Source organism: Polistes dominula, unplaced genomic scaffold (assembly GCF_049000335.1).
Source record: "Polistes dominula isolate Pdom_NZ unplaced genomic scaffold, Pdom_raw_medaka contig_75, whole genome shotgun sequence".
Classification (NCBI taxonomy): domain Eukaryota; kingdom Metazoa; phylum Arthropoda; class Insecta; order Hymenoptera; family Vespidae; genus Polistes; species Polistes dominula.
The window spans coordinates 4,043,630-4,104,577 of NW_028301003.1; the positions used below are offsets into that span (position 1 = coordinate 4,043,630).

A 60,948-nucleotide genomic window follows, 5' to 3' on the forward strand; every position below is an offset into this window, starting at 1 on the left:
GCATTGTAAGTATTCACTTTTATTTACATTTTATTCAATAATATTTTATATGATTTTGGATAATATTCCAATAACTTATCGTTTTGTACTCTTTTATTATATAGATATAACCATGGATTCTCTTCTTTTCAAAGATGTTGGATGAATCTTCAATGGATCTTTGATGAATCTTCAATAGATCTTCTTCAATGGCAAATCGAGTATCGTCTTCCATCGTCAGACTACAATACTTGCTGCGAAGTAGGAGTGTTTTGGAGCCATCGCAGAACTTCTTAAATCGTGAGTTTTTATTTAAAGTCCCTCCAGTGCTCAATCATGCCGAGGATGAAAGGTCCAAATCGGCACGAGTTACTGGTTGTAATTATTTCAATAAATTATTGACGAGCACATGAATAATTCCTTTTTCAAGAGCTACTCATGAAAATTGTATATTTTATTGTATGTTTTATTATTAGTTCAGGATAGGTTTTCTTGTCTCATCGGTTAAATTCATTTAACTAATAAGTGCACTCTCTTTTTTATTACGTGTTTTGTTCGTGGTTAGTAGTGATGAAATCGAGCATTAATTTACTGGTTTTCGTCCAGAAAAGCATGTAATAAATATCTTACATGCATTGCTTCGTATATAGTTAATCTAATCGTGATTAATTTTTATATATCCATACTTTGATATTTTAAATAAATGAGCAAGAAGACAAATTCATTCGTGACGGATAGACTTTGGCAGTTAAGTGGCGGCTCAAAACCTAGTTCTTTCACTAGAACAGCCAACTTAATGAAAAGAGTTGTCCGAGGTTTTGAAATATATTAATTAAATATATTAAAAAATATTTAAAGTCATTATTTATGAAGTAACTTGTAGAGTCCTTAGTCGCTTAGATAAATTTTTATACAAATGTATTTATGTATTTATGTCTTAATCATATTTTTTAGATCAGGATTTTCAGCTTCTAATATACTAATCTCCCGTTTCTCCCCCCCCCCATTCTTTCTGCGTTCTCATCTATGCGTGTGCCCAGGTGTTACACGTATGGGTGAGAAACAGTTAGCGTGGGTTTAGTTTTAGTTTTTTCCCCTATTGGCGGCTGTTATTGTGCTAATGATTGCACGATGTACTTTACACCTATGTGTGCGTATTAGGTATTGTGTACTGTACATAGTTTCGTGTTATTTTTTATTCATTTAATACACCATTAAATACTCAAAGAACTACTTCTAAATATCACGTGTTTCGTGAAAAATACACGTTTCTATATTCTTTTATTTATATTAAATATTTCTAATTTTTTTACACTCACTACATATGCTTTTTTTAAACTGTCCGCTCACTCGAGGAGCAAAGATGGCGGATGAGAATCACTCATCTCTATAGTGCTCTAAACGCGGTGTACTTGTTTATTTATTTGAATGAATGTAAAAAACTTTAATTTTAAGTAGGTAGGATCCAGGAAAGGCATTAGACTCCTTCTTTCCACTCCGGAGTGGAAATTCCGCCTCCTGGTTTATACAGAATTGTTACAAAATTTGATCATCTCATTCTATTATGCTTGATTTGTTAATTTATTTTGTGACTATTCTGTGATCTTTATTATGTATCATGATTCAAAGGTATTTGCAACCATTTGAAAGATTCATTTCTACTTCGATTTTATCTCGAACGAGATAGAGTCGAATCAAATTCGCAAATTCTTTGATGCATTTGATACTTAGTTTTAAGCATTTCAGGATTAGCACTACGCACCATCGCGATTTCGTCCTACAGCTGGAATTATTTGATATAATTAAACATTACAAAATATTGCAAGAAAATGCATTACATTTATTGCATTTTCTATTTCAATTCGATTTTATTACTCGACGTTAAAAGTGCGAAGTGTTATTAGGTCATCGAGGGAAATCATTATCTGCTTGGACATTCGATTAAATGTTCTCGTGTATGGTCAATGAACTTAGAGTTCATTGATGGTCCACGAGCTAGAAAAGTGAACGCGAAATGTTAATTAATTTTTTAATAATTGAGAATTTGATTCATAACAAAATACGAGTTCATTTGCAATATGAGTATGAAAGATCTTATCTTGTTCGCACGTAGAAAATGTCCAAATGCAGTTTTCATGGAATGAAAAAAGAAAAGGTTTAATGTCGAAGAGGCCCCCACGCAATTGTGGCTGAAGAGGGCAACTACAGGATATTGAGTTATTTTCAAAAGTTCAACAGCAAGTTCGAACCTTTAGAGAATGGCTCTCTAACTATATTTTATATTTTATTATATTTTTCTTTTGCTCGTCATTAATTTATAGTTGTAATTGGAGATGATGAACCATTCCATCTCCTTGGGACACCAAATTTGTATCCATATCGTCAAAAAATGCATATGTGTTTCGTTAATTCGAATCAAAAAATTTAAATTCCCTTATTAATTTTTAAGCCTAATTATCGTTTTTTTAATATTAAAGTAATCTCTCTTTTCTTTTTTTGTCTTTAAGATTTTTAACTGTGATCGTATTTTATTAAATTTGTAATTTTTTCTTTTCTATATAATGCAGTTTAAAAGTATTAGTCAATAATTAATAGATTTGTTTTCTTTTTTTCTGTAACTTAATATGTTTTTTCCCCTTTTTTAAATCTATATTTTATGTAAATGTAAAATCACGCGTTAAAATTTAAAATTATTGCAACATTAATTAGAGATTTGATAAAAATAAATAGAGAATTTAATTGAAAAGTGCATCTACGAATTGGACGATTCATATGTTAGGCTACTTCATATCACTTGATTGTATGATTAATATAGTTTTCTTTTTGTTACAGGTGATCTTCATTGGATTTAACAACAAACCTTTTTAATTCTCCTCCATTTGATATATGTATAAATGCATTTCTGAAGGCACACAAAAACTAATTATAAAATATATATATTTAAAAGTCCATAATAAATATAACATTTTTAATATTTACACAGGTTTACAAATGATTTTAAATATGTTTATTAATAAAATGTTTAATTTATTAATTTATCTGTTTTAGACTTAAGACTTCAATGGATCTACTTGTTTTTTTTATTTTTATAATTTAGTAGGGGAAACTTTCATCGTTGTTCAGTATAGTTTAAAATTTAAAGGTACTTAAAAAATAAAAGTTGGTAAATTATTGAATCATTTGTGTGTGGAGAGTAATTTCATTTTTTATTTAGTTAGGCTACATTTTCTCGGAATAGTCCTAGCAAAGATCAATTTCTTCGTCGTTTCTTTTGATGAGAGTCAAGACTTGTATTAAAAATCATCGAACCAATATTCGGGGTTTTCAATGGCTTAGGAAATTGGAGTTTTAAAGGAGTCGAAGATTTTCAAACGATGAAAACGATCTCCCATAATTCGATAGGGAAGAATAAAGAAGGAACAAAAATGTATTGCGGAATGACAGCAGCTGCAATTTGTCCCAAATCGACCACCACAACCTGAGTTATATTCCTAAAAAAAGAAAATAGGGTCAATGCTTAAAGAAAAATTTCTAACCCATACTATAAAAAAAAAAGAAAGAAAAAAATCACGTTAAATCCTGAAGAAAGTTACTCGCTTGATTACGCGTAATAATTGACACATTTGATTTCGATTTTGGGTCGAAAACCGCGATCGCGTTACATGTAAGGTATTTCTTTTTTTTATATATTACCAGGTAGCTAAAGAAAGGGTCATAGGGTCAGCCATTCATTTTTCGAGCAGGTCATAACCATGATACATACTTTTTTGTTCAACCCTTTTTTTGCCTTAGAGAATTATTTCCAAAAGTGTACGTTACAGCCCTGGGTAAGGGTGGGCCCAAAAATTGTGAGTAGATTATAAAAGTAAGTGACTTTTTCCAGAAACTTTCAAACCGGTCTTTCAATTAAAATTATAAAACTATAAAAAAATTATTAGTTCAAAGTCTATATACTAAAATATAAGCCAATGGATAACCATTACGAATTTGTATTTGTACTTACATTAATTGGATAAAATGATGAAATAATCGTGGCAAAAGTTCATTGGAAGATCTGTAAAATGATTTTTTCGAATGGGTTTTTATGATATCCCAAAGTTTGCAGTAACGTTGAGGAACAATGAGTACCCTGATGATGACAAACGTCCAGTAACTCGATACCAGACCATATGCCCATGGAAAACTACCCTCCATGATATTTTTCTCTTTCTAACGTTACATGAGTCTGTTAGAAGTAGCAACCTTGCAAGAGAAGCAATAACGAAGCGAAACAACATGATCGTGCAACAAAGAGGCCACGACCCGAAAACCCCATAAGTTCGATACAAATGTACAGATATGCAGTACCTCGTAGTTATTGGGTTACCTTGTGGGAGAAGACCCAAATCAAAAAAGGAGGGGGTGAAATGGTAAGGGATGGTGTTAGCTAGATAACAATAATCAAAAATCCAAGAATGTTGTCTCCTCAAAGAAAAACAATTGCATGATTTCTAACTATTTTAAGCTTGTCTAAATATTATTTAAAAAATAAAGGGATTCTTATGGGATAAACGAACGATCGAAGGAGAAGAAGAAGCTAAAAAGTAGAAAGGAAAAAAAATCATTAAAGAAAGGGTTATTGAAAACGAACCTGTCAGACAGTTCGCGTTGCTCGCACAGCTGTGGGTCGATCGCGTTAAATGTGTAATTATCGAATCGTTAAGAGGCTCGTCCTGACAGCAGACGAACAGGCACGCTAATTGATAAATTGCTTTTTGCCTGACCGCTCTCCTCCACCTCTCCTCAAACCCCCAACTTTCCACCCATCTCTCTTTCTGCTCACTGTCAGATAAAATAATATTGAAGTATCTATTATTTCAAAGTCTGCTGAAATAACCTGCCCAACTTCTTTATTTTAACGCTGAGCTATCTTTTCATTTGATTCTACACAAATTATTTGAACAAAATTGTCAAATATTAAAAAATATTTTAGAAAAAAATACAAATTAGACAAATATATTTCTACTTGTACATTTTTATTAATGTGAAGTACTTACACACACAAAGTGAGTTTTCGAAATGCATATAAATGATATAAGAAAGATCGTTGAAGGGCTGAAAATAAAATGGCAGAAGCAACACCGGTCGCGTTAAATAACTCGAATGATCTCTACTATGCGATATATCTTGTATCTTTCTCTTTCTCTTTCTCTTTCTCTTATTTTTTGAAGTATGTGTATACGTACGATGCAGAATCACGGTGCGTTCGAACGACGCGCATAATGGCGGGTCACCGTAACTAAAAGGGCTAATCATGACAAATGCAGCCGTTACTGCTGCCTTCGCTGTTGCCTCCTCCACGAAATCAAACAGAAAGAGAAAGAGAATCACCATGAATTATTCTCCACCTCTTCCTTTCTCTCTTAGAAAATACTCTTAGAACATTCTTCACTAAAAATAATTTCTTTTTCTTTTTGTCTTAACACAAAAAATCCTGTACAAAAACCAAAACCTAATTTTCCATCCCATGAACAATGAACAAAAATCTTTCTAGTATTTGAACATCAAAAAATAATTGTAGATATTTTAAATATGAAATTATAAAAATGACCATGGCATATGATTTAAAAGATTAGTACTGTTAAGAAGGAAGTTTATTCTTTGAGGTTTATTGTATATTGGACAGTTTAGTAAATTTATGCAAATACCACTTTTACTTGATCCTAAGAGATAGAAAATAAGAGAAAAATAAATATATTGAGATGGTAGAGTTTATTGTTTGTATAGTTGGCAAACAGGCCTGCGGTGCATGTTGCTTCAACAATACTCATTCTCTAGACCCCTTATGTTATTTTTCTGGATTATCCGAGTTGCCTGGATAAAATAATTGTTCGATGGAGCACGAGATACCATATTATAGTTTGTGATTTTGTAAATAATAGATTGTTTATTTTAATAGTGCTGGACGTTAGAATGAAAAAGAAAAGAAAAAAAGGAAAAGTGAATCTCAAAGGAATTCGTTAAATTATGATTATTTAATTCATTCGTACGAATCTTATAAAGTTCATATGGGGATCTCAATTGGAAAAAATAAAGAATAAAAAAAGAATAGACAAGAAGAAAAAAATTGATCAGGTAGACCACAAGAGATATTATTTTAGGCTTGAAACATACAAAGAGGCATATTACAGTTTAGTTAAGCTCCTAAGTTTAACTGAGCGAAATGCAAAGGGAGAGCCATCAGGATTAGATGAATATTCTATTACTAGATAAAGAACAACGCTTGTCATGGATCCTTTCGTACTCGAAAAGAACTTCCTTCTTTTTCAATCTTTCCCTTTAAATCGTTATCAAAAACATTCCTTTTTATTTCTTTAAAAAACAATTATTTTATCCTTCAACTTGGCTCGTGAACAATCATTTCCTATAAGAATTTCTTAGTAAAAAAAAAGGAAAAGAAACAAAGTATAATAAAAAATTAATTTGGTGCTTTTAGACAGAATAAAATAGTTTCTAATTCATGAGTAGATTAGCATAGACTGACTGAACTAAATATTTTGATAATATACAAAAAAGTAGAAAAAATGAAGCCAATAAAAAAATATTTCTGGACATATTTTCTACACGTTATTTATAAAAACAAGTAGGAAAGAGAAGAAGCTCGTGGTCCCTTTTGTTAAGAATAGTTCTATCGCTAAATCCCTTTGAGAGTTCTATTGTCTGCCTAGTTTGCCTCTGTTGCTACATTTTTGACTACTATTAAAAGAATCGAAGAGAAGGTAGAGAAGAAAAAAAGTAAAAAAAAAATAAAGAAAAGAACTGTGAAGGGACGAGGGGTGGTATGGGGTGGGATGGAACGTTAGGGTCTTCATTATAGAATTATGTAACTGTAAATTGAGCAAATATAACAACCGTCGTTGCTTATTTTTGGGCCCCACGAAGAAGGTCCTAGGACTCAGGTTTTGCACTTTTTTTTTTGTTATTGTTGTCTTCTGCTTTTTCTTATTCTTCTTCTCCTATTGGCATTGAAGATAAAAAGGGGAGTCGTTCAGCTAGATTCGGTATCATATTACCAAGAGAAGTAAAGTAACTCATATCTAAAAGAGACATCAATCGAAAGAGAGAGAAAGATAAATGGATAGGTTGAAAGAAGGAATGAGAAGGTTTTATGCAACCAACCAATGCATAATCCAAGCTGCTCGGAATAACCTTTGGGAGATTAGAAAGACGAGTAGGTTGTTATTCAATTGTTCAGGTTGGTGCATTTGTTCAAAATGTATTTTATGTATAAGTAAAGCAGATGATTTTGTTGTCAAAAATTTGTATGAACGTTTGAACCATTTGATTTATAATTTAATTGTTTGATTAAATCCAAATTTAAAAACAAAATAAGAAATAATCATCCCCTGCTAGTAGTTGGACGAACAATTTGGGTTGGTTTGTAAAAAAAAGAAAGGTTAGACTTCTTTTCTTGTTCTCACGCGTAATTGATTGTGAAGGAAAGATTTTTGATGATAGTATTTGTGTTGGTAAGTGAAGCATTCGCACTTGAAATTTGCAACGGTCTTAGGTTGCACGAGCCATTCATGGGTAAAAGATTATCCTTCGATGTTGGATTACGCCAGCTGTAGGAGATAGAATGTATCGTAAATAGATGATTATGGTCGTTGTTGTGTTGGTGGTAAACCCGACACCACCTAATTCCGTAGGATCCTCACTCTGAAATCTCGTATTTTCGACGTAAGAATCGACGTAAGATCGACATAACGAGAGAATAAGGAAACGTATTCTGCGATGCTTTATTTGCTTTGTTAAAGAAAAGAAAAGAGAAAAATAGGGAAAGAGAGTGCTAATAGATTGCTTGAAAGAAACGTTAAGAGCCCACCTTCGAAGAGGTTCCTCCTCGAATTACTTTTTTCTTTGAGGCGTACACGCAACACAACAAAAAACGATTATTCGGTTGATTTAACTGATGCAAACGATTGGATCAAAAGTTTATGAAGCATAGAAGTTTAATTAAAGATACAAATGGTCAATGATTGTTTTATTTTATTTCGTTCGATGAACCGTTCAGTGGACATATTCAATTGGACCAATGTTTGCATCGTTAATGTGTGATTTATTTATTGCAAATGAGCTGAAGATTTTTCGACAATGTTGTATGAGTAAAAGAATCGGGGAATGGTTTAATCGCGAGAGAATTTTTGATGGCATTGTACTCCTAACTGAGAATGACATGCGAGATCGTCCCACAGGATGCGTCACGCGATCCTGCAGGACTAATTTACACTAGGGCACGAAATACGGTGTTGGATGATGGCACGACATTGATGGATACAATTGTTGCCCGTATTGTGTTGGTATTGTGACGCGACAACCGAGATGCGTGTCTTATTGTATGCTTGTTTGCGGCTTTGCCCCTGTAAAGAAAAAGACCCATGATGTAGTGGTGTCTGGATGAGATTCCCTCGTATATAAAAATCTTTCATTCTTTCTTTTTTTTTTTTTTGAACCAACCCTCCTGTTCCCATCTTTTTAATAACCAACACATTTTTATAACATCTTCCAATTATTACAACAAAATGAACAAATGTATCGAAAATTCATGAGATAATTAAGTAACACGTACGTGTTTAACATCGGATTAACTTTTAACTATACTATCAAACCTAAATTTAGCTCAATAGTTGAAATAATTCTATTGAAACATTTGGTTATATAAATATAAATATACATATTCAAACATAGGCTTTACTTTGAACATAACACTGAATATATTTACAAACAGTTAAACTAAATAGTTTGAATAATAACCAGTAGTTCTAGTGAGTAATAAAAAAAAAGAAGAAAAAAAGAAAATAAAGTTGTTCCTTTTGATTTCGCATGATAGCTACCATAGGAATAAAGTTGTTCGGTTTGCTGATCCATTCGAGTGAACGATAATAGAGTCATCGTGTACGAGAGAGGCATCCGATTTGACTTTAGGTTCACACAATAGCGTTTCCTACCGCAAAAGAGGGGTAAGGGGAGAGGAGGCGAGGAGGGTCGAGGTAGAAAGAAGGGATGCCGAAAGTGCAATGATGTACGAGGAGACAGAGAATCTCTTCTACTTGAAAAAGGGAAGAAAATGTGGAAGGGAAAGAACCGGCCGTAATAGAAAGAGAAAGAGAAAGAGAGATAGAAAGAGAAAGATATGTGGAATGGAATCGCATAAACTGCACGTCACCCTGTTGTGTGTAAACTCGTGGGGCGCAGATCGCGACAATTGGTGACAACACGTCGACAAAGCGTCGGAACGAGCCAAAACGAGTCTAAAGAGCCGAAAGATCAGAACCAACTGATAGGTTTAAGTCGTTAATGATCCGAACAAATAAAATCATTTTACTTCGTTGAAATATCTTTATATTTTTCTTGGTAACAAATGGAGAATTTTGAAACGAGAAACGAGTCTAAACGTTTTGCAGAATGTCTAAGGATTCTATTTCGTGTTTGAAAATTCTATTACAATTATTCGAGATTTTTTGTAAGTTCATAAAAAAAAAGTAGGAATAAAAATGTGAATGATTTTCCTTAACATTTGTTTGTTCGATTTGACAGTTTTTAGTTGAATCGTTGAATGGATGAGGTATAAATAAAAAGAAATTTGTTTGGGCAAGAGTGATAGTCGTTGACATTACTAAGTGGTATCCCTGAACGTGCCATTAATCACACGAACGGGTCCCTGATTCTCTCAGTCACGCCGCACTCTCTTTCTCTCTTTCTCTCTTTCTCTCTCTGTAGGGAGAAGAAGGAAGAAAGAAGATGGAAAGAGATCGTAGCACGCTCGCGGCTACGAGAAAAGGCGGCCCTTTAGGTGAGTTCCACTATGCCGAACGATAATAGAGCCGTAATCGTAAGCGGATGAGGGCTAATAGCGATTATCTTTGGAAAATAGCACGCGTCTTAAAAAATGTCAAGAAAAAATGCAACACACAATTAAACAATAAACTTGCATATTTCAGAACTTTGAATGAATCAATTATGCACTTTCAAATCGAACAATTCAAATAAAATTAAAGTTCAGTACCTGATCTAAGCATCCATTTGCAATAAAAAAACTGTATTAAGACAAACAAATGTTAGGGAATGTGAGAAAAAAACTAATGAAGAGTGGACACCTAGTAAAAGGGAAAACTTGGTATAAGAAAATGATTGTCAACGTGTGTCGGCGTAGGATCAGAGAAATCGTTCTCCTTCTTTAGTCGATGGTATCACACATTTGTCACATATCAGAATAGGACGACACGTATGTTCGGTATATACCACAAACCACTATAACTCCTGTTGCATATCTCTCCCTCTCTCCTTCTCATCCTTTTATCCACATAAAAAAGAAGAAGAAGAAAAAGAAAAAGAAAATAGAACCCAAGCGAAATAATTCCATGAAAACTCAATCGATCTTCTTCCTGTGTTCCTTTTTAACTTCACCGCCTTGGACGACTTTTGTGGAACATTGTGACTTGTTTACCGCGGCACCTTTTTTCCCTCGCTGATTGATTTCTCAAAAAAGAAACCCACGCTTCTTTCTACCACCAGATAGAATCGTTTGTCGGTAAAACAGATTAATTTTATAACGTAAACGTAGAATCGGTTAGCGAAAGGTTCGAGTCGAGTTGGAAAAACAGAACAAACGTGCGCGATGCAACATAGGGTGAGAAAGAAATAATATTTTACCTTGAACGATTCATCTTCTAACGCGGATCCGTTTCGTATTCCCCCTCTACTTTCCTTCCTTTCTCTTCCCTGGGCTGCCTTCTCCCTTTCTCTTTCTTTCTATCTCACTTTCAATAAGCGTGACAAAGCAAACAAAATTCAACAAATGATTTTTGCACGGAACTGAGATGGAACGCTTGTTACAATACAACCGATCATGCGTAAGGGATGAAGAGGTGGATCATTGATGTGTTTTCCTATCTCTCTCATTCTCATTCTCAACTTTTCCTCCTCTTTCCCCCATATCTATGTATCTGTCAGGATAGATTGGTAGTCGGTTGGTTTCGTTTGTGGTAAACACGTTGTGCCAGGAAAAATGTAATGATGGCCCATCGCACGCCATTGATTTGTGGCTCCATTAGTTCTGGATTCTAAGCTTTGGATTCTAACACCTGGTGTATCGATGAAGAACACGTAAGTTTTTTCAACTAGCAATGATAGGGGAAACGTTTTATTGAACTTCAACGAATACAAATAACTTTATTCCATGTTTTTGTTAGATTTAGCAAACTATCTTGCAAATTAAATATTTCTTACTAACATTTTTTCTGATTTCAAATAAACAAAGTATTTTTTAATAAATACTGGAAATGAAAATTTTGTTAATGATTAAATTAAAAAATATTGAAATAAAGTAAGGAAAGAGACCACCAAGAAAGAACAAATTAAGGACTCGTCGGCATTAAAAAAGGATATCTATAGAAGATGAAAGTACCGACTTTAGGAAAGAGGGCCACCCTCAGTGAATTTATAAGTGATAGAAAGAGAAAGAAAACTGGCTATTAGAGAAAGTTGGAAACCTGTCCGAGAGAGACTAACACCCGGACAAAAACAACACGCGCGATCATTCTCCAGTTAACAAGCTGATAATGAGAAGGACTGGCGTGTATACCAGTTACCGCAGCCAAGAATCTGCTCTTCTTGTTTCCCTCGAGTGGCCCAGACGACGACAGTGGCCCACCCCAACTCTAATGCTGATATTGGATCGTGAGAACACTTGAATTATCTTTGTGCTACTACATTTTCCACTTTTCCAATAAATTTTAGCACACCAATTATTAGACTCATTTGTTGTAGTTTTTAATTAATTATATTGCATTACGTATAACATAAAAATGAAATAAAACGAAAATAGGAAATATTAGTAAACAGGAACCCTAAATAATTATGAAGAAATATTTTTGGTAGGTTTAGACTAAACTAAGTATATATTGGATGGAAAAATTGTTAAGGGGATGTAACGGAGACGGTTTTCTTTGTGGAAATTTTTCCTCTTTTCATAACTAGTAGGAGGTTAAAAAAAAGAGAGAGAGAGAGACTAAAAAAGGGGGAGGATATGGTGGTGGTCTTAGGACTATTTCTCTCTCTCTTTTTTCCTGCAGAACGGTGGAGTCGGCGCCCTTGTAGTTCGATCGTGGGCGGAGCATCATGACCGTCGTGGTGCGCGGCGTCATGTGTAAAGAAGAGATTGTCAATGGACGGTATTGTTGGGACTGTGCGCACCAAACCAAATAACAAATGGCCGTATTCTATCTCTTTCTCTTTCTTTCTTTCTTTCTTTCTTTCTTTCGTTCTTTCAGCTATGCACCAAAAGCCTAGGAGGAAGGAACACCAACACCACACCAGTATACCGGCGGTATCACCCTCCTTCAAACATTTTACCCTCCCAGTTTTCCTTACATCAACAACGTGTTTCTTTTATTCCTGATAAGGCTAATCCGAAGCTTGGAAAAGCCACCGGTTATACTGGTTGCATTAGAAAGTAATATCATTTGTCCTTGTCAATTATTTTTTAAATCTTTCCTTATATTATTATCTAACTTTTCATCGATTTCAACACATTTTTTTTGTACATATTTTGGAATTCGACCCACCTAGAAGAAGTTCCCATTATGGGACATAGGTCTAAAAGAAAGAATACATCAATGTATCGGCATTTGAATAAGTAAATCTTGAAGAAAGCTAAAAAAAAGAATGTCGGTAAATTGAAAAGGAAAAAAGAGAAAGAAAGAAATGCATAAAAATATAATAAATGGGCAAACAAAATGGCTCAAAAATCGATGACCACTCCCATTTCCCTATTCTTGTATATAGTAACCAAGTCACACAATATTTCGTGGACAATAGTCTGGCATGTTTTTCAATATTTAGCCATCATGACTTTTCGTCGACCCTTTCGAATGGAAATCTCCGCGTCGAATCGGAAACTGGATATTTCAATTAAATGGGACTAGACAGCTGTTGACTGCAGACTGTCTACGGCGTCTTAGATGAACAGGTAGACCAAATATGTGACAGGATTTGTAGAAACTTATGATAAAATGTGGCTTCAATTTTTATACAAAAAGATCAAAACTGAAGATAAAATTAAGAAAGAAAAAGAAAATAAGAATTACAAAAAAAGAAAGGACAACAACCTATGTTTAATTAGAAAGGAAGAAAATTCTTGCTATTCCCTTGACGATAAAAATAACGAATACTTAAAAAATACCCCCTATCGTTTCAGGTTTTACAAAATTCATCAATAATCCTCAAAAAGGATAAATTATTTTAACCACAACTGACAACACAAACTTTAATCCTTTTATAAAATATAACCACAAAAGCGAAACTAATATTCAGGTATTATAGGAAATATTCAAAAAAGGAATCATTCCCTAGAGACCAATAAGTTAAGGGGATATTAATATCCTCTGCAATGTACACACACACACATCGGGTTTCGTTTAGAAGGAAAGGCTTAAGAAGACTTTTCTAGAAAAATAACATTTTTATTTTGCTTAGAAATAACATTTTATTTGTAGTTTTAAAATATTCCAATATTGTAGTTGCAAATATTCTTTCTTTTTTTCTGAGGATATCTAGAAAGGGATGATGAAAAAGGGAAGAATTCGTTGTAGATGAAAAAATTAAATTAGCCCTTTGGAAAAGGCAATGATGCATGCAGTAAATAGATTATCGACAAAGAAATCCCCATCGATGAGTGACGAATTCACCTGAATACGGTATAAACCATTGCTCTGGAATCGTTTTAACGATGGTCCAAGGGAACTTTGGGAAAATTGGGGGAGGTTGGTGTGAAGAGAAAAAGATCTCCATAGGGTAGAAGAGGCTTTTTAAGGTTACGGTCACGGACTAAATCGTGAAAATTAGTGGCATCTGGTATCCGTTTTCTTTCTTTCTTTCCATCTTTATCTATCCATCTTTTTTTTCTCCCTAAAACTCAGTTGCCTAGTTCGGGGAAGATGTTTGAAAAACTGGGCGGGCCAGTAGGTTCGTACTTTGAAAATGTGCTCTCGTATTTCTTTTAAAAATTCTTATAAAATAGAAAATACCGTTGGAACTTTGAATTCAATTAATTTCGAGTTTAATAAACTAATTAGAATTACCTGGAATTGATGCATTTTCAGTTAATTTTGCTGTGTTCACATTGCATAACCAAAATTCTTTTTTGAACCCACAGATTTTTTAAAGAAACTTACAAACGTTAAGCCCACCAGGAGACTATTGTGATCTGAACAAGGTTTGATACCTCCTTAGTAGATTCGAAAATATTTGTAAAAAACGTTAGTCAAAGTGACCTCGTATGCGTCAAAGAAAAGGAATCCCAGGTTTTACCTTGAGATCGAACAGTGGATCAAAAAAAATGAGAGGGACAGAAAACTCATAAATCAAAAAATAATATCTTTGTATACACGTGCCATGTTTTTTCAAATTGTTTATTTTCGATAACCATAATTATTATTAGTATATTGTTGCTAACAAGAGGCTTTGTTGAAACTCAAATAAAGTACATTTGAGACGGATGTCTTTTTTGTGGTCTATCATTCTTTCCTACATTCTTATATAAAATTCGAACAAAAATTGCATTCTTATAATAAAGCACCACACGAAGTTTTTCTTTCATTTCAAAAGGAAATATTGACATTGATGTATTTTAAAAGTTAGGTGAAAAGGGTTCTCGAATAAATCGAAAAGTCGTTTCAAAGATATCAAAAAATTTCTTACAAATAATTCGATGTTACTAACGTGACGATGAATAATCGTTGACATAAATTGAAACTATAGTTACACTTAATAAATCAGGAATTTCTAGATAAAACCAAAAAGTTTGTTTAGCTCAGAGGAAACTGTTCTCAGGATTGTTGTTAAAAATTACACGCAGAGAAAAATCTATGAATGGAGACGAATCTAAAAAAAAGAAAGAAAAAAGAAGAGAATCAGGGCGACAATCTTGAGGAGCAGTGATGGTTGAACAAAATGGAAGATGAGATCGAAGAATAAGGCTAGAAAGTAGATTGCAACGGTTAGCAAGAAGGAAAAAGATAGTCAAAGAAATAAGGGAGGAAGGAGGGATAAGGAAGAAAGTGGGAGTGGCCCTTTTACCTCGAAGGATCGAAAAGAGAAAGAAAGAAAGAGAGAGAGAGAGAGTGGTAGTGCAGTGCAGTTCCCGGCGAACGTAAAGCACCCTCGCATCGCGCTCGTGCCAGAGACAATGGCGCCATATTGTGAAAATATTGATTACGATTCGGGCAACAATGGAGACAATGGAACCAGTGCGACTTCTTGCTGCGGTGGCGGTACTTCAGGAAAAGAGTTCCTTGAGTATGCATCTCTCAACCAGACACACACACACTCATATACTTACACTTACACAGTAGGATTTCTCCTTCAACACTGCAGCCGCCATCGTTGATCGTCTCAAATCCGCCTCACTCTCTCTCCCTCTCTCTCTCTCTCTCTCTCTCTTTTACTTTCTTTACAAACCTAACCTGATAGAGTAGTGCTTTTATTCCTTTTCAAAGAGTTATTCTATCACGGTAAGGGAAGAAAAGCGTTGCAAACAATGATACCTACCCCTTACTTTAAATCCACCGCCACCAACGAACACCATCTCTACCGCAGTCGTCGTCGTCGTCGTCGTCGTCGTCGTCGTCGTCGTCGTCGTCGTCGTCGTCGTCGTCGTCGTCGTCGTCGTCGTCGTCGTCGTCGTCGTCGTCGTCGTCGTCGTCGTCGTTGTCGTCACCACCACCTTGTCAAAGTTTTCCTTTGAACTCTTTTTATAGATTTTTTAGTCTTCTTTCTATTTTTTTTCTATTGTGTTTGCTTGTTCTTGCAACTACTAACTATCCAGCTAGCTAGCCATTCTTTTGATATACCTTTTTCTTTAATATTTCAAAGGTACAATTAGGAAAAAATGAATAAATTTAAATGAATTGTACAGATTTATCTTTTTATTCGTAAAAGATCAACCATTATCCAACCCTTCCTCCCCAATAACTCAACAACATATCATTAAATTCGAAGAAGAAAAACTTGTCTCAAGAGATTTGTAGGAGGAGAACGTAGGATCAAAAAAAAAAGAAAAGAAAAAAAAGTAGAAAGAAAGAACAATAGTCTAGCATTTTCGAAACGTGGTAACGAGAAAGAGAGAGGGTCGAATGCTAAAAATCAAAGGGACACGAGGTGAACGAGCAAAGAGAAAGAAAAAGCTAGAGAAAATACGTTCGACGTATTCAGTTTAATATTGAGAAAGAGAGAGTGAGAGAAAAGCAGAGTGGAAGGGAGGATGGATGAAGTCACCTTCTTTTGTGATAAAAAAAAAGAAAAAGAAAGAGAGAGAAAGAGAAAACGAATGCATTTTAAAAGAGTGACCACAAACAAAAAGTTAGCCCTGATTTTTAGCCGCTCGAACGAGTTGCTGCTGCTGTTGGTCGAAACTAAACGAAATGAGACGAGCCTTTTCGAAGTGTAGAATATAAAAAATACATCATACAGACTGGTATTATGTATATACACCCCGTGTTCTATTCTGTTATCCTGTGGTGCACAGGAGGCAGCACCCAACGGTACCGTTGTTGTTTGTTGTTGTGTGTAACTGCGGAATCGCACGGTTTCGTGAGTTTTTGTATTACGATTGAGAGGCATTTCGCGAACTCAAGAGGCGTTTTGTTTTTGGCATTGGGGCGGACAGGAGGCTGGCCATTTTCCTAATGGCTCGTTGATTCGAAAAAAATCGACTAAATCTGATTTCTCTTTTTCTTTTTGTTTTCTTCTTCTTTTTTTCTCTGTGGGGTGAATGAGCGGATAGAGAATTTCGATCATTGCTGACTCTGCTTCGATGAAGCATGATCTAAGTAATGTTACGAAAGAGGGAAAGGGATGGCTAATTCTTTTGTTCAATTTTTGGGTATAACTCGTCATATTCTTATCTTCTTCTCTTATCGATATTTCAATATATTTTTATCTTCAAAAATACTCATTTTGATTTATTTTGTTGTACTTCTTATATATATTTCTTTTGTTAAAAAATTGTTTGTAAGGTGGGGGGGGGGGTATGTGTTTGATTCACGTAGTAGTGGTGGTAGAGAAAGAGGCCGCGTAATTTAAATATTTTTCATCGCTCTAAAAGAGATCGATGAGATAAAACAAGTATGCGCTTCGTGCTCGGCAATAAGCTATGCCTCATACGCCATACTCTTCAAGAATTTCACCTCTAACGCGTTTTTAAAACGATTATCCGCTGAGCTAGCATTTCACCCGAGGGCCTCCAACTTCTTGAAAGACTTCTCGCGAAAGAAAAAGAAAAGACAAAAATCTTAGAAAAAAAATAAAAAGAATCGCCGCGAGTATTCGATTTTTAAAATAGAAAAAAGAAGAGAGAAAAACAACAAATGAATATTGGATTAATGTTGCACAATAATGGCAGATGCAAATGATCGGTTGAATCGTTTATAAATTTGTGTGTGTTTAATTACACGTGCATCTTCTCTTTCATTCTTTGTCTCTTGTCTTTTCTTTTTTTACTATTTTTTTTGTCATTAAAAAAAACAAACGAGGAAGGTACAGAGGGAGAAAAAGGAAGAACGATTACGATAAGTGTGATGACATTTAGTCGGACTAATTGTGCGTAGTAACTCTAATATACAGGGTGGGGCAATATCTCTGTCCAGTTAGAATATTGTCGTTGTTTATAACAATATGAAAAATTTTATATACGCAACTTACACGGCATGATGAGGGGCATTTTTTGGCTTGAACGTTTTTTGCGTGGGTGGAGGCATAGAGGAGATTTCAAGGTCACCTGCATTTTTTTAAATGCATATTATATTTTTTTTTAATAGGATGTGATGGCAAATGTTGAGACGAATTCAACGAGCTATTATTCAAGGTCATGCAAGGTCAAATGTGGTACAAAATAAAGTTTCTTACATTACAGAAGATGTTCGAAGTGGTGACCGTTAATGCCAATGCAAAGTTGTAATCTTCGTATTGCTGCATCGCGTACATGTCTTATCATTTCTAAGCTTATGCTATTACATATTGCAACTATCAATTGGGGACTTTATTGGAAAATGTACCACTAAACGTTCGCCAAATGATGTGGCTACAGCACGACGGATGTCCAGCACATTATGCGCGGAGTGTAAGAGATGCACTGAATGAACTTTACTCAAATAAATGGATAGGACGTGGAGGAGTAGTTTCTTGGCCAACTCGTTCTCCCGATTGAACCCCACTAGATTTTTTTCTATGGGTAGCATTGAAAAATGCGATTTACCAAGAAGCACCTACTACACCAGAAAACATAAAAGAAAGAATAGTTGCAACATGTAATAGCATAAGTTTAGAAATGATAAGACATGTACGCGATGCAGCAATACGAAGATTACAACTTTGCATTGGCATTAACGGTCACCACTTCGAACATTTTCTGTAATGTAAGAAACTTTATTTTGTACCACATTTGACCTTGCATGACCTTGAATAATAGCTCGTTGAATTCGTCTCAACATTTGCCATCACATCCTATTAAAAAAAAATATAATATGCATTTAAAAAAATGCAGGTGACCTTGAAATCTCCTCTATGCCTCCACCCACGCAAAAAACGTTCAAGCCAAAAAATGCCCCTCATCATGCCGTGTAAGTTGCATATATAAAATTTTTCATATTGTTATAAACAACGATAATATTCTAACTGGACAGAGATATTGCCGCACCCTGTATATAATATATATATATATATATATATGTACGCGTTTGTATCTATGTATAAATGATAGGAGGGTTAAAAGTGCGACACATGTGACTTCCTTTTAACACGCAACACATCGACTTATTAGTAATCTACACGTTATAACATATGTTTTGTCTTCCATATTCTGATCTAATACAAATTTACTTAACACATTGTATATATTTACATGAATATATGTATACATAACATATATGTATATTTGCATTTTCTATTTTTATTACTGTAAAAGAAGCGAATAAAAAAGAATATTCATATCAGTAGAATGCATATTACAAGAGAATCATATAATGAAGATAAATCATGCAAAGAAAAAAAAAGAAGATTTAAAGTTGTAAAAACGATTGAGATGATTCTTTCAATCCATAATTCAAGCTGACGTACGTATTCTTTATCTTATCAAATTTTCTCCAATATAAATAATATATATATATATATATATATATATATATATATATATATATATATACTTACACATATAAACATATATTATATCAATGTTTTAAATTCTTCAGTGCATAGTTGAATTTTGTTAAGAACGAACAGAAAATGTTATATTAAAACAAGAGTGGCAAATTAATATCAAATATATTTTTTTTTAGAACACACACACGCGCGCATAAATATAAATTCTTTTATTTCGAGTCATGAGTATCGGCGACGTATGGTTGAGAGACACCGTGATGTCATACGGAAAAATAATTGTAACATTAATCATATTAATTTATATAATCTTTAGAAAATGGCCAAAATTATGTGCAATTGTTTACAAGGCGCATCTCCTTGGATTCGAGATGGAGCTCGCGGAAATTGCATTCCCTTACAAAAAGGAATTGTTTAAAATACTTGAAACTATTGTTTCCAATGATGAATCACTTCGATCTAAAGGATGCATTCGCGTACTCGAAATTGGAGTTAAAACTGGTGCATAATTAAAAATTATAATTTATTTCAGTTTTACATACTTTAATACCCTCGTAGTTACTAACCACAATCATAACTATTTTACATTTATTTAACTGTTAATACATGTTGATAATAATAATAATATATATATATATATATATATATATATATATATATATATATTATTAATGAAATATTAATGAAATAAAAATTAATAATAGCAGGTATATGTGTAAGGAAAGTGAATCATTTTAATTGAAATACTTAAATGCGGTTTAAAAAGTAGTAATAATCTATTATAAAATAGTTTCCATAAAATCATTAAACACAACATCACAAAAATTAAAATGATCCACCGTGTATAGCACGTAATCAAATATACTGTATAATTATATTCGAAAAATTGAATAAAAATAAAACTCTTTAAAAAGTGCTAATAAATTTTATTTAAAAAATAAATTGAACGAAATAAACAGAAGCAATTGAAGAAAACAATAAAACGTAAATGAATGACATATTATTTATTTCAATACGCTGAATAATTGTTTATAAAATAATTAATGTTTGCAGGTGATAATATTCAATTTTATCCAGACAATACTCATTTTATCGGTGTTGATTGGAACACAAAGTTGGCAGAGTACCTTAACGATGACAATCATTCCTGGCAATTCGGACATATATTCGTCGAATGTTTAATTATCGGGGATGGCAGTAATTTAAAACTCATTCCTGATAATCACGTAGACGTTGTAGTATCGACTAGATCACTTTGTTCGATTAAATTACCACTAAATGCTTTAGATGAAATTAAACGGATCCTCGGGCCGGTAAGAACAAAAGTTATTTACGTTCCACAATCAACCAAATGAAAGAAAAATTAATGGAATAATCAAATAAACTCATAATTTAAAAAACAAACATAAATTCAAATCATCTTTGACAAAAACAAAAAAGAAAAATCGAATTTCCAATTCATCAAATTGGATTTAATCAATCTCATGAAATAATAATATTTTTTATTAGGGTGGAAGATATGTCTTTATGGAACACGTTCCAGAAACAAAAGATTATTTTTTACGCTGGATACAAATAATATTAACGCGATCAGGGTTGTGGCCGTCGTTATTCGGAAATTGTCATTTGGATTTTGATTTTATAAAAGAAATTAATGACGCTGGTTTCAAACGAGTTACATCAACGTTGATCATGCTAGACGGTCCTGTTTCTCAAACTTTACATTTAATGCTCACCGGTCAACATGTGCTAGGTGTAGCAATGCAATAAATAAAAATGTTCTATTTGTTTCTTTTTTCTTTACATATATATAACATATATAAGCAAGTAAATTATTTCTTTCTCATTTATTTTCCAAGATTACTTATTTCGATTACGCTTTGTAGGAACTATGTATTTAAAATTATATAATACCTTAATGTATTTATTATCTTTATATTTTTAATGTAAAGTTAAAAGAACAATTGTTTGTTCGTATATTTATTTTCTTTATTTTTTTTATTAGAAAATGAGTCATTAATAATATAATTACATATATAACAATATTATTAAACATATTAATGTAAGAAATTATTTTTATTCGCTCCTACTTGAATCTGATTCCGTTTCATAAACTTGAGTACAGAAAATTTTCTTCCGAGATTTATTCTTTTTATTAACAATTGATCTTTTCTTATTTTCCTTCTTGAAACTTGAAGTTTTTTCTCGCTACTCTTTTTAACGTTGTATTACATTGTTTATTGCCAGAAGAACATGTCATATTAACTTCAATTTCATTCATTCTGGCATTACTTAACAATGTATTTACATTATGTATAATAGAGAGATTCTTATTAGAATGAGATCTAGTTTGTACAGAAGAATTCTTATCGGTATAGTTAGATAACATGAGTTGATTAATCGATTTCACCATATCATTATTATCGTTAAGTAATTTCGTATTTTTTCTTTCGCGCTGCTTTTTATTATTTTTGTAAAAATGTAAAATGCATTCCATAAATGGTTGACTCGTATTCAATTCTGAATCTGAATTTGACTCTGAATTTGAATCTGAATCGTAATGATGGGTAGAATCATTATTAGTAGTGTAAAAAATTGGTAATCTTTTTGTTCTTGTAGATCTTATTTTTTGACCAAGGGAGGACTCATTTCTCATCGAGTTTGAACTATCTACAGATAGATTATTATTTTCTCCTAAATTATCTCTAGATTTTTTCTTTTTTATTTGAACTTTATCATTCTTACTTGAATCTTGATATCTTTTATTATTACTTTTATGCAAACTTTTAACATTATTCTTCGGTAACAATCGTTTCAACTTTACAATCGGTCTAATTGACAATTTACTATCTGAACTTATCAATTTATTCAACTTTTCCTTGCTGGAAAGCGTATGATCCTTTTTCAAACTTTTTAGATCTCTTGAGTTTTTAAACATCACAATTGGTGATGTATTATTTGAAATATTGTTTGATATTGTCGTACGTTCTTCTTTTTGCAACTGAGAATAGTAGCTACGTAATTTTCTCGATATATGTTTTCTTCTTTTATTGATAGATCTAATTGATGTTTTTATTTTTATATCATTTGAATTGTTTTCTCTACTCTGTATGTTCAATCGTTTGATAGCTACCACAGGTTTCAAGCATTTCACTTTTTCGTCATTTATATTTTTATTTAAATCTTTATCCAATTCTTTATCTAAATCTGTATCTAAATTTGTACCTAAACAATTATTTGAAGTTTTATCTGTAACTTTATTTAATTGATTTTGTTCTAAATCTTTATCCAATTGATTTTCTTCTGTAACTTCATTCGATTGATTTTGTTTTTCATTTCTATCAGATTGATTCTGTTCTAAATCTTTATCCGATTTATTATTTACGTTATCAGGATTTGATGAATGAACAGGACATAAAATAACAGTTGAACAATCACTTTCATTAAAATTGTCAGATACCGATACATTATTATTATTATAAAGGATAGTACTAGCTCCGCTATCAATCGAATCCTTACTAACAATTGTACAATTTAATATTGAATTGGTGGTATTAAGACATGTTTCAAGATTGCTGTCGTTACACATATCCTCATCATTAATCTTGTTGCTTTCCATTAATTTTTCTTTCGGGGTTTGTAACGTTTTCTTCTTTGTGTAACATTGGATAACCTCCTCCGGCAAACGTTCCAAAATAACACAAGGATTAAGCTCACTCTGTAATATTTGCTGAGAATCCTTACTGATATCGTCAGTAGTAGAGTCAGTAGATGTTTCCTTGCTAAATGCTTTCTTCGTTTCAGATTTTCTTTTTTTAGGACATCGTTTTATATTATTAACGTCCTTAATATAGTCCAAAGTTGGGAAACGTTTTATTTGTTCTACCAAAGCTTTACATGATAATTGCATTCTTTCACTTGGCATTGAATATTGAAAGATCGTTAAATTATCTACAAAATCTATAAAATCCGTTTCTTTTTTTGTGTTACAAGTCTCTTCTTCTAGATTGTTAGTTGTCTTATTGTCTAGAGATTTTTTAATAAAATCATTTTTAGCAAAACTCCTTTTTTTCCTTTTCTGTGATGACTTTTTCGACGACTTTTCCGGTGGTGGACTGCTTCTAAAAGCAGGATGTAAATTCTTCTTCGCATCAAGAATATTCGTATTCTTAAATTGTGTCACTACAATATCCATAGGAGAATCTCTGCCAGTGTATAATTTCTTGTGTTTAGAAGGTCTTAAACTGAAGGAATTTTCCATATTTATTGTTTCATTTAATATGGTATCATTTTCAATGTTATTATCATTTTCCTTAGTTTTATTTTGAGTATGCTTTGTATTAGAGTCGCATGCATTTGACATAGATACATTTTGTGTCTCATCTTTTTCTAATGATGTATTTTGATGCAAAGTATTTTTGGATAAAATTTTATTAGGAGATTTGTTATTTACAACGGTAGCCATAGATTCATTTTTCTTTTTAGTCTTACTATTAGATAAAATATATGCAGTAGTGTCTACTGAACTGCAGTTAAAACTATTATTGTCGTATAACTTTATAGTGTCAGATCCGTCCATATCAACAAGTCCTTGTTTATATACAGTATCAGTAACTTGATTGCAGGTATTATAATAAGATTGTTTCTCATTTAATGAATCTGTATCAACAACTTCAGCATTATTCGAAATTGTTTGAAATGGTAAATAGCCCGTATTTACCCATGACTGTATATGCTTTTTTGTTAAGTACGACGGTTTTGTATAAATTTTTAATTTTAATTTCTTTTCAACTATAGATGATTGTTTGTCTTTCCTTTTTCCGTTGATTATCTGAAATAAGCATAAATAATAATAAATTATAAATATTATTATTCCTTAAAACAATGTGTCTTGGAAAATAAATTTATACTTTTTTAAGAGCTTTATCAAGAGACGATTCGGAGTACTTTTGGGAACTTGAAATTCTATCCGATGTTAAATAATAAGATCCATCCACATTCTTTTCCTCATCGAGCCTATAAAAATATATTCATTTAGATCCAATTATGATAATAATAATAGCACAGTTTTTTCCACTCAAACACTAGAGAAGGAACTTTTATACTTGAATGTTAAACTACACACAGTAAACTGACTAATAATAAAGAACAAATCAGATATGCAAAGAACAAACGCTACAAACAAAAATAAAAAGAAAAAACAAATTACAAATTACACCTCACTAGTAATAAAAACAATGTCGAACAAAATTGGATAATAAAATAGGAATAGGACCAGAGTCAGGATCCACTAATAAAATAGGAAAACCCATTGTTACTTGGTCAAAAAAGTCGTATAAATAAAATAAAGCCGGGTAAACAGAGTCAATGAACAAAATAGTAATAATAATAATTAAATAAAAAAAAAAACTTTAATTATACTTTTCAGTATTATTGTATAAAGAGGATACTTCATGGTCACTATAATATTTAGTTTTATTAATTTCTGCCATTTTTATAATAAAACGAAAACACTACTGACAAGCTACACTCTACACTCACTCATTTTTGAAAATTTTGTTCACTAATTAATGAAAAAATATAAACATGCCCGTTATAAGACAACAACTCTGAATATATCTACAAATACTGTAGTTTCGCCAACTGTATAAGATTAAACCCAAAAATATTTTTCAAATACAGCTAAAATCATTATAATAACTTAATGCACATTGTAATTAATCATAAATAATTATATTTAAATAAATGAAATAAGTCTTCTTACATGTAATTGTATTTTAATAATTTATTAGTTTTTATTTTGAAATTATGGCGGGAAATGAAAATTAATATGAAAGATGGCCAACAGTGTGTGGCGTCGCGCACCAGCGCAGTGCCGACACCTCTCGGCCAACAGCGCGCAGCTGTAGCAGCGCGCGCAGGAAAAGTGCTGACACCTCTCGGCCGCCAGCACTAACATACGCAAGCACCTCGTGATGCGGTTCCGCAGGGGCATCTGATTGGCCTGACCACGCCTTTGATTGGTCAGAGCGGAAGAGTGACCACTGCGACCGTTGTGATGTGGATCACTTCTACTTCGTCCGTCGTACCGGCTGGTCGCACTCTTCTCATCGCGCTCTTGTATTTTCTGTGCATCATCTGTACGTAAGCACGTGGCACACCACGCCGAGAAATAAAATATCGTCCCAAGGGATCGAAAACAAAATCGGAAGTTTCTTTCCTCCGCACGGAGTCTCATTGGCCCAATCCTTTCTCCGCGGCCCGTTCTCGCGTTAGTGAGAACGTACCTTAACGCGTCTAATAACCTAGGGAAAGAAATTCCCAAAAGTGACGCTGCACCAATAAAATACATAAATTAAAGCAACACAAGTAAGTATTTCTATATATATATAGCTTTATTTAATGTTGTATCAACCATCGGGGATTATTAGCGATAAGGTAAATATTATATTTTATTTCTCTGTTTTAAATAATACATAGGTTAATTTATACAGAATAAAAATTAATGAAATTTAATACTTTTAAATTAACATATATATAAATGTTTGATGTAGTAATGAAGTTAGCTGTTTGAATAATATTCGTATCAATTTTATGTTGGTAATGAATAATAATACGAAATTAAGAATCAAGAAACATAATTAATAATTAATAATAAATATATATGTGTGTGTGAAATAAGAAAAAAATAACTATAAAAATAAAAATATATGTTATATAATAGGAGATTGCGCAATAAAAGTTAATCATTAAGCCGGGTTCATTTCCTAAAAGTCAAGTGTTTTCGTAAGATATTATTTTTTACGTAATAGATTAAAGTCTTAATCTATTAAGTGATATTGAAAAAACGGTATTCACCTTTTTAAATATGAATCTATTTGTTGCAGTCAAATCTAATCGTGCTGTAACTGTACGAGGAATATCATCTTTAGGTTCTTTTATTCGCAGTTTTCATTTATCACCCAAAACCATGGTTATTCCTGTAAGTTATCTTTTAATTTTATTTAATAATTTAAATTTATTAAAATAAATATATAATTTATATTTCATTTGATTTTGTTCAGTAGTTTTGGAATTTAACACAGTTTTTAGGTTATTATTATTATTATTATTATTATTATTATTATTATTATTATTATTATTATTATTACTATAATATTATTAAATATTGTAATTAATGTAAATTACTTTGAATCAACTTGGAATTGTTTTTCTTTTTTAATGTGGAATATTTATTGATTCATTTTTAAATAATTAATTATAGCCAAGTCATCATCAAGCATTTTTTAAGAATTAATTTGTTTCTTCAAATATAAGCTATGTCATTATATTATTGTATTAATTATCATTGAAAATATGTAGGTTGGTAGTAAATTACCATCGGTGGATCTTTCCGAAGGTGTGCCACATAATAAAGTTAATCTAGCTAAATTAAGCTTAGGAAAGAAAATTATTATTTTTGGTGTACCTGGTGCTTTCACTCCTGGTTGTTCAAAGGTTAGAAATATTTGATTTCTATTTGTAAACATATTTTTCACATTGTATACATTTGATTAATCTTTACTTATTTATTTAGACTCATTTACCTGGTTACCTTAAAAAACTTGAGGAATTTAAAAGTAAAGGAATCAGTGATATTTGTTGTGTAAGTGTTAATGATACTTTCGTCATGAATGCTTGGGGTGAAGATCAGGGCTCAATAGGAAAGGTAATAAATAATAACTATAATAAATGACTATATTTTGAAAATCTTTTCTCATATGTTTTATGCATTCATTTATATATGTTTTTAAAATACAATTTATTTTGTTTTTCATTTTAAGATAAGAATGCTAGCAGATATAGATGGTTCATTCACAGATGCTTTGGATTTGTCAGTAGATATAGAAGTTTTAGGTGGTAAACGAAGCAAACGTTATTCCATGATTGTCGAAAATGGAATTGTAAAAGAAGTCAACGTAGAACCGGATAACACTGGACTTTCCTGCTCGTTAGCTGAACACATTAAACTATAAAAAATATGAGAAAATGATCTCATATTCTATTATAATTATTATTACTATAACTTTCTTCAATTACTACTTTTCTTATTATAAATTTAGTTTGAATACACGTAATCACATTTGTATTTTATTTTATTACATAAACAATAAATAATATGAAAAAAAGATTAATTAAAGTTCTAAGAACTAGTTAGTCAATGAATAAACAAATAAAATATATAATTATTATTATTAATTATATAGTACAATTAACAATTACATTGTTCTACATAATATAATATGTGGTAGAAATAAACAGCTTTATATCAAAATCAATGTAATTATTATTATGTAGTAAATATCTCTATAATTATATATCTATATAATTTGTAATTAATTGTAATTGTATGATGTGTTGTATATGTGTATCATATATTTATTTTGTATATCAAAAAAACTGTTAGCCATTATAGATACATATCAACGATTCACGTAAGGTTGGCAGCACTTATTGAGGTTAGTTGAACAATGTTTGTTTCGGACAGAGATTTTCTGGCGCCAATTGAATTCTTTTAATAATACATGTAATTTATAATAATTTTTAAAATGCCAGCGTTTTTGAAACATATCGAAGTAGAAAACTTTAAATCATACAAAGGAAAACTTATTATCGGTCCATTAAAATCGTTTACCGCGGTTGTTGGACCAAATGGATCTGGTAGGTTATAATTTTGTATATCAACATTTTTCTAATGTACGATAATAAACAATCTCTATGATGATTTATTATATTTTTTATCGATATAGGTAAATCCAATTTCATGGATGCCATCAGTTTTGTTATGGGAGAAAAGACTAGTAGTTTACGTGTCAAAAGATTCAGTGAACTAATTCATGGTGCTTCAATTGGCATGCCAGTGGCACGAAGGTATTATTTCTTTCAATAATTCATAATAACATTTATTTTATATATATTTTCAATGTTATCATTATTTTTATCATTATGCATTAGTGCATCGGTAACAGCAGTGTTCGAATTAGAAGATGGCAACGAAAAGAGTTTCATGCGTTCTGTCCAAGGATCTTCTTCAGAACATAGAATTAATAACAATGTAAGATTTCTATAAATATATAATTCAGTATATAATAAAACAATGTTTTTATTAATTATATTTTTTTTTCTGTAATAGGTTGTTACGAGTCAAGTTTATCTCAATGAATTGGAACAATTAGGGATTAATGTAAAAGCTAAAAACTTTTTAGTTTTTCAAGGTGCAGTCGAATCAATTGCTATGAAAAATCCAAAGGAAAGGACTGCACTGTTTGAAGAAATTAGTAATTCTGGAGCTTTAAAAGCAGAATACGAGAGGCATGTTTATTTCAATCTTTATTTATTATATTTCAAATTTGTTTCTGCTCGTATTATAATTAGAAAAGTTTATACAATTTAGATTGCGAACAGAAATGTTGAAAGCTGAAGAAGAAACACAATTTTCATATCAGAAGAAGAAAGGCATTGCAGCTGAAAGAAAAGAAGCTAAATTAGAGAAAGAAGAAGCAGAAAAATATCAACGTCTTAAAGAAGAATACGTAAGTTGTTTTGACAATTTTATTTGTTAAATATTATTGATTGTTTATAATGATCTTGATTGAACGTATAATTTTAGATAGAAAAGCAAGTAGAGTTACAGTTATTTCGTCTTTTTCATAATGAAAAAAGTATTGAAAATTTGGAAGTAGCACAGAAGAAGAAACAACACGAGATAGAAAAGATAGAAAAGAAGAAAGAGAAAGCGGAGGAACTTTTGAAAGAAAGGAAAAAGGAAGCTGGCAAATTAGGTCGTGATCTTGCCAAAATAGAACAAGATATTAGAGAAGTGGAAGTAGAAATCACTAAAAAAAGACCTACGTTTATAAAAGCAAAAGAACGCGTAGCACATATGCAAAAGAAAGTGGAATCAGCAAAGAAATCTTTGGCTCAGGCACGTATTGCAGATGAAGCTCATAAAAAGGACATTAATGAACTTCAGGAAGAATTGCGACAAGTCGAAGAAGCCAAAGCTGCTTACGAAGCTAGTATAGCTGGACAGTCGCAGTTGCAGGGAAGAGATGTTCAGCTTGAAGATGAGCAGGTATTTAAAGAAATTCATAATAAAATGAGCAAATAATAATTTCATTAAACGTTAAACATGGCGTGTAAATGTGGTCAAACTACACTCTTTATTTTATAATTTTAGGTTCGTGAATACAATCGTTTGAAAGAAGAAGCAGGCAAACAGTCGGCAAGATATCTGCAGGTTCTTGATTCCATTAATCGAGAACAGAAATCTGATCAAGATAGACTTGACAATGAAGGTAGAAAGAAAACTGAAATAGAAAATAAGCACAAGCAAAAAGGTCATATGCGCGATGAAGCTTTGAAAAGAGTAGAGAAACTAGAAGAACATATTAGAACGTCTGAAGCTGCGTTGGAGGATCAAAAAAAACTTAGAGCAGATCTGCAATCGGATGTTGGTACATCTAAGGATAAAATACAAAATTTGCAAAGAGAATTAGAGAGTATATCCGAACAACTGGGAGATGCTAAAGTAGACAAACATGAAGTATCAAGAACTAAGAAGAAGACAGAAATTGTAGAAAACTTTAAACGTTTGTTCCCTGGAGTGGTACGAAAAAACATTTTTCATTTTCTTTTACTCCTATTAATAATATATTCAATGAAAGCATTTTTCTAATCTTTGCAGTATGATCGCATGTATAATATGTGTGAGCCAATCCACAAACGTTACAACGTTGCTATTACGAAGGTACTTGGTAAATACATGGAAGCTATTGTTGTAGATACTGAAAAAACTGCTAGACAATGTATTCAGTATCTCAAAGAACAATATTTGGAACCAGAAACGTTTTTACCCCTCGATTACATTCAAGCTAAACCTTTGAAAGAAAGACTTCGGTAATACATTTTTGATTAAATTAATGATTAATTGATTACATACAATTATTTAATATTAAATATTTGAATACTTTCAGTAATGTTCAGGAACCAAAAAATGTGAAATTGTTGTATGACGTATTACATTTTTCACCTAAGGATATCGACAGAGCTGTATTATTTGCTACTAATAATGCTCTTGTTTGCGAGACTCCTGAAGATGCTAATAAGGTCGCTTATGAAATGGACAAAAAAGCTAGATACGATGTAAGTGTTGAAATAATTTTATTTAAATATATTTTTATGGTTTTATGTAATAATAAAAATGTATATTTTCATTTATTTGCAGTGTGTAGCATTGGATGGAACATTTTATCAAAAAGCTGGCATCATTTCTGGTGGTAGTTTGGATTTAGCTAAGAAAGCAAAGAGATGGGATGAGAAACAAATGTCACAATTAAAGGCGCAGAAGGTATTATTTGTTATATTTAGATTTAATATAACTAGATCATAAACATTAATTTGATTACAGGAAAAATTGACGGAAGAACTCAGGGAATCGTTAAAGAAGTCTCGTAAGGAATCTGAATTAAATACAGTCGAATCCCAAATACGTGGACTTGAAACTCGTTTGAAATACAACAAGAGCGATTTAACAGCAACTGTAAGCATTGAATTTATTTAGTTTCATTAAATATTTGTAGAAAATAATTATAAATAAGACTTTGTTTTATAGAAAAAACAAATTGCTGAACACGAATCTGAATTGGAAACTTTGCAAAGCGAATTAAATATGTTTGGTGTGAGTATAGATTAAAATTGATCATTTCATTATTTTTATATTAGAATAAATATTACTATACGGAAATATTTGATTAAATGCAGCCTACAATAGCTGCTATTGAAAAGACTATGGCTGAGAGGGATCAAGAAATCCAAAATATTAAAGAAAAAATGAACAATGTTGAGGACGACGTATTTGCAACTTTCTGTGAACAAATTGGTGTTTCTAACATACGTCAATACGAAGAAAGAGAATTAAGGTATTTATATGAATATTAAATTAAATAAATAATATTTAACATATCTAACATACATAATGAAATAATTATCATATTTTATTTATAACAGATCGCAACAGGAAAGAGCAAAGAAACGTATGGAATTTGAAAATCAATGTAATCGTATATACAATCAATTAGATTTCGAGAAACAACGCGATACAGAGAGTAAGCATTTTTTGTACAATAATAATATTCTTAATCTCATTTATATAATAATTATAATATGTTGGATTAATACAGGTAATGTTTTGAGATGGGAACGTGCTGTTCAGGATGCTGAAGATAAATTAGAATCAGCTAGGCAAACGGAATCCAATCAAAAAGCTGAAATAGATCACGATGAAACACAAATGGAACAACTTAGGTCAGCGCGTAGTGCTAAGAAAATGGAAGTCGACCAAAAAGATGATGAAATTGGTAAAGCTAGACGCGAAGTTGGAACTATTGCAAAGGACATTCAATCGGCGCAAAAACAATTAAATTCTATTGAAGCAAAAATAGAACAAAAGAAGGCAGAACGTCATGCTATCTTAATGCAGTGCAAGGTAATCATAATTTTAAGAATTGTATTGATTTCTGATCGATTTTAAATGTACTTATTGATCTGATTAAGATGGAAGATATTGCAATTCCAATGCTTCATGGTAATATGGAAGATATTGCTGGAGAAAATAGTACAGCTAATATCAGTGAAACGGCTATTGATTCATCCATGAGTACACAACAACAGTATGAACGTGAAAGACGAATCACTATCGACTATGCACTTTTACCAGAAACTTTGAAAGATATCGAAGAAGAAGATACAAAGAAAACTACAGATAAATTAACAAGGACAATCAACGATCTGCAAAATACTATTCAAAGGATACAAGCACCAAATATGAAGGTAAAATATAATGAAAGGTATAACATAACAGAAGTATTGATATAATTGATAAAATAACATGAATATTTTTAGGCTATACAAAAGTTGTATCTTGCTAAAGAGAAGTTACAAGAAACTAACGAGGAATTTGAACAGTCGCGTAAGAAAGCAAAGAAAGCAAAAACACAGTTCGAAAAAGTGAAAAAAGAACGACACGATAGATTTATGGCATGTTTCGAACACGTTGCTAACGAAATTGATCCTATTTATAAGGTTTGATTAACATTTATGATTGATAATCAAATTGTTCAATTGATAAAATCATTTACATCATTACTTCAAATTGATTATTACAGAGTTTAGCAAAAAATCAATCTGCTCAAGCGTTCCTTGGACCAGAAAATCCAGAAGAACCATATCTCGATGGAATTAATTACAATTGTGTGGCACCTGGCAAAAGATTTCAACCGATGTCCAATCTTTCAGGAGGAGAAAAAACTGTGGCTGCTTTAGCTTTGTTATTTGCGATTCATAGGTAAACCTACTTAACGAATTGTATTATACGTGTAAGAGAATGCGTTATTATTATTATTATTATTTATTTTAGTTTTCAACCAGCACCGTTTTTCGTTTTGGATGAAATTGATGCAGCATTGGACAACACTAATATTGGAAAAGTAGCGAGTTATATTAGAGACAAAACGAGTTCACTTCAAACTATTGTTATATCGTTGAAAGAAGAATTTTATTCGCATGCAGATGCACTTATTGGTATTTGTCCAGATGTAAGGTTTTTATTATTACAATTTTACGCGAATCAAATTACGGACAATATGTATTTATTTATTTAAATTTATCTACTATCACATATTTTAGTTGAATATTTTTTATTTCAGGTTGGTGAATGTTTGGAAAGTAAAGTTTTAACACTCGATCTAACAACACTTCCGACACATATTAATTAATCTTCAAGATTTTATTATTATTATTATTATTATTATTATTATTATTATTATTATTATTAAGATTTGACTTTATATATATATATATATATGTAAGTTTGGGAAATTGTCTTATATATATATATGTTTTCTTCTTTTTTCTTCGTTCGTTCTTCTTCATGTTACGATTTTATTTAATATAACAATATTTTATATAAGATAAGGGAGGGGGAGACGTATATAATATGAATACGATTAAAATTTATAGATTAGGAACATCACCAAGATCTTTTGAAACAAATAAAATTTTCTATGAAGCAAAAGAAAATAATTCATAATGAAGATTTAATCTCATTTTGATCGAGTAACTGCTTTATAATATATATATAAAAATATATGAGAATAATAGAAAGAAAAATATCTTCTGATAGTTATATTTTTTTACTATTTTATTATGCTGCCGATGATATGTTACGTGCAAGGCAATAATTTACAAAACTTGGAAATATAAAATTAAGGTGATGGACTTGTGCATAAAAACAGAAAGAAATAAAAAATAAATATCAAGGTAAAAATGTTACAATTTTATTCTATTATATCTTTACGTTGAAAAAGTAACATATTTTTTTTTATAAATACCTGTTGTATCTATACGATCATTTATTTTTGTTGGATTATTTTCAATGTTTGTTATATTTCATTAATTTTTTTCATTAAATAATTAAACGTTTATTTTTCTTTCTATTTGATTCAACATTGAAGTATAAATAATAAACGACATTATTTGGTTAAAATTGATATAATTGTAATGTGTTAATTAAATTAATGAAACTTATAAAAAAGAAAGAAAAAGTTCTCATATGAAATTTCGTAATGAAACTTCATATGATGTGTATGTGTAAATGAACATTTTTTCAATGAATAAATTAATTATATTAACAAAAAGAATAAAAATAAATATGAATGTATCTATTTTTTAGTAATATTGATAGATTAAATGAGAATACTGTATTATAAACACTTTAGATCTAATTACTATAGCAAGGGAAGTGTGATAGTAAGAAAATGAAATAGATAAGACCCTATGATCATTTTTAGATCTGTGCATCCCATCAGGAAACATCTGATGCAGTCATTTTGCAAGCAATTTCCTAATGCACTGCACTTGTAAGATGACACCAATATTAGCAAAAACGATGAAGTATTATAACTAAGTGTATTTTGTGTTATCCCAAATATAAAAACAAACTAAAAAAGTACAGTAAAGTTTAATAAGACACAAATAACAAATTGGACTAATTGATTGAATAATTGTATGAAAATAAAAAAAATATGTTAAGATGATAGTAATTCATAGAAAAGTAATAGAGAAGAAAATATAAGAGACTATGATTGTCTTTAATAAGCTGTTGCGTTTATTAGAAAATACGAGATGACAACTCTGATTTATTTATGCGTTTATAAGAAAAAGGAAAAAAAGATCAATGGTAACACATAGCAGAAGCCAATGCAGTTAATTACGGTTATCGCCTAGTTGTATATAAAGTAAGATACACATGCACTTCTAGGATGGAATGCGGCCAAAATGATGATTGTTATTTAATAAAGTTATTAAGTGGAAATGGCACACTCACCCTTTTATATCGAAGAGTATTGTATAGCAGAGTATACTCTCTCACTGACTAATCAAAATGAGAAAGAACTTGCTAGACCTACAAAACTAGGTCATATCTGACTTACTTAGAATTTAAGATCTGGATTGGAACCTGCATTTAAATACCAAGGACGCATGAAGTCATCTAGTCAACAAATATAAAGTACATTTCCCCTCGAACATTCGAATGAAATTCTTCATTAAAATTCAATTGTTAATTTAAATATTGTGAGAGAGATTTGAAATCAATATTTGTACAATTGTTCTACCCTTCTATATATATATAGGTATCTTTTAATTTAAAATTATAAATTCCATCCCTTATTTTGAGATACATCATTTTAAAGATAACAAAAACCTTTTTCAAACGATATCAAAAAATTGAATAAACATTGGTTTGCAACTTGTTCTATTAAATAAATCAAATTTCAAATTTGTTTAAGATAATCAAATTGAAAGCTGTACTCTCTCTAACTGTAATTAAACGTCATGGTTCATGTATAGTGAATATAAAATTGTAAGAGAAGGAAGAGAAGTATATACTTTGTATATACAAATTAAAGAGAGTTCAAATCATGGAGAACGAGAGATCGGGGGATACGGAAGAAGAAGAAGAAGAAGAAGAAGAAAATGACGGTATGAGTTACACCGTGTGCGCATCTTGTAAACTAGAGGATGATGACCTCCCTTGAGTAGTTACCAGAGCATCTGCTAAATAGATATGCGGGAGACAACACGGTTGTCACTAGTCTAGTTTGTCATCAGCACCGTAGCAGAACCGAGAGTCTCCTCTCAAAGGTTTTGAACAAGTCCTGTTTTCTTCAACTTCTACTTTAGGAACTTCAATAAGAAAAAAGGATTGAAAGAGGATACCTCGATGAAACGAGGGTACCTTAACAGGGCCACTTTTGGCCTATTAATATTCCAACTTTTATTACTACCCCAAGTTTATTCAGAAAAAACGAAACAGAAGAAACATCGACCTAGACAAGTCCAATCTCAACAGACTGTTAACGGTGAATACAGCGAATACGATTATTACGATAATTATGAAGAATATGAAGAGAAAAATGGTGAGTCTTTTGACAGAATGGAATTACAATTTTGAAGTTTATTAAATTATTTATATTAGGATTTTAAAATAGTATGACCAAGTTAAGATTTTATTAGGGTACACAAAAATAGTCTTTGCAACTCTTCAGTAATTTAGTCATTTGTTAAATTATTTATATATATTTGCATAGATACAATTGCATATTGTATTTAATTAATATAAGTAAATATTTCAGAACGGAAATTGAAGTCTCATTGTCAGCTCTACCGGAAGTCTTTAATTTAAATAGGATATCGCACTCGTTAACGCGACGTATAAAACAATTAGTCAATCGTTGTAATTGATAAAACGCAATTAATATTTTCTTTTTTAATTCTCTCTCTATTAATTCATAAATAATTTAATGCATTACAATTTCCGTTTAGATATTTTATACACCATAATAATTGTAATTCTTTTGAAATGAATACAGAGCATATATACATTTGTTATTTTTTATTTTATTCAGAGACAACGATACCATCGTCGTCCATACCTTCAATAAATAATAATTTAGGTAAGAATTATTTCACACAAAGAAATATTTCTATTAATTAAATATAATTTAGATAATAATGTTTTTTTTATTGTACAAATTACAGGACGTGGAAGAACAAATATTGACTCAACAATATCAACATTTAGGCCAGAATCAAATACAGATTTATCATCACCACCAACGACACGATTTTTTGAACAAGGTGTGTATTACAAATTACATGTTTTCCATTATTATTTATTATTAATTTTTCTTATTTTATGAAATCATTAGAAGACATACATTCTACGGTGGAAACCTACAACAATAATAATCCTGTAAGAGAAAGAAGAATTTATTTTTTAATTATCAATGAAAAAATGAATAAATAATTGAAAATATATTTCATTTGATATTATTTATAGTTAGTAACGGAAATAGTTCCTGGAGAAAGTAATTACATAAGTTCTGTAGCAGTACCTGGACCACGTGTGAGTAATTAAATGGATATTATTCAAAATATTATATATTGGTGAAGTATTTTATATTTTTCAAAACTATTTTTAACAACAGGGACAACCTGGGCGTCCAGGGGATAGTGGAAGACCGGGTGACTCAGGATATCCGGGACAACCAGGAACTCCTGGAATACCAGGACCACCTGGACCACCTGGACCTTTACCTGATGTAATCTAATCATATTTAATTAAAATTATTATAATAAAGGAGATCTTATGTTCTTAAATTAAAATATATTTTACAGGTATCACTGTATTATCAACAACTCGCTTTATCTCAAGCAAGCGATGACAAAGGTCCATCGGATCTGCGACCATATCCTCTACCTGGACCTGGTCCTGTTGGTCCTCGAGGGCCTCCAGGTACACAAATTATATTCCTGATTACATAAACTTTATTTTTTGTTTATATATTTTTAATTAGTATTTTAATAAGCGTACGTTTTTAAACTCCAGGACCAGCAGGTTTGCCTGGTCCGCAAGGTTTCCAAGGTCTTCGTGGAGAGCCAGGAGAACCAGGATTACCAGGTACACCGGGATCTCCTGGTCCACGAGGTTTACCAGGATTACCAGGAAGAGATGGTGAAGGTGGTGAGAATGGAGAAGTAGGTCCGCCAGGATCACAAGGACCAGTAGGACCAAGAGGGCTTGCAGGAATGCCTGGTTTACCAGGTGTTAAAGGACACCGTGGCTTTCCAGGATTGGATGGTGCTAGAGGTGAACAAGGTATACCTGGAGAGAAAGGATCCTCTGGAGCACCTGGTCCGATGGGACCAATAGGACCAGTGGCAAGTATCTCTTTAATAAAATAACAACAATATCTTATTATAAAACTTATGTACATATATTTGTAGGGTCCTGTTGGTCCACGAGGAGAAAGGGGTAGAGAAGGATTACCAGGACCACCAGGAATAAGAGGAATCGATGGAATTCATGGACCCCCGGGTCAACCTGTAAGTTACCCAAAAATAACATAAACTATTAAATGTAATTCACTTATTGTATAGGCGTTTTATAATTTGTGCAATGTTACAGGGTGCATTAGGTAAACCCGGTCCACCAGGGTTCCCAGGAAATCCTGGAATTAAAGGAGATCAAGGAGCTCAAGGCCCAAAAGGAAGTCAAGGCTTACAAGGTCCACGTGGTATGTCTGCAATGTTTCATTTTATTGTAATAGAATATTTATATTTTATTATTTTTGTACAGGCGAAGCAGGACGGCCAGGACAGCCTGGAGAATCTGGACCACAAGGTTTACAGGGTAAAGATGGAGTACCTGGTGAAAAAGGAAGCTCTGGTATACAAGGTTTAGTTGGGTTACCTGGTTTTCCTGGATCTCGTGGAGAACCTGGCATACCAGGTAATCCTGGTTCACCTGGAGCGAAAGGAACACCTGTAAGTTAATTTCTTTTATTTTTTTTGTACAATTTAATTAATTTTATATTGTATAAATATTTCTATTATAAAAAAATTATTAGGGGTTGCCTGGTGAAAGGGGATACAAAGGTGATACAGGAATAAAAGGTGATCAAGGATCACCAGGTCCACGTGGCTTCCCAGGATTACCTGGTACCGAAGGAAAGAGAGGAAAGAGAGGAATGCATGGTCCAATTGGACCATCTGGCCCACCTGGTGAACGTGGTATACAAGGACCACGTGGGTTACCTGGTTCTGATGGTCCTATGGGTCCCAAAGGTTCATTATCCAACTTATAAAAACCTAACAAACATACCTGATGCAATATTTATAATATTAATATATTTAGGTTCACCTGGCGATCGTGGATCTATAGGTCCAACAGGTTCAAAAGGATCAATGGGAGATCCAGGTCGTCCAGGACCACCCGGAATACAAGTACGTATATAAATACATACACAATACAAAATCAGGGTCGTATAAAATGACATTGTAAATTTAACAGGGTGCACGTGGTATAACAGGCCGTCCAGGATCACCTGGCAAACCAGGTAATGCAGGAGAGCGTGGAATTCAAGGTGCAGATGGAAGACCTGGTGACCAAGGACCACCAGGACCACAAGGTTTACCTGGAGCGTTAGGTCCTCCTGGAGAGAAAGGTTTTCCAGGTGAAGCTGGTAAAGACGGTGAGCCTGGTAATCCTGGTTCTCCTGGGCCTCGAGGTGACGCTGGTAAAGAAGGTTCTCCAGGATCACAAGGTCCACCAGGACCACCAGGCAGTGCTGGAGAAAGAGGACCACCAGGTTTAACAGGGCCCAGAGGTTTTCAGGTAAATATAATATTTTTAATGCGTATAATCAGTTAAATACAAATAGTAATAATAAATGTTTAAATTAAGGGTCTTCCTGGAATATCTGGCAATCCAGGTCTACCTGGTAAAGATGGGGAAATGGGAATTCAAGGACCACCCGGCCCTGCTGGTCCTGCTGGAAACAGAGGCGAACGAGGTTTTCCTGGTGAAAGAGGTTTAATTGGAGCACCAGGACTAGCAGGATCTCGAGGAGAACCAGGCATTCAAGGTGTCGATGGACTTCCTGGATTACCTGGACTCAAAGGAGAAATGGGACAATCTGGTCCACCAGGATTGGTGGGTTTACCTGGAATACGTGGCTTTCCAGGAGAGCCTGGACAGAAGGGTGAAAGAGGAATGTTTGGTCCTGTCGGACCAGAAGGACCATCCGGTCGTATCGGAGAGCGGGGTCCACAAGGACCAGTTGGTCCTCCGGGACCTCCTGGAGAACCAGCTGAAAGAGGTGATACAGGTTTGCCAGGCCCTCCAGGTGAAAGTGGAGCTCCAGGTGCGCCAGGAGAAAGAGGACCTCAAGGTTTACAAGGATTGCAAGGATTTCCAGGACAGCAAGGACTTATTGGATTACCAGGATTGAAAGGAGACCGTGGTTATCCAGGTTCTAAAGGGGATCAAGGAAATCCAGGATTGCCTGGTAATAATAAATTATTATTTTTTTAATTATATCAAATATTATACACTAATTAAAATGTTTATTATTTATTGTATTTATTTATTAACAGGTAGTCCAGGTGAGGTAGGCCCACCAGGTTTAACAGGATTAACTGGTGCAAAAGGAGCTAGAGGAGAACCTGGCCCCAGAGGTGAAACAGGCCTTATTGGCCCTCCTGGACCAGCAGGCATAATTGGACAACCTGTAAGTATACTTTTATTTGTCATATAAATTTAAATATTAATTGGTACTTTGTTTTAGGGATTGCCTGGCATTTCTGGTCCCCAAGGACCACCAGGATTGCCAGGTATAAAAGGTAATGCAGGGGATACAGGGAGACCAGGGAATCCTGGTCCTGTAGGAAACCCTGGAATCCCTGGTGCAGATGGAATTAAAGGTGAAAGCGGAGCACAAGGTCCACCAGGTTTAATGGGACCACAAGGATCGCAAGGTTTACCAGGTGAACGAGGTTTGCCTGGACTTCCTGGTCCATCTGGATTAACTGGTGCTCGAGGAATACGTGGTGTTACAGTAAAATAAATTATTTAAATAATATCTTGTATTAATTCTAAATAAAAAAACACATAATTAAATTATAATATTTTGTTAGGGTGAAACAGGCTTGCCAGGAAAGCCAGGATCAGATGGGCCACCTGGACCACCAGGATTGGTAGGTCCTACTGGACCTCCTGGCCCAGCTGGTGAACAAGGTCCTGAAGGACCAACTGGTAAATCAGGCCCACCTGGAATAAGTGGTCGTCCTGGTGATAAAGGACCACCAGGTCCAATTGGACCCGAAGGACCATCCGGACCTCCTGGTATTCCTGTAAGTTTTACTTAAACTCCAGTTATTTATTTATCCAAATTTGTAAAAGCAAAAATCACTTTGTAATATTTATTTAACATAAAGGGACCTCCTGGTAGTAGTGGATCACCAGGTCCTATTGGAGAACGTGGTCCAAAAGGAGAAATAGGACCACAGGGTGTAGAAGGACAACAGGTATATTTATAACATCTTTAATAAAATTTTTAAAAATTGTTTTTACTAAATAATTTTTGTAGGGTGCACGAGGAAAACCTGGTCCGATAGGATTGCAAGGTTCCAAAGGTGAACGTGGCGAGGAAGGTGTAAAAGGAGCCAAAGGACATCGTGGATTTAATGGATTACAAGGTTTACCAGGATCTCCAGGTATTCCTGGAGAAAAGGGTGAACCAGGAATGTACGGTTTACCAGGAAAAGACGGTGAACCTGGTGCTAGAGGAGCTCCTGGTAGAGATGGAAATCCTGGCTTAATGGGTCTCTCAGGAAATCCAGGACCAAGAGGACCACCTGGAGAAGAAGGTCGACATGGATTACCAGGTCCTCCTGGCCCACCAGGACCACCAGGACCACCTGGTGAACTTGGATTAGGCTACGATCCTGCTTCATTGGCAGCATTCATAGGTACAACATTTATGTTTTTAGTAAGAATTGTTGTAATCAAATTATTGTATTATTTTAATGGAAAATAACAAAAGTTCTGATACATTTAATTTTTTATTTTAGCACAAGGTCAAACAAAAGGACCAGACCCATTAATAGGCGACGAACCAATGAGATTATTTGGTAAAGAAATTACTGAAGAGGAACGCAAAAATCTCGTAATGAAAGCTTACGAACAATTAAAATCAACATTCCAAAAATTAATTAAACCAGACGGGCAGAAAAATTCGCCAGCTAAAACCTGTAGAGATTTGTTTGTCGCTTATCCAGAAAAAATATCTGGTAAGCATGCTTACAAAATGTATTCACATATATAATTCTTACAAAAATCTATATAGTATATATATATATATATATTTGTTTATTTAGGTGAATATTGGATTGATCCAAACGAAGGTGACACAAGGGATGCAATTTTAGTTTATTGCGATGCTGAAAAACGTGCAACTTGTATTTTACCGAGTCCAACTCGTACAGCAGAAATTAATTTTATTGGTGAACAACAAGAAGTTTGGTTGAGTGAAATAGAAAATTTTAAGGTAATATGTTTCTTTATTAATGCTATTAATGAAAGAGTTAATTACATTTTATATATTAAGTGTAATTATATTATTATTATTTTAGATCACGTATAAAGCAGACAGCAATCAAATAAGTTTCCTGCAATTACTTTCGAAAAATGCTCAGCAGAATATAACATATCATTGTAAGAGAAGCGTAGCATATTTTGATCCTGAAAGGAAAAGTTATAGAAGAAGCATGAAACTTCTTACTTGGAATGATGTTGAAATAACGCCGCGTGGTAATCAACGTTTGCGATACGATATGATTTTAGATGAATGCAGAGTATGTATTTGTTTTTAATATTTAATTTTTATCTAGTACACAATTATTTATATGTGTATATATATATTTTTTTATTTTTTTTTTAGTTTCGTCAGGATAATTGGAGTCAAACAATTGTTTCATATAACTCAGATAAACCAATAAGACTTCCTATAATAGACGTTGCACTACGAGATATTGGATTACCAGATCAGTTTTTCTCTATTGAAGTGGGACCAGCTTGTTATCAATAAACTAGATCATAATTATACAATGATCTACTACAAAGACATTAAGATACTTAATAGGAACGTGTATACGTTTTCCATATCATTTTTACATTTATAAACTACATTTATATTAAAATAATAATTAATCATTACCCTTTTTTTATATATATATATATATAATACGTTAACTTTTACGATGATAGCATTTGATACTTATAAATTTTCTATGATTTTAATCAAAATTATTTATACATATATGTGTCATTTTTGTATGAAAATATAATTTTATTTTTCGGTAGGTAACAGGTTCTGTCGATAACAAGTTTTGTAGGTAACAGATTCTGTCGTTAAATAGTAGGAATCAGTTTGCAATGTGACCACCAGAGGCGTTGCATTCATCGTTAACGTCAGCCATTGTCATTGCTGTTTAAGTTTTGATATTATATCGTGTCAATAAAGTATTTAAAAAAAAATAGAATAATCAAGTGGAAAATCTACGAATGAGTATTCTTCTGATCATCAACTTTAATGTTAATTAAAAAAAGTGTGCGGATAAAGTGATAAAGTATTACAAGGAAAAGTGTAAGATGAAGTTATCAATTTGTTATATATTATCAATGAAAAACTTACTTTTATGACACACTAGTGTGCCAAATAAAAATTCACATTTAAAGTTTAATTTTATAAAGAAAATATTTTCAAAATTTTATATGCTTACGAGTAACACATAAAAGTTAAAAAAAGGAATTACAGTAAAAAAAGAATTAATCACAGTCACAAAAGTATTTATTTGTATTTGTTTAGAATAATAGATATTGATGAATGTCTGAGAGTGATTACGATTCAGTAGACGAGTACACGAGCCTGATGGATGGTCACGTTGCTGAGTCTCGTTCAGATGACCTAAGTTTGGTCAATGAACGAAGAAAAAGACGGTCAAGAGTTGAAAATGAAGAGGTGAATTTTATTTCTTATGATATCATTTATTTATATATTAATTAATTAATAATTTTAGTTAGGAAATGGGCTTCCCGAAGTTCACGTAGAAGCAGGTGGTGCATCGAACATAAATAGTTCTGGTAGAAGTGCATCGGGTTCTGGTAATCAACAAAGACAAAGACATTACAGGGATGAAGAGGAAGAAGAATTAAAATATGGAGCAGCACACGTCATTAAATTATTCGTACCTGTTTCTCTTTGTATGCTTGTTGTAGTTGCTACTATCAGTTCGGTTAATTTCTACACGACTAAAGGAATCTACCTGTAAGCGATAGAACATTATTTACAATTATCATTCTATTAGTTTTTCAATTGAATTAATATTTTTCTAGAGTTTATACTCCATTTCACGAAGATAGTGCAGATACAAGTACAAAAGCTTGGCAGGCGTTTGCAAATTCTTTAATACTCATAAGTATCATAGTCTGTATGACCGTGATACTTATTATTTTGTACAAGTATAAATTTTACAAAGCCATACACGTATGGTTAATTATAAGTTCGTTATTATTGCTATCCATGTTCTCTGTGCTTTATTGCGAGTAAGTATCAATCTGAGAAACAATATTTATCATCTCAAATATAATTACTTCATATTATCCATTAATTTTGTAGGCAAGTTTTGAAAGCATATAATATTCCAATGGATCTATTCACATTGGGAATAGGTTTATGGAATTTTGGTATGGTCGGAATGATATGCATTCATTGGCAAGGTCCATTACAACTTCAACAAGCTTATCTTATTTTCATTTCCGCTTTGATGGCTCTCGTTTTTATTAAATATCTACCCGAGTGGACTGCATGGGCAGTTCTAGCTGTTATCAGTATTTGGGGTAAGGAATATAATCTTATTTCTATTCACTGTATTATTGTTTAAAGAAAAATAATAAATATATCGTATATTTTAGATTTGATAGCAGTATTGTCACCTAAGGGTCCATTAAGAATTTTGGTTGAGACGGCACAAGAAAGGAACGAATCAATTTTCCCTGCACTCATATATTCATCGACAATTTTGTATACGTTTGTTCACACCGTGACTTATGCTGGATACGTGCAGGCAGCAACTATGGCCAGTGGAGATGCGACAGGCAGAGATACGGCAGTCTCCTTCACTCGTACTGGAACGGATAATCAAAATAATCCTGCATCAGGAGATGCAGAAGAAGGTGGTTTCACACTCGAATGGATAGAAACGCATGGTAATTAAACCGAAGTGCATAGATAAAAATTATTCTATAGCGTGATTATTTTACAATAACAGGCGACCGTAGTGCTAGACGTGCGCAAGAAGTACTTGAAAATTCAATTGCATTAACTGATGAAGCTAGACAACGTCAAAATCGTTCTACCGAGACACAACCAGTTCAACAAATTGCAGTTACTGAAGAAGAACGAGGTGTTAAACTAGGACTTGGTGATTTTATATTTTACAGCGTACTAGTTGGAAAAGCATCGAGTTATGGTGATTGGAATACAACTTTGGCATGTTTCGTCGCTATACTCATAGTATGTTTAAATATTTCTTCCCTTTTTGTTTAATTAATAACTTAATTATTAAATAATTTCATTATTTTGTAGGGTCTCTGTTTGACGCTGTTACTTTTGGCAATATTCAAGAAAGCATTACCTGCATTACCAATTTCCATTTCATTTGGTTTAACGTTCTATTTTGCTACAAGGGTTATTGTTGCACCATTCGCTGATAGTTTAGCAAGTGAACAAGTCTTCATTTAATTCTATATCTTGATAAGTATAATACTTTTCTTTTCATTTTTATTCTAATTTATTACTATAAATAATAGTAGTCGTGTCACATTTTTTTCTTATTTTCTTTTTTATTTATTTTCTTTTAATTCTAATGTTTGATCTTATCACCTTTTTCGCATTTCTTTAAAGTATGTGTAAAATTCTCAAAATTGTACAAAAAGGTAAGGGATATATACATACATTTGTATATCACATATACATATATATATATATATATATAAAGAGAGAGAAGGAGATTAAGTGAAATAATAAGAAAGAATAATAGAGAACGTAATAAAAAAAAAATTATATTTACGTATTTTTAAATAATTGTGAATTTGTTATAAAAAACAACTATATAATATCAAGTCTACTTCGTGGAAAGAAAGGAAGAAAACAAATGAAACGAATAAAGCAATAAAGTTGATTTTTAGTAGATATTTTATATACAATTAATTTAACTTTTTAAACTATTATTTATTGTACAATGTTTGATATAACATTTTGGTCGTTTCAAAGATCTTTTTTCTACATTTAAACATAATTTTTGTTATTTATTATTTTTATTCTTTTTTTCCCCCTCAATCATTAGAGCAAGCTATATGACAATATATTGTACTTCTTTTTATTTTTTCTCCTTCTATTCTTCTCTTCTTAAACTTACATTAGCGCAGATCGCAAAGATCAGGTATAAAAAAATTTTAACTCGATAAATATAATGTATGTGTGTGTGTCTGCGTGTGAGTGATGAACGTCTACGAGTTGGAACTCATACGAAACTTTTTTTTTCTTGAGGTATAACGTCCATTCTACGAATAATTTTTTTTTTATATCTAGTCTCTCATTAACCAATTTGGTTTGCGTCAAAGTTTTAATTTGTTGGATTTGAAGTCCATAAGTCTATTTTTTTTTTTTATATACACAGCCATGGAACGATTATTTATCAAAATTGAGATAATTTTAAATACGTTTTTACCTTTTTTTTTTAAATACATCATTTTCAATTCCTATTTATATTCAATTCATCATTAAATGTGATGAATTAATAAAATAAAATAAACAAAAAAAGAAAAAGAAACGAACTGCGGGATTCTCCTACGATGACACAAAAAAAGCCACGATTATTAATTGCAAAAGCTAATAAATATTTTGCGGCATTTATTTTTTTACATCTCAAGAATATTTTCTTTTTAATATTATTATTATCTTTTTTTTTTATATATGAATATATGTTAATGCAGTTATTATTTCTCTGTCTCAGAAAAATAGCAGTTGATTATTTTAGCAAAGTGTGGTGAACTCTCGAATGAAAATCGATGCATCAGCAAATATGTGTGACACCAGTAACAAACGTGATAATTATTTGAGTTTCAGGAATCTTTAGAAAAATCCTGTCAACAAATACCAATTGTAAGACAAGAAATCTGAACAGCGTCATGATCATTCCGTTTGAGACTCAAATGATTGATAGAAATGTTGGATCCGTTGTCAGATGTCGTGTAAAGATTGTTCTTTGATCTCAATTAGCATCAATTCGTTGCAAATCAATCTAAGCGATCTTTTGGAAGAACTTTAACGAAGCAATACTACACTCTTGTACTCCAATGCAACTGATACTGATCTTTGCATTCCTAACATAATAATAATGCTAATAATAATAATAATAATAATAATAATACAAATAAAATAACTTAACGAATAATTAAAGTAATTAAATCCGCTTGAAGTAAATAGGAGACAATTTTATTTCTACAATTTTCAGTCGATAATTATCAGTCGTGATATCGTGTAAAGGAGAAACAAAAACAGATCAAAACTTATAAAAACAGGAAAAAGTAAAATAAAAACAAGAAAAAAGAATATATATATATATATAAGTAAATTTGTTTAATACAATTAAATTTAAAAAAAGAAAAAATGTGCGAATGAATATCATGCAATAGAAGTGATTTCAATTGAAAATCTGTTTTTTTTTTTAGAAAGAGAGTTATTGAAGGATAAAAAAAATTAATAATAACGATGACTACATATTATAAATAATAATATAAATATATATATATATCGTTCTAATAATATATTATAAGTGTTTAATGTAAAATATTCCATTCTCTCTTTTTACGTTGTATCCAAACGTTATTTAATTTTGTTTTCCTTTTTTTTTATCTCTCTTTTTTCTTTTCTAAAAAAAAGAAATATGATAGCAGAGAGTGATATCTAAATAACAAACATTCGCATTGAGTATTTGCATAGCTGCAAACTTCGATATGCAAGGCTAGCTGACCGATAGTTCTTAAAAATGATTTTTAACTTTTACCAAGATTATATTTTTGTCTCGTAATTAGGCTTGCAGTTTGGACAAACTCTAGGCTTGCGATTTGACCAATCTAAAGAAGAACAAGAAGAAGAAAAAATAAGACCATTAGCCTATGAATCATTAGACTGTTAAAAAAAATAAAAAAAAAGAAATAACTTGAATCCTGATATGTAAAAAATCAAATTTAAGAACTCTTAAGGCAGCCCAAAAGCGACCCTGTATTTTGGTCTATTTGCATATTTTTAAATACTTCAGAAAAAATATTTCCTTCAATTCTAATATGCGCCTTGTGTTTTTTCCTCGATGCAATAAATATCGTTATAAAAAATACAAGAGAAATTATATAGAGATAAACAAGACACCATTGTGTGTGTATGTGTAATGTGTTATGTGTTATGTGTTATGTATGTATATATCCCTCCCTATCCAACACATTTATAAACTTTTTAACTAGTCCCGTATTTGCTGCTCTCGAATGTACCTCGTCTAAAAAAGTAACTAAATTCCAATAAGGATTGTTTATCTATATTACTCAAATTACCGTTATATTTATATAATGGTTTGCACTGAGGTAATTTAGAGCAAACTTGAATTAATCGTCTAAGATATTCCTCAAGATGTTTTCTACGTTGTCGCGCGACCACTTCGTTTCTTGGAAAGAAAATACGTGGAGGAAAACGTATTCCTGCTACCTGTTTAAAAAAACAAATTCATACGTCGTATATATATATATATATATATAAACATAGAAAATAATATTTACTGCTATAAGTATTAGAAAAACCAAAGAAATATTTTATAGGTACCTTACAACCATACTTCTTACTCATCGAAATGTACAACTCTCGAAATGTTCTATATCTTCTTAACAACGTCCAACTGTCGTCTTGTGCTACAATTCTAACTTCGTATTCGTAATGACTGTAAGTACCAGCTCCACGTATCACGTATGAAGGTACGCTAATGATCATATTGATCACGTTGTCACAATCACCATCGTTTGCTATTAACGATGGTAAAGACCTCGTAATCGTTAATGAATAAGGACTGCTCAAACGATCGCTACGATTTTGACTCTAAGATGATACATAATTAATGAATATTATTATTTTCATATTTTTACAGATTGATTACAATCAAACAACTTACGGTTAGATAGACCGTAGAATAACCACGTCCGGAAGATATTCTTGAGACCATCGATTCGGAGGTAACATCTTCATTGGTATTAGGCCTATTGTTCCTGAATAGATGAGATCTCGTAGTAGCTACAGTCAAAAGTGTAGCAGAATTATTGGTAGATGATAAATCGAGATACGATTTAGTATCTATTTGTGTACGATCATCCCCAACAACGCTGTTAGTCGATAATCTATCATCCTCGTTACTTAAAGATTTAGGATTCTTACGTTCATCTTCCAACAACGATACCTCCAACTCTATTTGTTGTTTCTGAAGATCTTGCAGGATAGATATCTGACGATTGAGATCTTCCTTAGATGGTGTACTAGATTCCAAACATCTCATCACCATCATTCTCTGACGTGCTATTCTTTGGTTCAATCTTTTCATTGCAGGATTCGATTGAATCGGTGATTCCAACGAATCTTGCAAAATCTCGTCGGTCTCCATGGTAGAATTTGTATCATTGTCATCTTTATTAATTTCAGTATTACTCGTACTTTCATTGGAAGACTTTCTTTCAATGTTATTTAATTTTCTAGATTCTTCTTCTTTAACGTTTGAATACAAATTCGTTGAACCATTGACCATTTCTTGTAATTTTTCTTCTTGCCTTACTTCTTCTTGTTCTTCCTTATCATCCTCCTCTTCTTGTTTTTTCAATTCCTTATCGCTCATTTCTCTTTCTAATTTGTCACGATTATTTTCTATGACTTCTTGAAAAAGTAATCGAGGTTCCGGCGAATCACCGGCAGCAGTGTGAAACGTTTCACCAGTGTCTACAGAACTTGGTATATCCTGAGGTAGCATACTAAGTGCTGAAGCTATTTGCAATTTTCTATTACAACTATCTTGAAACGATTTCAATTCGCAACCAGACACCAACTCATCTCCGCTCGACATTTTTTCACTTGGCGAAGCTGGCAACGCACATTTTAAATTCAATGATAAACTTTGCTTACGTCGAACTATTTCTTCCAATTGTTCCTGAGATCTTTTAGCTAAGAACACTTTTTTTTCCGTTGATCCATCACCTTCCTGCTAAAAATAATATCAATTAGTTAAGTCATTTTATTGAATGTTTAGATTTTCTTACTCACTTCTAAATTATAAATGTGTTTTTGTTTTTTAGCTATCTCCATTAATTCCTCTTCCATTTTGTCCACTTTGTTCTGATGCTCGTTTAAGGATTTCATCTTGTTTTGCAATTCTGTTTCCAATACTGCCAATTCCTTTTTCTATCAGCAATTGTATACAATGTTTAAGAAATGACTTAAATTGACATTAGAACTTTTCAGGGTAAAAATAATTTGTCAAGAAAAAAAATATTGGGATATTTTCGAAGTGAAATAAACAGGAAAATGCTTACGTGATGATTGACGAGTTCTCTGACAGCGTCAACACATTTCTCATCGTTCAAACTTGACCAAGATTCTGGCAAACTTCCATCGCTTCCACCACCACCTTCGTCCGTCTGAAATAATCAACAATTATTTTCTATAAAATGAAATTATTTGAAGAAAAACATCTTGACGGACCTTAACATCCATCCGGTTTCTCAACATCAATAAATAGAAAGATGTTAATAATCACAGTTAATGAAATTATTAGCAAAAATATATACATATACAAGTGTGTAGTAAGGAAAAATAGAAACATCAAATATAAAAGAAGAGCATCTTTCATTTTAGTACATGCAACAAATAATTGCAAGTAGATGTTAATTTAATTATTATTATTATATATATATATATTTTTTGTTGTTGTCGTTGATTGTGTTGTTGTTGGTGTTGTTGTTGTCTAGCATAGATCTTACCTTTTCCCATCGATGATGTAACTTATGCGAACGTTCGTGACTATTTGAAAATTCTTGTAACTGACGATGCTTGGACTGCAATGTTGTGCGTAGAGAGGCGACTTCCCTACACAAACTTTCTACCTGGATACGATACACAATACATCTATGCGTTAACAAAAAATAATTCAAGAGAAATCATATTTAAGATGCCACCGGATATATCATAATAATAATAATAGTATAATAGTAGTAATATATAAATCTAATTAATATTAATTAACTACTATTAATAATTCTACCTACCACACCATCGGTGTCTCTTTTGTTTATGTGTTTTTGTTTAATTGTTTGTTTGTCATTTTATTTTTATACATGAATATGAAAGAATTTGTATGGGATAAAAAGTGGATCTCAGGTTTCCCATTTGTGCATTATTTGCATTGTGCGTTGCTGCAGATATATTTGCTGGTGCATAGAACAAATATTTGTCAAATATTTTTTAGTTATATTAATTATTGTCAATCCAATGTAATTATTAGTCAACTCAATGTATACAAATATTTGTCAAATATTTTTGAACAGCGACATATTACGTGTATAAAACTTTTCTAACAAATTATCGTGCGACCTTGAGATGACGACAACGACGATGACGAGGAAGACGACGAGGACAACGACGACGATGACGATGATGACGACGACGATGATGACGACGATGACGATGATGATGACGATAACGGTCTAATTAAAAAGAAATCATGCGTCATATTGCTATTATTACATTACCTTTTCTTTTTAAACGCGTGACATTTGATGCACTTAAGAGATTGATCCTAAATTATAAATTAAAAATAAACAATATTACAAACAAAACTAATAATAAATATAATTGGGTTTGTTAATCGGGATTATACGTTCATTTTTACAATAATAATCGTGTATAAAAATTATTTAACAGTGTCAGTGTATATAAATATAGAAATATAAAAAATATGAATGTAAAAAGTGCACATCAAAAATAAGAAAAAATAGAAGAAACGCTTCGTAGAAGATCGACAGCCAATTTTGGTAGAGTGAGAAAAATTTATTAATCAACAATAGTAATAATAATAATAATAATAATAATAATAATAATAATAATCATAATAATCATAAACATAATAATAGTCACTAATAACTAATAATTAATTAATAATAATATCGGCAATATTAATAATAATAATAATAATAATGTTATACAATGATAATAATTATTTCCTTCTCGCATAACAAACCCATAGAAACAATCTAATATAAATATTAAATATATAGAACAACAAGGCTTCTCAAAGTATCGATTTTTCAACAAAATTTTAGAACCAACAACACACGTTTATAGTTTGTAAGTTTATAATAACGAAAAGTCTATACCCAGGGTTATCAAAATATTTGCTCGAGTAAACGTAGGTCGAAAGGGTGGAGGGGAAGGACAGGTGGTTTCGGTCACCAAGCGTTAAAAAAAAAGGTTTGAGAAGCCCTGATATAAAACAACAAGGCCAGTGCTATATATACAAAAAAAATGTGATGTTTGTTTTTAGTTAAAATGATGAAACTAATATTTGCACATATATATATATTTATAAAATACTTAAGATATTTAAACAATCCACGGAATGACATTTCTCCGGCAATAGCCCTCCACAGCACCGGTAGCCTACAATTAGTATATTCAGCCGTATTTGCAGTTCAAGAATACTACTGCACATCTCACTTTCTCTTTCATTCTCTCTCATTCTTTCTCTCTTTCTTTCACTCTCTCTCTTTCTTCCTATTTTAAATATATTATGAACTATTATATATAACTATATATATATTAGCGACTATTTAATAGTCTGGATAATAGTTATATAATTAATAATAATATTAATAAACAAGAAACAGGAAAAATAAAATAAAACAAACAAAAACAAGAAAAATAATTAAATGATCACATAGCAATACCCTAAGACCTGCATAGGAATCTAATAAATAATCACATGTAATTCTAACATAGTTGACAAATATTGTTCCTTTTTTCTATTCAAAAAACAAACGAGACAAACTCTCTATTATGGCAGTCGTTGTTAATATTTTCGTTATCCTGCAATATATTTTTCATATATTTTGTTTTTATATATTAAGAAGTTTTTGTTATACTTGTTTAATCCTTAACTGGTAAATTAGAGAAAAGGGGTGTCTCATAAACCTTCATTATAGTATTCACATAATAAAATGTTCATCATACCAGTTAGGGATTAAAGAATTGCCGAAGTTTGAAGGCACCTTTAGAACAAATCCTAAGTAATTTTAATACTCGACGCTTATTTTTGTCTTGTTTAAAACAAGGATAAGAAAGAATAGGAATAGATAAACAGACAGACAAATAGAAAAGAATAAGAAGAAGAAATAATAAAAAGTGTAGTTAAAGAAAAGAAAAAAAGAAAACAACAGGTGCAATATAATATCACATATTTAAAGGACAAACGTGCGAGTATATGATGATGTTGCCAGACAAGCAAATAAGGACACCGAGAGCAATGAGGACCAGATAGAAGTGATACTTGACCGATATAACATTTAAATCCGTTGATGTTGCATCCGAGGAGTCACTTACTTGCGTCATTTCGTCGCGTCGTTCTTGTTCCAGGATTTGACGACGCGTACGTAGTTCACGTTGCCTGGATTCGAGACTAGCAATGGCATCAGCCCATTCCTTCCATTGGGCACCCCATTCTCTCTCCAAATCACGCTGGGCACCTTCCAGAGCTTCTCTCCTAGCTGCCCATCTTTCCTCGCGTTCTTCCTGCTCTCTCTAAACAGAAATACATAATCAAATTGATAGGACGTTGTCAAGAAGAACACAGGTAGGTAGGGATACTTCAACCAACCTTGAAATCTTCCTTTTCTTTAATCAAAGCTGCCTTTTGTTGTTCCAATTCTTCCAAGGCACGAAGATCCTCGCTCGAGTTCAAGAGATTGTCGCTCGAAGAAGAAGCGTGAAGATCCGATACACTCCAGCTTAATAATGACAATCTCGAAAGATTGACAACAGTTGATTGTAGATTTCCATTCCCTGTACCACCCTCTTTCCTCAGCTTAGCTGCTTCCGCTGGATCGTTGTAACGAAACATGTTGTTCCTACCCAATAGGATGATACAACCTTGCGATAATCTAGTTGGCTTGTCCACTTGGGCTGTGTTGATCCAGCAGTGCGAGGAAAGAGGGTGTAGGGTTGCTACACCATTGTCTAGTTCCACTACACAGTGTTCCGGCTCGACGTCAGGACCGGTCAAGACAATGTCCTGTTCAATTAGACAAGAGAATACTTTTGAGGATTCATTATTAAGTGTTTCGCATTAAAAAAAGGACAAGGTTTGTGGAATGAAGCATTTTTCACGAGTTGCTAATGTGTGTTTTGTTTAATTGATATGTTGCTACCTGCGTGGTAGCAGCCTCCTCGGTTCCAACTAACGTTTTTCCTTCTTTCAAATGATAAAGCGTAACACCAGTGCTAAGTAGATCGTCGTCAATGCCAACCAAATGTGGCATCTCCGAATCTAAAACAACACCGACTCCACTTTTACGAAGACCAAGGGCTTTCTGTTCCTGAAGAATTTGTTGGGTTTCTCTCCACTTTTCCGTCCATTCCTCGGTCAGCACCTTTTCTTGTTCTTGTTTCTCGTGGATTTGGGCTAACAGCACCTGCGGTGGTCTTTCTATGCTCTGTACAAGGATTGACTAAATTGTGATCAAAGGTACGAGTCCTTTCATTCTTTTAATGATCAACTAGCGTTCAAATAATTAATTACATCATTTATACTTGCCATGTCTTTTCCAATGAGGGACTTCAACTTCTGAATTTCTTCTCTCAACTCTCTGATTAATTTAACATTAGGATCCTCGTTAATGGTAGGCTTGTTGATAATATTCTTCGCCCTATTGGCATACCTGAGAGTACTCAAGGTCTCCCCGTAATTACAATCTGCAGGACTGATAGCAGCTATCATAATCGTCTTTGAATTTCCACCAAGTGAATCTTTGAGCAACCACGTTAGCACGCTGTCTCGATATGGTATGAAAACGTTTCGTTTGGAAGAAGAAGAATCTCCCGATGAGCTAACCTCGGCCAATGCCGATATCACAGATCCTAAAGTCACCAGTGATTTGTTAATGTGTGCACCCTCTTTCAGTCGTTGTCCCGTTGCTCCGGTCGCGTTAGCACGTTCGCTGGAAAATTAAATACAGGGAGAGAGAACGAGAAATAATCGTAGACTGTGTTTTACAAATACGAGGGGTCAGTCAATCATTATCTGCAATTTTAAAGGGTTGCTGTTCCTGTACCTTCAAACGTTTATCAAATACTTTCAAAAACATTGTGCAGAAGAAGTGTAATCGACTTGGTTTGTAACATTGCAGATAATTTTTTTCATTGTAAAACTTTGCGTGTTGTGGTTGCAATTATTGAAGGATTGACTACCTTCCAGCCAAGTCGACGAGGTGCACTTTGGAAACAGTTTCCGACGGCATATTGCCTTCAGAAAAGCCGGCTTGTACAAATGTTATTGTAAATATCGCGTGACTCCTGCTACTAACATCGTTCATATTTGTACTAGCTGTAGTCCTGTGCGTATTACCTCTCACCATGCATTCCTATTAAAATAATCATCATTAAAGTGATTTATATATATATATAACGGTCTTGATTTCAGTCATTTATTACTTAATGTGTAATGTGAATTTCTGAACCTGTATATCTGAATAATCATAGACCAAATGACTGGATAAATCTTGAACATATGGACCACGTTTTGGATGTTCTCGTACTCTCAAAGAATGAGATTGCGTTTGATCTATCTTTAATAGGTCCTTTACTCTCTCGTTGTGTATTTCTAGAAAGGACACTTCCGTCCTGTACGATGCTCCACTTTCTTTCCCAGCGGCCATCCTCGCGAATAATGTCTTGCAGATTCTTGGTATCAAACCCTGAGACTCCTAAGATTGATATATCAAGATTTTGTTTCTTTTTTCTTATACGATTTCATATATTTTCATTGGATTTGTTAGGATCGTTACATTTTTCTATTTAATATTATTGTTTTTGAATTTGTAATATTACCGGTGAACCCATCATAGTAAAGGTTTTTCCAGATCCTGTTTGACCATAGGCAAATACACAGGCATTGTAGCCTTCGAAGGCACTTTCTATAACGTCCGTACCAAGATCATAAAAAACCTAAAAAAAACCATACATACATGGGAAGGGAGAAAAGAAACCAATCAAATAAACCAATCAATTAATTTCTAAATCGATTTTGATTTATTACGATTGAAATAATCACCTCTTCTTGGGAGGCATAATTATCGTCGGTCAGATCAAAAGACCAATAAGAATGATCAAAAGTGAAGTCCTTGTATTTCTCTCGGTCGATTTCTCTGCAGCTACCCGGTGTCTGAGAAATCGTCAAATTGCAATCAAACAAATAAATGTTACTATAACAATTGCTGTAAATAGAAGTTTAACAATTTCTTTGTATATTTTATTCATTATTATTAGGTATTATAATTATCGATAGGATAGAGTTTGTGTCAAAGTTCACGATAGTAAACAATAATGCTTTGCAATTTAATTTATTTTTATATGCACACACACACAGATAAAAAGATCACACACGGGAACGTAAGCGCGTAAAAATAGTTGCTCGATATCAAACGATTTTACTTTACCCATCGAATTTGATTTGCAATACAATTTTAATTAGAAATCTTTTGTTAATTAACTTTAGATAATTACAAACAGATTAATCTTAATGCGAAATTTCAATTTGATCTAATTTTAATTTCTGTTTTGATTTTATTTTCTATTAATTATAATAGTTGAAAAGTTAATAAGAATAAATGTATGAATCGTAGACAAAACGACTTTATTTTGCTCATAGATTTTCTCACTTTCTCCTATTAGTGGCGAGTATTTCTATCCGACTACTACTTGGATTCCAAGATAAGAGATCTCCAATAACGTCGAGTAAATGCACACACACATACACGTACGCGTGCATGAATGCACGCATGCATGCACACGTTTATAGATTTTATGTACACAAGAAATAGAAACATAGAAAGAGAATGATGTATACCAATGAATATGTGTATGGGTTGAGTATATATGTACATTTGATGTAACATGAAACACATTACGAGTAACGAGTTGTGTCGTGGTCAAACTAAGAACAAAACAGAAAGACGCAGATAAACTGATGGTCGCGTGTTATATTATTATTTGTCAATAGCAATGAAAAAAAAAAAATTTTAAAAGGAAGAAGCAACAACAGGTATAAAAATATGAACAATCATTTTTTTACTTTCTCCATTGCAAGGATTCAAATGAATTTGGTGGGAGTAGTAAAATGTTGCATCGAAAGAAATTCAATGTTTTTTTAAAGTTTTCAAATATTTCATAGATATTAGTGTTTGTAAATTAGTGTATATCAGAATTTCAAAACGAATGATCCAATATTGTAAACATTTGCAATGGGAATACTTAAATAACCGATAAATTTATGAATAATTCTATCCATTGGTATAACAAATAATAGATTCGGTAGTTGGGATTGAAAATGCATTAAATTGCAACGAAGTTAGAGACAGATCCGTCTTGAAAGGAAGGCGAGAGTCGTTAACCTCGATTATTAATAACAGTTCTTGGATCGTGCAAAAGAGTTTAAGAGAGAGAGAGAGAAAGAGAGAAAGAAAAAGAGAGTAAAGAAAAGTCGGCCCGTATTCAAGTTTGACCCGTTACCGATTTACACGTACATATAAACACACACACATATATATGTATATATAAAAAAAATACTAACTATAATTACAAGGGGTGATAATAGTGGGGGATTGTTTGAAATGAGTTTAGGATCGAATTGAGAATCAAGGGGTTGAGGAGGGGGGGGGTCGAAGAAGGATTATTTTGATAGAAGAAGAAGAATTATACCTTGGTACTGAAGATACGAGTTCTCTTGCCGTCCATCTGCACGATGTTCTTCGCGTTCATGGCCAGTTCTCTATAAAACAAAACAAAACAAAAAAGTAACGTGACAGCGGCAATAAACTCTTCTTCTCTCCTATTTTTCTTCTATTATAACAGACACGTACGCATTCAACACACATATTCAATACACTGCACGATTTCAAAGTGTAACCGTGCAAGATTACATTCTGCAGGTGATGGTGGTGTTGGTGGATCACATTTACGTGTATAAGAAAACTCAAGTTTCCTTGATGTTTTTTTTCCATTTGCTTGTTTTGTCTATCACTGTTAACGTGTAAGAGACAAACAAGGAAAAAGGAAGAATGGAAGTTGATAAAAAGAACTTTGGGTTGTTTGACGTTTCACATCTGATCAAAATCATTTATACCTACAAACGCATACCCACCCACATACTCACACACACACATACACAGGACATAACGCACACACCTTTTATTAAAGGGTCGAACCCTGACGGCCACCTTAACCGAAGCCATGGCTGCGTTGAGCGCATGGATCGTTTCTCTTTCGGTTTCCTAGCTGACTCCTCTTTCCCTCTTCCTCAATTTGCTTCTCCACCACCTCCTCTTCTTCCTCTCTTCCTCCTCTTCCTTCTCTTTCCTCTTCTTCTTCTTCTTCTTCTTCTCCTTCTTCTTCTCCTTCTTCTTCTTCTTCTTCTTTTTCTTCTTCTTCTCTTCCACTACCTTCAACTTCCCTCTCTCTCACTCTTTTTCAAGTATTCCTTTTTGCACCTTGTTCGAAAGCACATAGGTAGACTAGAACGAAAGGGTTAGAAGCGTACTATTACTGTGCTCTTGTTATGTTGTTCTTCTACTTGTTGTACTACGACGACGATGACAACGATCTCCCTGGTGTCCCGAGGCTAAGCGACAGATGCATCCTCTTCCTCCTCGAGTACCCTCGACAATCTACTACTCCGCTTACGTCCTCCACGTCCAGCTTGAACAGCCAGTAGTTGCCTGTTGTTCTCATCAACCACGACGACGACCGACATCGTCCCTAACACTTTCACGTCGCGACGGACGGACGATTACTGACACTCTAACAGAACGTAGTATCCAAGATTCAAACGCCATCTTTGAACAGAATTCTATCGAAAGTATCAGTGCGCAAGCGTTATTTCAATCCCTCCCCCACAATGCAACCCAAACCTTTTTCCAATTCTCCTCGTGTGAGTATTATTCTCACTCGCGCAGGGAAAGTCGGAGAACAACCATACTCAGTTACTCTTTCTCTCTCTTACGTTGTATATTAGGTATAGACATTATATTTTTTCCAATTTTTTTTTCTTTTCCCTCAACTATAAGATCCTATTACAATATTCTAGGTATAGGATTGTTTTTTGTTAATATTTGAGTTATTTATCAATGTCCCAGGTAGATTCAAACCACTTCCAATCATCTTAGCATTCCTTTCAGATGACTAGTAGTGTTGTTAGGTTCTAGAAAGATGGTACTCCCATGATAAACCAAATCTGGATAGTAAACTCTCCCCCTTAAAGGACAGTTTCTCATTTCAAGGCTTTAATGATGTCCCACGTGCCTTAAGCAACGCGTGACCGAGCGTTTTCATGTTGCAAAATGACGTGGCTTGTTCAGTTTTCGTTACAGTTCATTTTATAAAGTGGTTATAACTGTTTTGTTATTGTTTGATCAGGTGGTAACAACACAGTTTGTTTCTTACGAATATTCAAATAAAAATCGTCTTTGAAATCGTTGATGAGAATATTTTTTATACGTTTTATAAGTTAGATATAGAGTCCCTTCCTAATATTGGACACAAATGTGTCGGTGACGTAAGTGATACTTCCGACATGACAACGTGACGTTTATAAATTGTTTTAGATAGATTGAAGGAAGTCAATTATAAATGGTTATACTGTATTTTTTTATATAGCATCAAGGGTGCTGATCAAATTCAAATTTGAACAGAAGTTCGCGAAAAGTTCGTAAATTTTATAAAAATTTGTAACACAACAAACGCACACGAATTTTTGATTCACCATAATAATTAATCAATTTTATATTATTATTCTTATGATTATTTTTAAAAATGTTTATAGGACTGTCATTCAAAAAAATGCATGAATTATTCGAATACATCGTAGCATCATCTGGTTTTGAATATCCTCAGGTCAAAGTGTCAGTGACATTAATCTCTTATATCATCTGGAGAGCATGAAGAGAACTCGTTAAATATATTGGAGATAAAACTCAACGCACATACGACACAACCATAATCTACGATACACTACATGTATATAAATATGTAGATGTTTTGAGCGATGCATATTTTTCTTGGTTGGCATAGACATGCAGCCTGCACGTTTCGATGATAAAAAAGAAAGAAGTTTCAGCGGGAGCTGGGGAGGGTGGTAGGAAAAAAAGATACGGGAGGAGAGGAAGGAACAGGTTTTGTTCTCCCTCCACGAAGCATGACGTTACTACAAGATCATTTGGTAGAAAAGTGTGTGTGTATATGCAGGAACCACCTACGCGGAAAACACTGTAAAAGAAAAAAGAAAAGTAAGAAAGAGAGAGAGGGATAAATTGCACGCTTTGCGATTTCTCTAACGCGTAACGGGGTTTGCAAAGAAAGAAAGAAAGAAAGAGAAGGAAAGATAAATATTTTTTGTATTCATAGTTTCGTTCTCTTTTTACGATTAAGGGGATTTGTCATCGAATCCGCGTTTGGTACGAATCCAGGAAAAATAAATGTTTCATGAAATCAATTACATTTTAAAATACTTTGCTGACTGTTTAAAAACCAAGAATAAAATGAATTATAAAAGTAGATTAAAAAATGGTAAAGATATGGGTATATGCAATATTAAAGTTTGAAAATTGTTCCTGCAAACAGGAATAATGGAATCATTTTTCTTACAGAAAATAAAGGGTAATGTTTGGACTTATAAATCAAAATAAAAAAACATAACACATTGCAGTAAAATAAAGTAAATATATATTTCATGGTTAGGTAAGGAAGACATTAAATACGAAGGAAGTAAATTCATTCTGTTTTAATGAATGAATGCGAGACCACGAGGGAAGGAGCAAGATCATTTACACTTACTGTATTTCGTCTGCGTTTTTAGTCTCGTGTTAGTTGAAACAAAAAATGATCTACCAATAAAAAGTAGTAGAGACAGCTTTTTTTTTCTGGTATTAGTTTATATAAGATAGAAAAGTATATTTTATTTATATAATCTCGAAATTCCGTTATGTATCGATAACCGTATATGGTCATGGGAAAGTAAGTAAGTAAAGTATGTATTAGTATTGTATCAGATTAGATAGAACCGTACTTGCTACGTAAATTCTAGATTTGAATTATGTAAACAAGAAATTTGTATGTATGATACGATCATCGTAATTAAACTTCATTCTAGATGCAAATTATATTCTACCTACGTAACATTCTATTAATTTATAAATCATTAACGATTTATCCTGATTCGTCATTGTCTCGATACCATGAAGATAATTACACACGATGTTTAGATACAGAGAATGAACAGAGAGATATGGTATGGTAAACCCGTTGCGAATGCACTAGCTAACTTTAATACAAACGTCGGATTACAGTTGACCCAGTTACCAATGACCACCACTGAGGTATACATTTTATCTTATTCTAGACATGGATCTATGCAAATTATCTTTCATTG

At 32.6% G+C, this 60,948-nt stretch overlaps 8 protein-coding genes across 17 annotated transcripts; 5 read left to right on the top strand and 3 right to left on the bottom strand.

Annotated features, from left to right (window-relative positions):
- Positions 1 to 3,189: 3,189 nt before the first annotated feature.
- On the bottom strand, positions 3,190 to 4,262 carry LOC149032176 (uncharacterized). The gene is made up of 2 exons (XM_089174044.1): positions 3,983 to 4,262; positions 3,190 to 3,470 (listed from the first exon to the last, which is right to left on the bottom strand). The coding sequence occupies exons 1-2, from the start codon at positions 4,171 to 4,173 to the stop codon at positions 3,347 to 3,349; spliced, it is 315 nt and encodes a 104-aa protein (XP_089030170.1). The 5' UTR covers positions 4,174 to 4,262; the 3' UTR covers positions 3,190 to 3,346.
- A 15,004-nt stretch (positions 4,263 to 19,266) lies between these two features.
- On the top strand, positions 19,267 to 20,954 carry LOC107070959 (thiol S-methyltransferase TMT1A). Its single transcript, XM_015329535.2, has 3 exons — positions 19,267 to 19,671; positions 20,224 to 20,483; positions 20,680 to 20,954. Exons 1-3 carry the CDS (start codon positions 19,395 to 19,397, stop codon positions 20,938 to 20,940), a joined length of 798 nt encoding a protein of 265 aa, XP_015185021.1. The 5' UTR covers positions 19,267 to 19,394; the 3' UTR covers positions 20,941 to 20,954.
- A 180-nt stretch (positions 20,955 to 21,134) lies between these two features.
- On the bottom strand, positions 21,135 to 24,792 carry LOC107070960 (uncharacterized). 2 transcript variants are annotated; one of them, XM_015329536.2, is made up of 3 exons: positions 24,592 to 24,792; positions 24,081 to 24,186; positions 21,135 to 24,001 (listed from the first exon to the last, which is right to left on the bottom strand). In XM_015329536.2, the coding sequence occupies exons 1-3, from the start codon at positions 24,660 to 24,662 to the stop codon at positions 21,344 to 21,346; spliced, it is 2,835 nt and encodes a 944-aa protein (XP_015185022.2). In that variant the 5' UTR covers positions 24,663 to 24,792; the 3' UTR covers positions 21,135 to 21,343. The 2 variants fall into 2 exon arrangements, with proteins under 2 accessions (XP_015185022.2, XP_089029932.1); XM_089173806.1 differs by having other exon boundaries at positions 24,621 to 24,755.
- A 461-nt stretch (positions 24,793 to 25,253) lies between these two features.
- On the top strand, positions 25,254 to 27,340 carry Prx5 (Peroxiredoxin 5). 4 transcript variants are annotated; one of them, XM_015329538.2, is made up of 5 exons: positions 25,254 to 25,608; positions 26,058 to 26,152; positions 26,533 to 26,667; positions 26,747 to 26,878; positions 26,994 to 27,340. In XM_015329538.2, exons 2-5 carry the CDS (start codon positions 26,141 to 26,143, stop codon positions 27,183 to 27,185), a joined length of 471 nt encoding a protein of 156 aa, XP_015185024.1. In that variant the 5' UTR covers positions 25,254 to 25,608; positions 26,058 to 26,140; the 3' UTR covers positions 27,186 to 27,340. The 4 variants fall into 4 exon arrangements, with proteins under 4 accessions (XP_015185024.1, XP_015185027.1, XP_015185026.1 ...); XM_015329541.2 differs by having other exon boundaries at positions 25,254 to 25,539; XM_015329540.2 differs by lacking the exon at positions 25,254 to 25,608 and adding an exon at positions 25,781 to 25,956.
- A 279-nt stretch (positions 27,341 to 27,619) lies between these two features.
- SMC1 (structural maintenance of chromosomes 1) lies at positions 27,620 to 33,535 on the top strand. The gene is made up of 20 exons (XM_015329542.2): positions 27,620 to 27,870; positions 27,960 to 28,080; positions 28,165 to 28,264; positions 28,343 to 28,521; positions 28,604 to 28,742; positions 28,820 to 29,284; positions 29,390 to 29,818; positions 29,897 to 30,108; positions 30,186 to 30,354; positions 30,437 to 30,559; positions 30,620 to 30,751; positions 30,824 to 30,889; positions 30,973 to 31,130; positions 31,219 to 31,316; positions 31,392 to 31,696; positions 31,765 to 32,040; positions 32,113 to 32,292; positions 32,376 to 32,554; positions 32,627 to 32,804; positions 32,916 to 33,535. Exons 1-20 carry the CDS (start codon positions 27,759 to 27,761, stop codon positions 32,982 to 32,984), a joined length of 3,690 nt encoding a protein of 1,229 aa, XP_015185028.1. The 5' UTR covers positions 27,620 to 27,758; the 3' UTR covers positions 32,985 to 33,535.
- A 153-nt stretch (positions 33,536 to 33,688) lies between these two features.
- Positions 33,689 to 42,758, top strand: LOC107070921 (uncharacterized). Its single transcript, XM_015329479.2, has 24 exons — positions 33,689 to 35,687; positions 36,177 to 36,224; positions 36,310 to 36,408; positions 36,480 to 36,523; positions 36,611 to 36,676; positions 36,759 to 36,872; positions 36,949 to 37,066; positions 37,160 to 37,491; positions 37,558 to 37,656; positions 37,739 to 37,847; positions 37,910 to 38,097; positions 38,181 to 38,397; positions 38,468 to 38,556; positions 38,624 to 38,947; positions 39,017 to 39,620; positions 39,709 to 39,842; positions 39,900 to 40,169; positions 40,249 to 40,464; positions 40,549 to 40,638; positions 40,701 to 41,082; positions 41,185 to 41,403; positions 41,491 to 41,660; positions 41,746 to 41,967; positions 42,054 to 42,758. Exons 1-24 carry the CDS (start codon positions 35,492 to 35,494, stop codon positions 42,198 to 42,200), a joined length of 4,497 nt encoding a protein of 1,498 aa, XP_015184965.1. The 5' UTR covers positions 33,689 to 35,491; the 3' UTR covers positions 42,201 to 42,758.
- Psn (presenilin) lies at positions 42,596 to 45,365 on the top strand. Of its 3 annotated transcripts, none has more exons than XM_089173810.1 (8): positions 42,596 to 42,758; positions 43,024 to 43,133; positions 43,192 to 43,439; positions 43,508 to 43,717; positions 43,791 to 44,011; positions 44,087 to 44,380; positions 44,443 to 44,687; positions 44,760 to 45,365. In XM_089173810.1, the coding sequence occupies exons 2-8, from the start codon at positions 43,044 to 43,046 to the stop codon at positions 44,913 to 44,915; spliced, it is 1,464 nt and encodes a 487-aa protein (XP_089029936.1). In that variant the 5' UTR covers positions 42,596 to 42,758; positions 43,024 to 43,043; the 3' UTR covers positions 44,916 to 45,365. The 3 variants fall into 3 exon arrangements, with proteins under 3 accessions (XP_089029936.1, XP_015185029.1, XP_015185030.1); XM_015329543.2 differs by having other exon boundaries at positions 42,597 to 42,758; positions 42,981 to 43,133; XM_015329544.2 differs by having other exon boundaries at positions 42,598 to 42,758; positions 42,981 to 43,133; positions 44,087 to 44,347.
- Klp98A (kinesin-like protein 98A) lies at positions 45,351 to 58,333 on the bottom strand. 4 transcript variants are annotated; one of them, XM_015329495.2, is made up of 16 exons: positions 57,711 to 58,333; positions 57,225 to 57,294; positions 55,579 to 55,689; positions 55,356 to 55,472; positions 54,986 to 55,231; positions 54,717 to 54,889; positions 54,064 to 54,466; positions 53,678 to 53,962; positions 53,128 to 53,541; positions 52,854 to 53,051; positions 50,240 to 50,362; positions 49,793 to 49,897; positions 49,524 to 49,661; positions 48,391 to 49,464; positions 48,048 to 48,317; positions 45,351 to 47,933 (listed from the first exon to the last, which is right to left on the bottom strand). In XM_015329495.2, exons 1-16 carry the CDS (start codon positions 57,755 to 57,757, stop codon positions 47,688 to 47,690), a joined length of 4,020 nt encoding a protein of 1,339 aa, XP_015184981.1. In that variant the 5' UTR covers positions 57,758 to 58,333; the 3' UTR covers positions 45,351 to 47,687. The 4 variants fall into 4 exon arrangements, with proteins under 4 accessions (XP_015184981.1, XP_015184983.1, XP_015184984.1 ...); XM_015329497.2 differs by having other exon boundaries at positions 48,391 to 49,461; positions 57,711 to 58,332; XM_015329498.2 differs by lacking the exon at positions 50,240 to 50,362 and having other exon boundaries at positions 57,711 to 58,331.
- Between the last annotated feature and the right edge of the window lie 2,615 nt (positions 58,334 to 60,948).

Coding starts and splice junctions, on each gene's coding strand:
- LOC149032176 (XM_089174044.1), bottom strand. CDS start 4,173: ATGGAGGGTAGTTTTCCATGGGCATATGGTCTGGTATCGAGTTACTGG. Junction 3,471..3,982: donor CATCATTTTATCCAATTAAT/GTAAGTACAAAT, acceptor TTCTTTTTTTAG/GAATATAACTCAGGTTGTGG.
- LOC107070959 (XM_015329535.2), top strand. CDS start 19,395: ATGAGTATCGGCGACGTATGGTTGAGAGACACCGTGATGTCATACGGA. Junction 19,672..20,223: donor CGAAATTGGAGTTAAAACTG/GTGCATAATTAA, acceptor TAATGTTTGCAG/GTGATAATATTCAATTTTAT. Junction 20,484..20,679: donor TTAAACGGATCCTCGGGCCG/GTAAGAACAAAA, acceptor ATTTTTTATTAG/GGTGGAAGATATGTCTTTAT.
- LOC107070960 (XM_015329536.2), bottom strand. CDS start 24,662: ATGGCAGAAATTAATAAAACTAAATATTATAGTGACCATGAAGTATCC. Junction 24,187..24,591: donor TTATACAATAATACTGAAAA/GTATAATTAAAG, acceptor ATATTTTTATAG/GCTCGATGAGGAAAAGAATG. Junction 24,002..24,080: donor TTGATAAAGCTCTTAAAAAA/GTATAAATTTAT, acceptor TGCTTATTTCAG/ATAATCAACGGAAAAAGGAA.
- Prx5 (XM_015329537.2), top strand. CDS start 26,039: ATGAATCTATTTGTTGCAGTCAAATCTAATCGTGCTGTAACTGTACGA. Junction 26,668..26,746: donor TCACTCCTGGTTGTTCAAAG/GTTAGAAATATT, acceptor TTATTTATTTAG/ACTCATTTACCTGGTTACCT. Junction 26,879..26,993: donor ATCAGGGCTCAATAGGAAAG/GTAATAAATAAT, acceptor TTTCATTTTAAG/ATAAGAATGCTAGCAGATAT.
- SMC1 (XM_015329542.2), top strand. CDS start 27,759: ATGCCAGCGTTTTTGAAACATATCGAAGTAGAAAACTTTAAATCATAC. Junction 27,871..27,959: donor TGTTGGACCAAATGGATCTG/GTAGGTTATAAT, acceptor TTATCGATATAG/GTAAATCCAATTTCATGGAT. Junction 28,522..28,603: donor TTAAAAGCAGAATACGAGAG/GCATGTTTATTT, acceptor TATACAATTTAG/ATTGCGAACAGAAATGTTGA.
- LOC107070921 (XM_015329479.2), top strand. CDS start 35,492: ATGAAACGAGGGTACCTTAACAGGGCCACTTTTGGCCTATTAATATTC. Junction 35,688..36,176: donor AGAATATGAAGAGAAAAATG/GTGAGTCTTTTG, acceptor TATTTTATTCAG/AGACAACGATACCATCGTCG. Junction 40,170..40,248: donor GAGGAATACGTGGTGTTACA/GTAAAATAAATT, acceptor ATATTTTGTTAG/GGTGAAACAGGCTTGCCAGG.
- Psn (XM_015329543.2), top strand. CDS start 42,999: ATGTCTGAGAGTGATTACGATTCAGTAGACGAGTACACGAGCCTGATG. Junction 43,440..43,507: donor ACGACTAAAGGAATCTACCT/GTAAGCGATAGA, acceptor ATATTTTTCTAG/AGTTTATACTCCATTTCACG. Junction 44,688..44,759: donor GTTTCGTCGCTATACTCATA/GTATGTTTAAAT, acceptor ATTATTTTGTAG/GGTCTCTGTTTGACGCTGTT.
- Klp98A (XM_015329495.2), bottom strand. CDS start 57,757: ATGGCTTCGGTTAAGGTGGCCGTCAGGGTTCGACCCTTTAATAAAAG. Junction 50,363..52,853: donor GACGCGACGAAATGACGCAA/GTAAGTGACTCC, acceptor TATCGTATCCAG/GTAGAAAGTTTGTGTAGGGA. Junction 49,898..50,239: donor TACATCATCGATGGGAAAAG/GTAAGATCTATG, acceptor TGATTATTTCAG/ACGGACGAAGGTGGTGGTGG.